The sequence below is a fragment of the Ostrea edulis genome, chromosome 3 (genome assembly GCF_947568905.1).
Source record: "Ostrea edulis chromosome 3, xbOstEdul1.1, whole genome shotgun sequence".
In the NCBI taxonomy this organism is placed as follows: Eukaryota; Metazoa; Mollusca; class Bivalvia; order Ostreida; family Ostreidae; genus Ostrea; species Ostrea edulis.
Genome location: NC_079166.1, coordinates 26,902,392 through 26,974,480, shown reverse-complemented (window position 1 = coordinate 26,974,480; position 72,089 = coordinate 26,902,392). Strand labels below are relative to the sequence as shown.

General features: G+C 36.7%; 3 protein-coding genes across 3 annotated transcripts in view; all 3 read right to left on the bottom strand.

Moving 5' to 3' along the window:
* The window catches only part of LOC130053314 (uncharacterized), a 12,042-nt gene extending 7,846 nt beyond the window's left edge, over window positions 1-4,196 (bottom strand). Inside the window, exon 1 of the mRNA XM_056160325.1 lies at window positions 3,880-4,196. The gene's annotated coding sequence lies outside the window, so the exon portion shown is untranslated. The remainder of the gene's footprint in view (window positions 1-3,879) is intronic.
* A 26,374-nt stretch (window positions 4,197-30,570) lies between these two features.
* LOC125673494 (uncharacterized) lies at window positions 30,571-35,970 on the bottom strand. The gene is made up of 2 exons (XM_048910087.2): window positions 35,893-35,970; window positions 30,571-33,087 (listed from the first exon to the last, which is right to left on the bottom strand). The coding sequence occupies exon 2, from the start codon at window positions 33,084-33,086 to the stop codon at window positions 31,713-31,715; it is 1,374 nt and encodes a 457-aa protein (XP_048766044.2). The 5' UTR covers window position 33,087; window positions 35,893-35,970; the 3' UTR covers window positions 30,571-31,712.
* A 28,311-nt stretch (window positions 35,971-64,281) lies between these two features.
* Window positions 64,282-72,089, bottom strand: part of LOC125673492 (carboxylesterase 1C-like) — a 9,391-nt gene continuing 1,583 nt past the window's right edge. Inside the window, exons 2-3 of the mRNA XM_048910083.2 lie at window positions 64,992-66,569; window positions 64,282-64,858 (exon numbers count right to left, since the gene is read on the bottom strand). Of these exons, the coding sequence (XP_048766040.2) occupies window positions 64,684-64,858; window positions 64,992-66,547 (1,731 nt within the window). The 5' untranslated portion in view covers window positions 66,548-66,569 and the 3' untranslated portion in view covers window positions 64,282-64,683. The remainder of the gene's footprint in view (window positions 64,859-64,991; window positions 66,570-72,089) is intronic.

Below are 72,089 nucleotides of genomic sequence, written 5' to 3'. Positions count from 1 at the left end.
TATTGAAACAAACCGATTATTCCTGGAGTAATTGTTCCATTTTTATACATAAGTGGAAATATTTTGCAGAAAATATACTTCATAAGGATTCCACATGCTGATCATATACCAATAAAATGTTCCATACATTTAATGTAACATTCATGTAAATGAAAGGTGAAGATAACGAACAGTGATCAATCTTATAACTCCTACAAGCAATACAAAATAGACAGTTGGGCAAATGCTGACCCCCGGACACACCAGGGGTGGGATCAGGTGCCTAGGAGGAGTAAGCATCCCCTGTCGACCGGTCACACCTGCTGGGAGCCCAATATCCTGATATATTGCCGTAATGTGTAATAAAAGTTTTAAACTTTCAAGAACATTTGTCTTTGCAACTTTCAATATGGTAGGATGAACCATCAAATGACAATAAATTCAATTTTGAAGTTATTTTGATTTTGACACTTTCTGCAAATGAGGATGGATGAAACTGCAAAATGTTCTGATCAGCCGATTTACTATTGTCAAAATAAATGTTTGTCCTTTTGATATTCTGGCGGTTCTCAATAAAAAAAACTCGCACCACATTAAGCCAGTCAGTTCCATCTTGCCCTTTAATTGGTAAAAGTAACTGTGACTTGTTTTCAGTTTGTATGTTCCATTAGTTTTGTTCTTCACTAGATATTTACAATCTAGACAAAAATCCTTGTCAGGGCACTTAATATCAATAAGACCGAACTCAGGTATGCTTATGTGGGCAAAGACTTTACTGTCAGAATATGTCAGAATATGTCCCAAGAAAAGCAGTTGGATTGAGTACAAAGTGCACTTATACACATTATTCCCTGTGTTTTCGGAGTACAGTACAATTTGTCAGGTTCATGTCCATATTTCATGGCAGCAAATTGGATGATTTTAGTCTGTAGTATACTTATCGTAAGACGTTGACAGTCAGATTTTCTACTACAAATATCTTTAAATATGACAAACATTATATGATTTCTACAGACATCATGTTATGTCTTGTTATAAATATGTTCGTTTTTGTTCTAGTTCTATTGCAAAATCATGATTAATATAGAGCTCCATAAATACATGACAATATGTCTAGCCCCAAACAATACTATATTCTGAAATAAGGTTGGGTAATTTATAATCAGGAAAAATCTATTGATCAAGTTTGTTGATGATAAGGTCACCATCTGAGTTGGGAATTTTCTGCTGATAGGAAAGGAGAGATCCAACAGGCACTGAACGAAATTGTGAGGGACTAGTTTCACTATTGTCTTCGTCAGTGCCACAAACCTTTAAATTTAGGCATAATTACTGACTGCTGTAAGTTGCTTTGTTAAAGTTTTATTCAATTCATTGCTCGATATTCTTTTCACAGGGAAAACACATTAGGTTTCAAGTTTCAAGTTTTTCTTTTTCTAATTCGTTGTTTACACACCATAGAGAACATATTAAGCATTTATTCAAAACCAATATCCACACATGCACAAGTTATCCATAGAAACATATATCACAATCTTGATAACAAAAAGTAACAATAATTGACTAGATATATTTAACACGGAGGGTTTGCTCTTTCGGTAATGAATTGTATGTATTTACACAATTTAAAAGTATATTATGAAATTTGATAACATTGGGTCTAGTATCTTTTTAAACTTGCATTTAATCTGTAATTGGATATTTATGTATACAGTTATTTATAAACAACCCACTTCAGTTTTAGTATTATTTTATGCCCTTTTCTAATTAATTATTGTTCTTTGTTTTTGTTTGCTTTTATTGTTTTACATGTAAAGTGTTTTAGGGTAGTTGTCTATATTATCGCCTAATATCATTCAAAGCAGGCTAAATAAGAATAAAATGCATATATATATATATATATATATATATATATATATATATATATATATAAAGCACTAGAATGACCAACGACATGAACAATTGGAATTGTCAAAATTTCGGGACAACCTGTCCCTTCGTCAGGACGGGAAAGGATTACATTATGGAGAAAACACAAATATAATTAACAATAAGCACTAAACCTACACTACAAAATTAGCTAAAAACTTTTCCAGCGGATTACACGTTGCAGGCTCTATATCGATAAATATGCTACTGTTACATTGTTCTTCAGAAGAGATAGCTAAGTGATTGTTATATTTAGATTTATATATGAGTAAAGCTGATTCACGTGTTTTTAGTTTTCCTGTGACACATCAAAATTGGTACCGTATAAGTTTTACATGTCATCAGTACAAATAATAACTTGAATTTTTTTTATAGAAGTAAAAATATGTTTCATTTTTACACCGCCTTTCAAATAAAGCTTATGGAAATGACATAATAGGTTTAATAGCCCAATGTAATGACCTTTATAAAGCGCCTTAGAGGAAGTTTTATATAAGACGCTATTTAGATATTAGTATTATCATATTGTTTTTTCCAGCTTTACAATCACAGTGATATGATAAAACCATACAAGGTGAATTCATCGAGAACATGACCTGCAAATGTTTATTTACATTTTACTAATCATACATACGCATGTAATATGAATGTAAAACTTATACAGTACCAATTTTGATGCACCAGATGCGCATTTCGACAAATAATGTCTCTCCAGTGATGCTCAAGCCGAAAATTTGGAAATTCGAAATAACAATAAACTTTTTAGAGCTAAAAGGAAAACTAGAGTGCCAAAAAAATGGAGTCAAATTCGTCGAAGGATAAGAGCTATGTATGAGGGAGATAATCCTTACTTTTTTAAATGAATTTCTAAATTTTATAACAGCAATTAAATATACATCCGTATTTTCAAGCTAGTGACGAAGTACTTAGCTACTTGGCTGTAGAGACCCTCGGGGACTAACAGCCCATCAGCAGAGGCCTCGACTCAGGAGTCATAATGTAAAACTTATACGGTACCAATTTTGATGCACCAGATGCACATTTCGACAAATAATGTCTCTTCAGTGATGGTCAAGCTGAAGGTTCGGAAATTCGAATATATATATTTTATAGTATTGATTTTAACAAAACTGTTTAAGATTTCATATAGTTATATGTATGAATACAGAAATTTTCATAAAACATATATTAGATTGCATAAGTATATTTTTGTGTATTTAAGATTTCTCCATTAAAGAAAACGAGTTGAGCATTGTGTGGGGTTTTTTCTTAGCCTGAATGGAAGACAATAAGTAATCTCTTTAACACCAAATAACTATTGTTATTATGCTGAAGATATATGCAGCATATAAAAAAGAAAACAAATACGAAAAAACCCACGAAAACACAAAATAATAGTGCAAACAACATATCTCATTATTAGCTTATTCTATTTCAACAAATCATTAAAAACTCACATTGTCAACACGAATAATATTTGAAGACTCATCATCAAACCGTAATTCTATACGGAATGTTATATTACCTCAAAGAAGGGTAGACCCTTATTCTAACACACACTATGTTAAGCAACTACTATGAACTGCATGTACTGACGTGAGATATAAGTAAAAATAAAACAGAAGATTGACCTACTTTATACAAAGAAAATTACATGTGTGTGCCAACTTTGTTTCTGGAAGCCCTGATCGAGAGAGGAAAACTGATGATTGACGACCTAAGTGCATGTTTTCAAACGATTAACACGTGTGTTGATTAGACTAAAACAGCTGATATTGCGTAAATATATGTACCCTGTTTATGTCGATACATCTAACTCAAATCTATATACAGCAACATGACACAGTTCCAAATCTACATAAATTATAAGGAACCAAAGGGATTATAATATTTTGAACAATGGTAGAATATACCGCGTCGTAAGCACCCAGATGCTATTATGTCTAGTGTAAACAGCTGATAAAGTTTTACCTTCAACATCGTGAATGTAGCCCTCTGCGACGTTACTACATCCTTTGAGCGAGGATATTTATGTTGTTATGAAGGTGTACACTGGATATTCCTCACCAAAATCGTTTTCTAGGCCATGGTGTTTATAGTCTGTGCCTTGTTTTGGTTTAAAAATGGCCGCGGGGTCAAAAACGGTATGCAGTTCTAATTTTGTTTTGAATACATGTGAATGTTTATGAAGCTCAGGCGTCAGATTATGCATTACATTTTTTGCGACTTTTGAATCATCAACTATGATTTTCATATGGATGTACACTGTATGTTTTCTTTTATCCAGATTTATTCTTTATAAATTTTCGGATGAAAAAAATAGATTACGAACAATAAGACCGTATCTGATAAAAAGAATACATTCTAACCAAGTTTGTACCCTTGATATACAAATTCGAATTAAAAAAAACTGGTCGCTTTGCATGTCAATACGAAAAAGTTGTCTATTACTAGAAGTGTACTAACCAAATTCCACTGTTGTAAAGGGAAACTTCCAGAAAAATGATTTATATCGTTAATCTCTAAATCAAAATATTCACTAAATTTTAAATTCTATTAAAATTTTCATTGTATTTTCATATACATTCTTATCACATTGATATGTTGCTAATATTCTTCTTTTTTTTTAAACTTAGTTGTTGTACTTTTAACTTTTAATGTTGCCAATTAATATATATCAATCTATCTATTCCATGCAATCACAAGCTTCGGGAAATAGGTGTCTTCTTGAGGGACAATAAACTTGATATTGTCCTCATAGCCAGTAAATAGGTGTATAAAATTGTTTATGTTGTCCAATTTGACATAAATAGTTATATTGACAAAATCTATAATATAATGCGTACGTTGTTTAACGTATTCTTAAATATGCAAACAGATCCACAAATCTTCAAAACGTTTTAAAAATGTACATGCAAATGGAATATCATGTTTAATTTTCATCTCCTCCGTGGTCCATGTTAAATGGATGCTTGCGAATTGCAGCCGTTCTACTGATGTGGTGTTCTCGTGAATAATAGCAATAAATGTGACATGTATTCAAACGGTAGGTGGTATGGTGATAATTTGGTGTGTTTACATGTTTTGTCATGTCCATACCCACTTGCAAGAGAGTCATCTTTGATTTGATTGTTCGCATTCAGCTACAGTTTGATGTTAGAGAATGAAGACATCATATTTAGTCTCTTGCACAAACCTCCATTAGCGTACTCTTTTTTGCGGACATTTTAGAGAGATTTTACCCTTCAAACCATTAGATAAACATCCCCGGTATCAAACTGACACAACTAGTTAATATTTTTTTAGCAAAGTCAAGGCCATCGACTGGTTGAAATTTCCTTTTTCACTTTTGCAACTGGTCGTCTTTCAAAGACTGTCAGCAAACTCCACCAGTCTTATTACAATGTTCGTTATAGATATGTTTCATACACCGTCCTTAATTAGGATTAATAAAGTCCAAATTCACCGCCGCCGGAGCGTTGTCGATAGATTGCTCGTTTCGTGTTTCGGGAGGCCGGACTGGATCCCGAATCCTGACACAGAGTCAAGATATTGGGACCACGGCGGGTGTGACCGTTAGACAGGGGGATGCGTACTCTCCTTTGGCACCTGATCCCAGGTCTGGTATGTCTAGGGATCCGTGTTTACCCAACTCTTTATTTTGTATTCCTTATAGGGATTTTGAAATGTATCACTGTTCGTTATCTTCACCTTTCATTGTAAATTTCAGATACATAACGCTGAATTCCGCCTTGCTTTAATTGATACTCTAAGTGTTCCATACGTCACATCTAGATTTTGTTTTATTCAGTCGCTGACAATCAAATACAGGCAATAAAATATATGAAATAGCAGATCTGTGGGAATGTCGACATGGAATCTATTCACCTGATATTGATGGAACATTGTGTGTTTCAAGAACAAAACATTATTTTCAGTTCATGAATTTATTGAGTCTGCATTAAATAATTCTAATTACATTCTATGGCATAATAATTGACCATAATTAATCCAGGCTTCTTAATCACCCCTAAGTACAACAAAGTCAGATTCTGAAATAATCAGAATATGTGACTTGTAAATTCTAGTATAATTAAAGTAATTTAGACTAATCTAAGAATTTCCCCAATTTAGTCTGATCTCAAAATAATTGAGATATGTGACTAGTAAAGCGTAAAAATATGTTAAACACAAATACCTAACATTAACTAGTTTAAATGAAGATTTAATTAATTATTAGATCCAGTGAGCTAGGCATTCCGCAACACATACCCGCTTGCTCGATATTTGAACCAAATGCCGCCCGATGGACGAGTCTGATCCCAGCCTGTTTAATGCATCAGTATTGCCTTGAAATGATAACACCCATGAATATGAACATGGCTTTATTGATACTTCAAAAGGTACAACAGCACAATTTAAACGAGACAACATATGGAATGAACAAGGTTTGTAAGTGGATGAATAGGCCACAATTTTTGTGGGGGACAGGGGGATACATACAATTGTACCAAGACAGTATGGGCACAGAGGAGGCCGAGTGTAAGCACAAGTGCCTGATCCGAACGATTACCGCGTTCTGGACCAGTGTAGGTGGGACCGCCCTTCTCCCTGTCTCCAGTGCCACCTGGTTTTACATTTACCAGACTGTGGCCTCCCCCCCCCCGCTTGAACGAGGTGGAGGTGGGACCAGGCCTGACAGGCCATGACCCACGATTGTTACCATATTTGCACAACTACACATTTGTTACTTTGAGCCACGCCCCCCCCTGCTTTGTATGCAGGATGGGGAGACCACCAGGTTATGGGGCCACTTGATCCCAGCCTACACTACAGTATCCCCAGTCCCCGCCACAGGACATAGACACTATGTCCCCCCACAAAAATAGTAATTGAACACTTAATTTGAACTACTCTGAAGGGTAGATGTTAGATGTGTTATTTAAAAACAACTGAATCCCAGATTGCAAGTTGTTTAGATAGATATCTAGACCTATTTTGGACAAATGAGTACCATCATGCCTGAACAGGGGAGTTTTTGAAACCCTGATAATTGTGTCATGGTTAATATAACAGCCATTGACTTCTTGGGTAATAAACTTTTTGATAGCCTTATTGACTTTGAGGCGTTTGCTATTGATTTTGCCGCCTGCAGTAAGTGGGGCACCATGCCAATACAATCTGGGCAACATTGATGAAAAAATTAAGGTGGTGTTGGGAAGAAGTACATTGTAGCGGTACAAACTACACTGGATTTTGTGGAGAAGCTCAATACCTGTCAATGCAGGTGTAGTAAGGTCGTTAGAGCCAAGATGTATTAGCAAAATTTTTGGTTGGGGTAGATGAAGAAAATGGTCAGACACCACACTATCCAGTTGGTCCCAATGCATTTCCCTGCGACCAAGCCAATTGATTAAAACAGGTAAATTAAGGTTACTTCCCCCTGGCCGTTGGGTTGCTGCATGGTGTCCTGCCCAAAAAGGGATTGATGATCCAAGGATCCAAATTGTACAATAACTTTGGTATGGTTAGCATTGAAAAACATCTAATAAATTAAGAGTCATGTTCGGATGTAACTTAAATATGCGGCAGATCGCCATCTTCTCTTGGCCTTGCTTTCAGAATCAGAAAGGCCCATTTTTGCTAAGTATGTTGCCATGCCTATTCTGAAGCTATGTGACCTAAAGTGACCTGGTACTCATATGAATTGCAGTGATTTTTGGAGTACTGCTTGAAAGTGATATTTGGTTAAGGGCTTAGTGTTGAAGTGTGCTAGCAGGGGACTGTTTCTGGATACTCGGTCTCGAAGGTGCAAAAACTGACTGATGGTCACAACTGGGTTAAGTGTGGAGTTATAATGTGGAGTGATATCCACTTTGGCAGAGCTGTCTATCTGGTCCGTTTTAGACTTTTGTATGATAATTTGGCAAAGGCTGTGATGCACAATAGTAATGTCAGAGCACTGTAGTGCAATTGTTTCAGAAACTCTCAGTAAACCATAATAAGTTATGGTAAATGCCACCGAGAATAATGCGGACTCGTATGCAGACCTACACACATTGGGTAGGGAGTGGGTAATTCGGCAGAAAAGTTCGTAAGATATAGGAATGCAGGTATCCTTGGTTACGCCTGCTGACCTATGCAGTCATTCAAGGGTTTTGGTAACAATGAAACATTTGGTTGTATCTTGAAGGCCGTGTATTTTATGCTTGTAGGCGATGACATTTAGATAAAGTGATAGTCCTGTAAGACATGTTTTGCAATGAAAGGTGCCCAATGTAATATAGTAACAGTGTGACTGGGACTGACCAAAATGGGTGGAAATTGAACTGACCAAGAATATTGTGAAATTTGTTAAGCGCAGCCGAATATGCTTGCTGTGTAGATGGTGCTAATGATCTGTGAAGAAGTCGATCTGCCTCCAGCTTTAGATTTGCCAGATGTCGTGTGGCAGTGGAACTGGGGACGGGTCTGCTTGGGGTGCCAGTCGCCTGAATATGCCCCACTGTGAACGAGATAAGGAGTCTGCTATAAAATTGTGTTTGGTTGGGATGTATGACGCCTGAATACAGATATTGGACTTGAGGCATGTTAATACTTGCTTGCGAACCAGGTTCATAACCCTGTCGGATTTGGATGTAGCCTGGTTGATAACCTGGACCACTGCCATATTGTCAATGTGAAATAGGAGTTTGGAATGAGCAAACTGGTTTTTTCATAGGGTGAGAGCGACGACCACAGGAAAACGTTCCAAAAAAGTCATGTCTCTAATGATGTCTTGCTCAGCCTAACTACTTGGCCAGGACCCATGTGCCCACTTTCCCGCAAAATAAATACCAAAACCTCCCTTCGCCCCCCTGCACTGTCTGTAAACACTTGAATTGTTTCATCATATACCCAAGGTTGAAGCGAAATCACAGAAATGCCATTGTAAGACTCTAAAAAAATTGCTCCAGACCTCAAGGTCTGCCTTGATGTTTTTTGTTACCCTGATTCTGTGATGCTGTTTAGTGATGCCGATAGTTGAATTGATGAGCCGGCGACAGAAGGCTCGTCCTGGGGCGATGACCTTGCAAGCTAAGTTAAGTAGACCAATGAGAGACTGCATTTCACGAAGCGAGATATGTTTGGTGTTGTAGAAGTAATGTAATGAAGACTTAAGTTGGTTTAATTTTTCGTTAGGGAGGCGCGTGGTCATATTGATGGTGTCGAGTTCGATGCCCAAAAATGTGAGAATGTGGGTAGGCTCCACATTTTTTTTCATCCGCGATGGGAACGCCGATGTCGGTGCATATAGACTTGAAAGCCTGAAGGGAGTGGTGGGTGACAAAAGAATAGGGTGGGCCACAAAAAAGAAAATCATCAAGATAATGAACAATAAAATGGTTCTGTGTATGTTTTTGGATGAGCCAATGTAAAAATGACGAAAACTTTTCAAACAATGCGCAACTAAGTGAAGACCCAAACGGTAGCATTTTATCAAAGTAGTACTTGCCTTGAACTGTGAACCCAAGCAAATCGAAATCGCCAGGGGATACAGGGGACAGCCTAAATGCTGACTTAATGTCAGTCTTTGCTAAAATTGCCCCCTTCCAAGCTTGGCTATGAACTGTGCTGCTTGGTCTATGTTGCTATAATGTACTGAACATGCTTTAGGGTTAATGAAATGATTGATCGATGCATTTTCAGGGTAAGACAGATGGTGTATGAGTCGCATGTCACCATCTTTTTGGGGGACCAGGGCTAGTGGTGAAACTTGCAAGTTGGGAAATGGTGGTGAATTAAAGGGACCAGCCACGCGTGTTAAGGCAACTTCTTTGCGAATTTTATTGTTAGCTATTGTTAAATTAGCATTAAGGCTAGGGAGATTATTGGACTCGCGTGGTGACCAAGGCCCTCTATACTGAAGTTTAAAACCGTGTAGAAAACCTTCCCGAATAAATTTGCCGTCCCTGTATCCTTCCAAATGTTTGCATGAATTATAGAACTTTATAAGTGTTCCTCCCAAACAATATATGGGACTGTGATTTTGGGCATCTACTGCTTGGGTGGTTGTCTCCACACTTGCTGCATGTGTGCTTGTATCTGCACCTGGGAAAGAAAGGGCAACTTACTCCCTTATTGAAATGGTTGCAGTGCATAACTGCAGAACGGCTTGCTTGATTAAAATGACTGCCTAGGTTTTGATGAGTATTGTTACGGGTGTGGATTTCTGACCTATTCCAAATGTGCAACAGCCAAAATTCTTGGTTGATGTTGCCCCACGACAGTTGTGGCTGAGTGGCCATTCTGAGACGAAATTGCTCATCGTATCGAAACCGATAGTTAGACCTAGACGCCACAGGTCTAATGGCCTGAGATATTTAAGCAATTCTTGCACCCGTGACGGAAACTTTTCTAGCATGATGCTAATGAAGATGACAAAAGCGGAAGTCCACTTGTTTATATTGAGGTAAGAATTGGTCTTGGGGTTAACGATGCACAACCGCTCCTCCTTAACCTTAATATCACCTTGTGAATCGTAATCTTGCAACTCGTTGGTGGTTTTATTGAGAAGGAAAAGGTCTATGAATCTGCCCTCCCAAATCTGAGTCTTAATTCTTTGCGGGATGTAGGCGCCCAAAAAATCATAACAACTTAATTGTTGATAGGGGTCGCAGAAAAATGACTCAGCCAGCTCTAGCGTGGTGTTAGGGTCTGATGTAGATGATGAAGGTATTTCTTCGTCAGATACGTAAGGCAGTAGTGGCTGGTCTTGAGGTGGACCGCGTGGTGATGGAGGGGGCACCGGGGTGCTTTGGTTGCACCGCTTCCCTTTCCCTCTAGCGGGCCTTCCTATGCTCTCTCTTCTTTTGCGAGATGCTCGGATGTTTGGTCTGGTCCTAACCGGTGGCATTGTCCGAAGGATGGCAAAGATGATGTCTGATTTTATGGCTGTCGATGAAAAAACGTCCTTCTTGTTCGGTGGATTTTGAAAAAGAGAGCGACATCTGGGGACTGTTTGTTGTTAATTAACATAGCATAGTCGTACCATAACGTAGTCGTAAGGTAATGCCATTGTAGTATAATTGTTAAGGGCGCCCAGGGTGACTGCCCGGGTGGAAACATGTACTAAATTAATAGTTGACTATTTGATATAAAATCAAATAATCTAGATTAAGATCGAATCCTGAAATAATCAAGATATGTGATCCCAATTAATTTCCCTTACTTACTAAGAGTCTAGCCAATTTAAATCAATTAACAGTTGACTTAATAAAAATATAATTACCAAAAACCTATTGATCTGTTCCCAAAATTGAAAAATAGCAGACTGGCGAATTTACGGAAAACTCACCATATATACTCCGTAATAAAATCCGTATCTGACTCTGATACAAATTCGTATAGAAATATACGAATTCATATCAAATATTACGGAGATTTGCGGAGAACCTATACGGAAAATAGTTCCGTAAAAATCTAGTAACTTCCATTAAATTTAACAATAAAAAATAGGAGTAGTTTCACTCATACAACATTAAATAATTAATTACATACCTTGTAGAAGTTCATAATTTGATTTTACCGCCTCTGTATATATACGCGGATCAAAGAAAAAGTTTGACCCGGAAGGATGACGTTATATCCCATAATACAACATACATAGCAGAAACATGTAAACATTGTGAAGTGAAAGTTAACAGGATCGGGAATAAAACGAGAAATTACAATATGTAACCGTCACTATACCGTGTAATTGCATTTACAGGAAAAAGGTAACAATATTTATCAGATAAATATATTGGCCATGAATTAACAATCCAATACATAACTGGAAATGAAGCACATGTCATCCGTACGACACACATGGTGTTAACTCTATATATATTTTAAAACAAGAAAAATACTCTTGATACATCATAACATGTTACTGTATGAACTTCTTATAAGTCGAAGAGAAAATACTCGTATTAACCATACATGATACCTATCAAACTCTATCTATTTCACTCTGACATCGTAATAAGATTAAGGTGTCGTTTCAAAGGTTAATAGATAAAATTATCAAACTATACGGTGAAAACCTCAAATATTACGTTACTCCCCACCAAATATTCATGTCGTCACGAATGTATACCACTAAAACAATAACAAAGATTTTCAAACAATAACAAAGATTGTCAAACAACAAGCATTGAAAATTCCATCTTGCAATCACAATGGATATAAAACATTGTAATATGTTCACAATATACAATATTATTTTACATTGATAAACAGAACAGTTATATACAAGTACACAGTTCAACAATAGAAACTTAAAAGAAACAAACACACTGTCCAGTAAATGTTAAACTTTTACTGCCTCTTGATCCAGTGGTTTCTCCTAGGACTCCTGTTATTCCATCTTCTCCCTCGCCATCCTCCATGCTGCCTTTCTCCTGTTCTGTCCATTCTTTCTCTCCTATCCCCCGAGTTTGTGACTACCTCCCTCCTGGCTGGTCCGGATCTATTCATTGTTGTCTCACGCTCTGAATGTTGTCTCCTCCTACCCAATCCATCAGCTATCCTTCCCATTATTGTCTTCATCTCGCTCATGCAGGTGAACATCATGAAGAGGTGCTGGTTGGATTTCCTTAACTCTTCGAGAACCGCTATGTTGATGTCATCCTTCTTGCTGTCCTTTACTTATTGAACGCTCTCCCCATCTTCACTCGACTCACTACTGTCACTGCTGGAACTACTACTACTTTCTCTTCTCCTTCTCTTTGCCTCCTGGTCATCCTTTCTAGGTGCCCTTTGATCTTTTATCACAGCAGTTCCATCAGTAGAGGGCTTGTCTGATGACACATCTGCCCGACTGTTATCCTCTACCTCAACAACTGGATCACTCTGCTCCAAAGGAGCTGGAGTCGTGACATCACCTCCCAAGAAAGGATCCAGGAAGCTAAAGTCCTCATCCATGAGGTCACCGAATGTAATGTTCGTCGCTTGGATCGTTGCGGTCTCAACAGGTAAGCTGCTTATGGTTGAGGCAGGAGCAGTCAAGGCTACTCTTGTGATGATTCTCTCTGTGACCTCAGATGTTGTAGATTGAGGCTTTGCAGGGATCGTCCTCATCCCTTGGAGTCGAGATTCCTCCCTGATTAGTCTTATAAAATGAACTCCTTCTGTCAGATGCAAGGGGTTGGTGTTGGCCCTCAAGAAGTTTTCTGCAGGCGTACCACTTCTCTCCAATGCCTTGACTGCCTCCACATGCTTGGAGTAGCTCTTGACATGTGCTGCTAACTTGTCCCTTTCAGATGTCAGAATATGGCATAAGGAGCAGTAGAAAGGAACTTGGTCCAACGGTACATGATACTTGTATAGGTGGGGGTATCACCTGCCGCCTCTCTCCCATGTATGCTGACATGGGTGCCTCACAGTCCAAACACTGATATGATCTCCCTCTTTTCAAGGCCTGGGCATTGGTGTCCGTCATTTTCTGCTGAAATGTATTGTACTTTTTAAATGATAAGAACTGAAATTATTTGAAACAACACAAATACATGTATAAAGACATCCATTCCCCTTGTTAGTAATCCTAAATGCCTGGATTTTATAGATCTCGGTTCATTTTCACTTACAATCAAAACACTTCTATATGGTTAAAAAATAAGAAAATTGAGTCTTCATAGTGTTCTTCTACGAGCTTCTTTCTTAAAATTGCCCCGCAATATAAATCTGATAAGTAATGAGGAACATTTTGTACTTTCAAAAGAGCCATCCTGTAAGTCTTGCTGAGTGTAAGATTTGCTTAAATTTGAAGAGTTATTCCCCTTTTGAGAACTGTTATCTAAATGTATTTTCCTAACTGATTGATTTTTTCTTGGTTCACAACCTTCCGGAGACAAAATAATCTGAACATTTTGAGGTTTTATTAATTCTGCCTCCCCTAACACTTCATCTTGCTTTATACAGACATCTGTTTTAAAAGGATTCATAACTCGAATCTTGGCAGAGACTTGATTCTTGAGGTCTGTTAAACATGAGGCCATCAACAATGAAAATCTGTTGTTAAAATCCTCTGAAGGTTCAACACAAAATATATTGTGAGTCGAATCCTGGTCATCTTCAGACCTATCAATGAAAACATCGATTACTTTTTCACAATATGCAGGGATGTTAAAGTCATCTGCTACTTAAACTCTTTCTATCTTCTCTGTTGTCTGTTGGACTTCAATGTCTTTTCCTCTGAAAGTAATTAAATTTTCATGTAATTTTAAATTTACAGGTCCATTCTCCCTTTTCATTAAAATATCTAAACCTAAAAGAGCATCATCTTCTATTTCGGCCACTAAAATTTCTTCTGTAAAATTTTCTTGACCCAGTTGAATTTTAAATATGGCTTTCCCAAACTCTTTCAATGGTTCTCCTTTAACTCCTGTCAGGGAGTCAGATTTTTCTAATTTAGGTCTTGATTCCTTTGGAATTTTCTCAAACACTTGTTTGGATATGATGAATCTGGTAGCTCCAGTATTTGTAGTACACTGTACTTCTACACCTTGTATTGAACCACTTACGTATATCCCAGGACATCCATTGATTTGTCTCAGGATATTTTCAGAGCAGATATCACCATGCTGTTGGTTGGTCTCCAAGCATTCAAAACTATTATCCAAGGTCTTTTCCAGATCCCATCCACGGGATTCACCTGTAAGCTTATCAGAGTCAAGCTTCCCACTCGAACTCAAATGTAAATTAGTGTCGCAGTCTAACTGACCGCTGTCTAAATTCTTTATTTGTGACTGAAGACAGTCTACCTTACTATCTCTACGTCTTTCATGACACGGTTCCACCCTACAGTCTACCTGACTGCAATCAAGCTCTTTAAAACAAGGCACCACCCCACGGTTTACCCAACCGTGTCCAAGACTCGCAGAACAAGGTACCACTCCACAGTCTACCTGACTGCATCCAAGACTGTCAGAATCTGGTACCATCCCAATCGGCCCCACACTGAGCACTTGTTGCATGTCAGTGGTTTCCTCGCCATTGACTTTTACAACATCATCTTCTTTGAAATTTGTATTGCAGATATCACTGGTCTCATGACCTTCCAAGTTCTTATATTTGAAGTTATTGTCCATGACATGGTCATTCTCTATCTCTCTTCTTTGATTCAAATAATAACTAAAATTTTCCTTTTCTAAATTAACAATTGATTGAGTTGCGGCATTATCAAAATTCATCCGGGTCATCTCTCGGACTATAGAACTGACCCCTAATAGTTTAAAACTGGTTTGAAATCAGTTGCTCGAGGATTCATTGATTTTTCTTGTCTAAAGCCATTTGGGTTTTCTCACTCTTGCATTTGCTTGCATAATGTCCTGGCTCACCACATCTATAACAGGTCAGTGGCTTCTTGGGAGCATTTGTAGATGCAGAGTTTTGAGACTGCACTGAATTTAAAATTTCGTAGATGGCATCTTTTAACTCATATCGAGTGATGTAGTTGCAGGCAGTACTCTGTTGAATTTTTGAGTCTTTATCCTGGAAATGTGCTGACTTCTTTTGCTATGATTCCTTTTGCCCCTTACCATTGGTGTGAGAATATTCTCTTGTAGCAGCCTTGCCTTCATTTGTAGAGATTTCTGCGTTCAGGTTTCTCACTTGTCTAGTAGGTCTCCTGCGATTTCCTTACTGCTGTTCCTCTTCAGCTTTGGGATATCTTGTAGCCTCTTCATACTCTACAACACATTATATTGCTTCTTCTATGGTTTGAGGGTCTCTGTTGAGTTCCACATGAACCCTCGCTTTTTCGTTCGTCAAGCCAATTAGGAATCTTGAAACCAGATCCTCTTGTCTTGTTAAATTATTCCTTTTCGAATACGCCTTACTCTAGAGTCTTTTTAATTCTGCCGCGTATATCTGTACATGTTCTTCATTCTTTTGGTCTCTTCTACGAAATTTAGTCTGTAGGTTCTGTTTGTTTCTATCGTGCCAAATCGATTTCCTAATTCTTCTGTTAGCTTACTGTAATTTGACAGAACTTCTGGTCTCAACTCTTCATAAGCGAATTCTCCTGCAGGGCCTTGTAGTCTAGGCAACAGTTAACCTAGTTTATCCTCATCTGTCCAGTTATTGTATCTGGCCACTGCTTCGAATCTGTTTATGTATGCCTTCCATTTTTCTTCTAATTCTCCCCTGAATGCTGGTAACTTCACTGAGTTTGTTTTACTTTTAGAGCGAAAAATACTCCTGGTAGATACTGAGCTATTACTTCTCCTGACCAATTCCTCATCATCTGTGTCCGATCCATTGTCCAGCTCACATTCAGACGCAGGGGATGATAATTTCTTTTTATCCTGCTTGATCTCAGTTGTAGCTCTTCTGTCCGGCTGAATCTGATTCTCACTCACCTTTGTCTCTCTTTCTCTGTTCACTTCTTGGATATTGGTTCTGAACATCTTACCTATAGCATCAGTCATTCTGTGTAGAGCACCATTAATCAAATGACTAAGGTTGTCAAGTAAATAAGTATTGGTTTGAGTTACAGGCTCACCTTCTTTGTCAGACAGATCTCCCTCTGCTTTGGGAGGGACATGACTTTGCCCTATTGTTGACTGGGATCTTTTTTTAGTATATGCCTTGTGTTTCTTATTTACACTTGTAGGTATGAGGGGTGTCCTACTAGAGCAAATGTCAGCTGTCTGTGGAGAATGAATAAGAACTTGAGGGGAAAGTACCCTATGTGTAGTATGCAAGTGTTCTGATTCTGATCCACTAATGAAATGATCTTCATCACACTCAGTGAGAATTTTTTCATCACTTGTGCCCCTTAAAGGACGCATCTCATGTTTTCAAAGTACACAATATTATATGCATTTTGTCTTCTTTATGCTTATAGTAATTAATTCTAATAGTTCGTTCGCCGAAATTTTGCAATAATTAACCACAATACAGACTTAAATCTAAGCCCCGATTTCAAAAAGTCAAGTTAATTAGGTAGGTAGTCACGTGGTACAGTGACGTCACATGCGCCCTTCGGATTGTGAAAGTACTGCGAGATATTATTAAAAACTCAACTTTTAGGGGCCTAATTTATTTACCATGGACAACATTTAAATCGATGTTGACAAATTGTCCGAGTTTTATATGTGTTCGCCACCAGTGCACACATATAACGATGTAAATACCCAAATATAGCGAGAAAAGCGTGTATGAAATCGGCAATATTGTGAGTAAATAATGTTTATATGGGTCGCTGTCTACAAACTGTTTGGGGAAGTTATTCCTTTATACATCTGTAATTGGCGCTGTTTTTCTAAAATAAACAGTGCAATCATTATTTATTTTTGGATTAGACAAATCATGATACGTTAAATTGTTGACAACTAGGCCCTATGCCAAGCTATTGTCACGCGTGCATTTCGGAAAGAAAGAAAAAGACAACACACACACAAATCAATAAAAATATTCAAATTTAAAGTGGTAATCACATTATTTTATTTTGATAAAGCAATCTTATTACTATTTTTGAAGTACATATTTAGGAAGTACGAAGTGGGAGCACGGCATTATAGCCTACTGACGTACGCACTCAAGATGCTACGAACGCGAGTTCAATAAGGAAATAATTTTATAATTCAATTTAAAGTTAGGAAATACAATATTCTATTATTTGTATAATTAGAAGTTCAATTATTTTGTATCTTGAATTTTTTTTTCTTGTTTGTAAATCTACCAGTTGGTAGAAGTATTTCTACCACTGGTACAGGTATGAAGGGATCTTATGACTAAATTTTTCTAAAGACTTTTATCATCAAATATTTCATTTTTGAAACTGGACCCTGATCATTACATCGGGAAAACCTGCACTGTCACACTTAAAAATTCCTTTGTGATATCAAGTTGCAGTCATATATTTCTGCAATGAATAACAAGCTCTTTATATTTTAACCATGTTTTTTACCTCAACCCATTATTCACGCTTGCTATCTCAAATTCCGAAAACTGTTTACTGGTCACAGGACGGGGAAATTGCAATTGTCACGAGGAGGAAACTTACACTATTTTCTCCTACTTTTCACGTGGTTAATAAACTACATAGATATTTTGTAAAGAAGGAATATCCCATAGATACTGCATTCGGTGTGTTATGATTTTTTCGTTTCTAACGTTCAATTTGACTACGATCGTGACTTATAAAATTGTCCTAATCTTAAAGTCCCAGTGATATTTCTTTCTATCATGTTTGCAAAAGAATGATACCCGAGTTTACCCCTATCTTAACAACATGGCTTTTTTTTTACCTGTTACTTGGAACCCCATGCAACTACCCTTTCCCAAATTTAAGTGGAAACACTTTAGAAAACTAACAAAAAAAGGACACATTGTCAATAGTCCCTCAATTCGAGGCCAACAACTGAATTAAGTGACAGTCTGCAGTTAGACAACAGGTGAATTATGTGGTGGACGCAATTCAGCTTAAGTGACTACCGCCAGATAATAAGTGGCGGTTGCCATACAAGAAGTGGCTTCCGCCACTTAAATTAAGTTGCGCCTTCAGATAATGATTGGCAGTTACCACTTAAATTAAATGGCGGTCGCCAGCTCATTTAAATGGCGGTCGTTAGCTAAATCTATATAAATTCTTCATAGTACCTACCAATGTTCGTTCACAATACTAGGGATACTTTGTACTACGCACATTTTTCTAAGGTAAATCATTGCATTTTTATTAATAGTTTGCTTGTTCCTCAACGACCCATCACCTCATTTCTCTTTGACCCTTCCTGAGTATATGAAAGACTAGAAGTAAAGACCATCATCAATCTGTCACGACCCACTAGGGCCACCACGTGGTACCTCTACGGCTTCAAACAGAATGCGTGGATTGATAAGTCTAGAAATGGAGAATCTTTACGATGGAAAGACGAAATGCATTATACCAAGTAGTCTCTATACATGAGATATATGTATGAAAAATTCAGACGACCTAAACAATACTTTCTGGTATCACAAACCTCTTCTTTAAGTGAGTTAAACAATACTTCTGGGTATCCCAGAGCTCTTCTTTACATGGCATTGAGTACCCCTTAGTACTCTCTACCTCAATCAATGGATACATTGTCCTTGTCTCCCCTCCTAGAGTAGAAATTTGGACTCGAAATCTGTCCCGACCCCCGGGAGCCACCGAGTGGTACCACTACAGCCCCAAACTGAAAGCGGTAAATGATAGTCCTAGGGGTCCTCTACCTTGCCTTGATGTTCCTTCCGCCCTGTCTTCAAAGATTAATGCTGGAAGAGCAGTCATAAAACCCCCTCTTTCATTACGAGAAACGGAAAATGTCAAAGTTCAGGTGAGGTAACCAATACTTCCGGGTATCCCAGAGCGCTTTTTTTCATGGCATCGAGTACCCCGTAGTACTCTCTACCTCAATCGATGGATACATTGTCCTTGTCTCCCATCAATTAGTAGAAATAGGGACTTGAAATCTGTCCCGACCCCCGGGAGCCACCGAGGTGTACCACGACAGCCCCAAACTGAAAGCGATAAATCATAGTCCTAGGGGTCCTTTACCTAGCCTTGATGTTCCTTCCGCCTTGTCTTCAAAGATTAATGCTGGAAAAGCAGTCATAAAACCCCTTTATTCTCTAATGTTCAGGTGAGCTAAACAATACTTCCGGGTATCCCAGAGCTCTTCTTTACATCGCATCGAGTACCCCTTAGTACTCTCAACCTCAATCAATGGATACATTGTCCTTGTCTCCCCTCCTAGAGCAGAAACAGGGACTCCAAATCTGTCCCGACCCCCGGGAGCCACCTGGTGGTACTACTACAGCCCCAAACTGAAAGCGGTAAATGATAGTCCTAGGGGTCCTTTACCTTGTCTTGATGTTCCTTCCGCATTGTCTTCAAAGATTAATTCTCTAAGAGCAGTAATAAAACCCCCTCTTTCATTACAAGAAACGAAAAATGTCAAAGTACAGGTGAGCTAAACAATACTTCCGGGTATCCCAGAGCTCTTCTTTACATGGCATCGAGTAGCCCGTAGTACTCCCTACCTCAATCAATGGATACATTTTCCTTGTCACCCCTCCTAGAGTACAAATGGGACTCGAAATCTGTCCCGACCCTCGGGAGCCACCGGGTGGTACCACTACGGCCCAAAACTGAAAGTGGTGAATGATAGTTCTAGGGGTCCTTTATCTTGCCTTGATGTTCCTTCTGCCTTGTCTTCATAGATTACAGCTCTGAAAGCAGTCATAAAACTCGTGCTATACTTTTTTCAGTAGGTTATGCGCAATGTCAAAATCAGGCGAGCTAATGCACAATTTTTGATAGCAGTCACAGGATGAGGGTATCATTCACCAGATATCACAGAGAAAGTGTTTGTTTCATTATTTAATCCTGCTTCCTTACACCACTTGCTCAAAAGATTTCCTTTGTTGATTTCTTTTGTTACAAAGCAATGGTTATCACTCTTCAGGTGAGGTAATTTACAGAAAAGATTTTTGAATGCAATATGATTTCAAATGAATTGGCACATGAAAATAGGATCAGTTTTGAGATAATAAAGCACCCCACATCATATAGTTTTCCCTATCATATCAATCTATTCATAGGTACTTAATGACTAAGATTGTAATATTCTGGTAGCTAAATTATCAATGTGCACATACTTTCGTGCATGTAAGCTGAGAAATTAATTGTTCAAAAAGATCAGAAAATGAAATGTGTGGTCAATTTTATTTCCTTTCATCCTTTCATTACAAATTAATGCTTGTGTTTCATTTGACACTTTGAATTCAATTCATCTGATCAAAACGGGTATGAATGGTCCGCAGGGGTTATCGTGTGATGTTTAACAATGTGATGTTTGAATAATCGCTAGATATAAAGATTTTCCGTCTATGATGTCAAAAGACCTAGTCGGTGGCGTCGGTGGCCTAGTGGTTAGCCCGTCAGACTCTCGACCGAAAGGTCGTGGGTTCGAGTCCTGGCCGCGGCAGTTCTGACGTTGTGTCCTTGGGAAAGGCACTTTACATGAATTTCCTCACTCCACCCAAGTGTAAAAGGGGTACCTGGCTATAGACAGTGAAAGATATTGTTAGAATGTTAGTGCTCTAGCGCTTGTAATGGCAGCTTGCAATGTATGCTTCCTAAGGAGGCTGAGAAAGTTCTAGTTTGATATAAGTTCTGCCGGGGTAATAATGTACATTGATTATGGTAAAGCGCTTTGAGCAGCATACGCTGGAAAAGGCGCTATATAAAACCAATTATTATTATTATTATTATTAGTCTTTGACTTATCATTAAGAATGATCGTATGAAGTGTTAAAAAGTCCTACCTGATCCTACCTCTGCTGAAACCATTAGTCCGTGTTTGCCCAACTCTCTGTTTAGTATTGCTTATACATGTAGCTGTTATGAGATTGATCACTGTTATCTTCACGTTTTAATGTTGTTGATTTGAGAAAACTTTCATGATTTTAAATATATTTTTAAAAAAAACAATGTTAAAATTCTTGAGAATTTATTTTTGATTTACACCACTTCTAGCATATGTTGTGGCACATTAGATCTAAAAATTCTCCTTCAAAACTGTTAGTATTTTCGTGAGGAGAAAAGATAGAGGAATCCAGCATAGGTGCTGTAACTCATATTCCATATGATTGAAAAATCTTGAGTGGGACGTTAAACAATAGACAACCAACCAACAGAATCTAAGGAGAATGTAATACTCAAAACGAATATGTAAAATTAGCTAAAAGCTTATCAACTAATTGCAGAATTTATAAGCATCGAGAGAAATCTCTTTATTTGTAAAAAGGTTGGTGTCAGCTTCAAATTCGGCGAAAATGAACATGAATATAAAAAAGTGTATAAAATGGACCAGAATTTGACTCCAAACTATCTTAGAGATATATTTCCAGCTAAAATTGGAACACAGGGAATGCTCTAAATTGTATATTCCTAAATTTAAATGTCAAATATATAAAAATCACTGTACCCCAACTGTTGTAAATGATTATGCAAGACTTCGGCACAATTGTATATTAAATAAACATTTATTCCTTAGTAACATCATCGGTAGTCCTCTGTATACTTGATGATCGGGTCCTTAAAAAGCAAACAATTATTTTCAACTCTAATCGTATACTTTTATCTATTCAATTCGTAGAAAGAATTGTATAGTTAAGATGTGATTAATTAGTGACTTTATAGTAAAACCAAACTGTCGGTAAACGATTTATATACACATCTACCAAAGTTTTTTCATATCATTTATTCCGATGAACAGAATATTTTTTCCGTTTTGTTTTAAATTCATATTCTTATCTCTTTTATTGAGCAATTTTGGCTAAAATTTAAGGTGTTCAACTTATAATGGAGAAGATTAATGCTTATAGAACGTTAGCGTGATTAATTCTACGCAATCAGTGCTGTGAAATCTGATTTACATGTAAAGTTGACTATTAATGAACAAAGTATTATGGAAAACTATTTTACAGTTATAGATAATATTAGAGGGCGAGTGACTAATCGGTCTAGAAATGAAAGTAGCTATCAGACATCTTACAAAATCTAGTTCACAAGCTATGGATGAAACATTATTATCTGCAACACTAAGAATCAACTTAAATGTGTATTTTTTACGAATAGTATAATTTGACCTTTTTACCCAGCATTACGTGCGCAAAACATATACGAAGGCAAAGTGACCAGGGTAAAAATACTGGATAATTCATAGAGAACATATAAAGGAACTTGAATGGTTTCTATGCTGTTTATATGTTTGCATGTATAGTGGTAGTCATTGTGTATTGATAAAGTGGCTTTTTTATTCAAAGATCCAAAACAGGGACATGTGGGAAAGTTGGTTGGCGGGGATATCTACTTTAACTTTAAGCAGACGACAGGACGGGTTCTACACGTTTTTGCTTGTTAGTTGATGTGTATGTGTGTATTTGTCCATGTGTGGACGTCATTTCAGAGATTCCATTTGGATTTTAGAGACTGTGCAAAGGCACAAATAAAGAGTTTCCTTTATATAATTTCAACAGGATATAATGAGGCAAGTATTATCATTATTATCAGTTTACAATTACAAAAGGTGAGATATTAAAAGATAATGAGTTCAATTGGATACTTAACTCTACATGATGTATATATCGTGTGTGTGTGTGTGTGTGTGTGTGTGTGTGTGTGTGTGTGTGTGTGTGTGTGTGTGTGTGTGTGTGTGTGTGTGTGTGTGTGTGTGCGTGAGTGCGTGCATGTGTGTGTGTGTGTGTGCGTCCACCAGATACGCATTTCGACAAATAATGTCTCTTCAGTGATGCTAAAGCCGACATTTTGGAAATTCGAAATAACAATAAATTTGTGAGCGCTAAACAGGAAAACTAGAGTGCCAAAAAATAGAGCCAAATTCGTCCAAGGATAAGAGCTATGCATGTGGGAGATAATCCTTAATTTTGAAATGAATTTCTAAATCTTATCCCAGGAATTAAATAACAGGTTTTTTATCTGACAAGGGTATTACTGTTAGGCCAGGACAGAGTGTGATCGGTTGACAGGGAATGCTTACTCCTCCTACGTACCTGATGTCACTTCCGGCATATGCAGGGTCCGTGTTTGCCCAACTCTTTATTTTGTATTCCTTGCAGGAGTCATGCGATTGATCACTGTTTATCTTCACCTGTCATTGATTTGATTGACGAAATGTATCAGTCATGGTGGACAAAGGCTTTCTTATTCAAGACTTGTTCCGAACTAAACATGCAACTGTAGTGATTTTTCCATTCTCGGGCAGAAAGGAAAGTTTTCGCAAGATTACGGATGCATGTAGAGAGTAATTTGCAAAAGTAAAGAATACCATATATTTGATGGATTTATTCCATTGAACTTGGCTTTGTCGATAAATCAGATTTGGATTGATTGTACAGTTTTAACAATTTCTCGAAGCCCATTGTTTTAAACTTAAAATTTGCAATTGCATAAAATTCTTCTTTACCTCCAAGACATATCTTACTTTTAGAGTTATCTTGCATTGTGTTAATTTACATTATATTGAAACAAACCGATTATTCCTGGAGCAATTGTTCCATTTTTATACATAAGTGGAAATATTTTGCAGAAAATATACTTCATAAGGATTCCACATGCTGATCATATACCAATAAAATGTTCCATACATTTAAGTTATTAATGTAACATTCATGTAAATGAAAGGTGAAGATAACGAACAGTGATCAATCTTATAACTCCTACAAGCAATACAAAATGGACAGTTGGGCAAATGTTGACCCCCGGACACACCAGGGGTGGGATCAGGTGCCTAGGAGGAGTAAGCATCCCCTGTCGACCGGTCACACCTGCTGGGGGCCCAATATCCTGATATATTGCCGTACTGTGTAACAAAAGTTTTAAACTTTCAAAAACATTTGTCTTTGCAACTTTGAATATGGTAGGATGAACCATCGAATGACAATAAATTCAATTTTGAAGTTATTTTGATTTTGACACTTTTTGCAATGAGGATGGATGAAACTGCAAAATGTTCTGATCAGCCGATTTACTATTGTCAAAATAAATGTTTGTCCTTTTGATATTCTGGCGGTTCTCAATTAAAAAAAATCGCACTACATTAAGCCAGTCAGTTCCATATTGCCCTTTGATTGGTAAAAGTAACTGTGACTTGTTTTCAGTTTGTATGTTCCATTAGTTTTCTTCTTCACTAGATATTTACAATCTAGACAAAAATCCTTGTCAGGGCACTTAATATCAATAAGACCGAATTCAGGTATGCTTGTGTGGGCAAAGACTTTACTGTCAGAATATGTCCCAAGATAAGCAGTTGGATTGAGTACAAAGTGCACTTCTACACAGTATTCCCTGTGATTTCGGAGTACAGTACAATTTTTCAGGTTCATGTCCATATTTCATAGCAGCAAATTGGATGATTTTAGTCTGTAGTATACTTGCCGTAAGACGTTGATAGTAAGATTTTCTACTACAAATATCTTTGCATATGACAAACATTATATGATTTCTACAGACATCATGTTATGTCTTGTTATAAATATGTTCGGTTTTTTTCTTCTAGTTCTATTGCAAAATCATGATTAATATAGAGCTCCATAAATACATGACAATATGTCTAGCCCCAAACAATACTATATTCTGAAATAAGGTTGGGTCATTTATAATCAGGAAAAATCTATTGATCAAGGTTGTTGATAATAATGTCATCATCTGAGTTGGGAATTTTCTGCTGATAGGAAACGGGAGATCCAACAGGCACTGAACCAAATTGAAAGAGAATAGTTTCACAATTGTCTTCGTCATTGCCACAGACCTTTAAATTTAGGCATAATTACTGTCTGCTGTAAGTTGCTTTGTTAAAGTTTTATTCAATTCATTGCTTGATATTCGTGTTCTTACAGGGCAAAGTATATTAGGTTTCAAGTTTTAAGTTTTTATTTTTCTCATTCAATGTTTACACAACAGAGAGGACATATTAAACATTTATTCAAAACCAATATCCACACATGCACAAGTTATCCATAGAAACATATATCACAATCTTGATAACAAAAAGTACAATAATTGACTGGATATATTTAACACGGAGGGTTTGCTCTTTCGGTAATTAATTGTATGTATTTACACAATTTAAAAGTATATTATGAAATTTGATAACATTGGGTCTAGTATCTTTTTAAACTTGCATTTAATCTGTAATTGGATATTTATGTATACAGTTATTTATAAACAACCCACTTCAGTTTTAGTATTATTTTATGCCCTTTTCTAATTAATCATTGTTCTTTGTTTTTGTTTGCTTTTATTGTTTTACATGTAAAGTGCTTTAGGGTAGTTGTCTATATTATCGCCTAAAATCATTCAAAGCAGGCTAAATAAGAATAAAATGCATATATATATATATATATATATATATATATATATAAAGCACTAGAATGACCAACGACATGAACAATTGGAATTGTCAAATTTTCGGGACAACCTGTCCCTTCGTCAGGACGGGAAAGGATTACATTATGGAGAAAACACAAATATAATTAACAATAAGCACTAAACCTACACTACAAAATTAGCTAAACACTTTTCCAGCGGATTACACGTTGCAGGCTCTATATCGATAAATATGCTACTGTTACATTGTTCTTCAGAAGAGATAGCTAAGTGATTGTTATATTTAGATTTATATATGAGCAAAGCTGATTCACGTGTTTTTAGTTTTCCTGTGACACATCAAAATTGGTACCGTATAAGTTTTACATATCATCAGTACAAATAATAACTTGAATTTTTTTTATAGAAGTAAAAATATGTTTCATTTTTACACCACCTTTCAAATAAAGCTTATGGAAATGACATAATAGGTTTAATAGCCCAATGTAATGACCTTTATAAAGCGCCTTAGAGGAAGTTTTATATAAGACGCTATTTAGATATTAGTATTATCATATTGTTTTTTCCAGCTTTACAGTCACAGTGATATGATAAAACCATACAAGGTGAATCCATCGAGAACATGACCTGCAAATGTTTATTTACATTTTACTAATCATACATACGCATGTAATATGAATGTAAAACTTATACAGTACCAATTTTGATGCACCAGATGCGTATTTCGACAAATAATGTCTCTTCAGTGATGCTCAAGCCGAAAATTTGGAAATTCGAAATAACAATAAACTTTTTAGAGCTAAAAGGAAAACTAGAGTGCCAAAAAAAATGGAGTCAAATTCGTCGAAGGATAAGAGCTATGTATGAGGGAGATAATCCTTAATTTTTTAAATGAATTTCTAAATTCTATAACAGCAATTAAATATACATCCGTATTTTCAAGCTAGTGACGAAGTACTTAGCTACTTGGCTGTAGAGACCCCCGGGGACTAACAGCCCATCAGCAGAGGCCTCGACCCAGGAGTCATAATGTAAAACTTATACGGTACCAATTTTGATGCACCAGATGCGCATTTCGAAAAATAATGTCTCTTCAGTGATGGTCAAGCTGAAGGTTCGGAAATTTGAATATATATATTTTATAGTATTGATTTTAACAAAACTGTTTAAGATTTCATATAGTTATATGTATGAATACAGAAATTTTCATAAAACATATATTAGATTGCATGAGTATATTTTGGTGTATTTAAAATTTCTCCATTAAAGAAAACGAGTTGAGCATTGTGTGGGGGGTTTTCTTAGCCTGAATGGAAGACAATAAGTAATCTCTTGAACACCAAATAACTATTGTTATTATGCTGAAGATATATGCAGCATATAAAAAAGAAAACAAATACGAAAAAACCCACGAAAACACAAAATAATAGTGCAAACAACATATTTCATTGTTAGCTTATTCTATTTCAACAAATCATTAAAAACTCACATTGTCAACACGAATAATATTTGAAGACTCATCATCAAACCGTAATTCTATACGGAATGTTATATTACCTCAAAGAAGGGTAGACCCTTATTCTAACACACACTATGTTAAGCAACTACTATCAACTGCATGGACTGACGTGAGATATAAGTAACAATAAAACAGAAGATTGACCTACTTTATACAAAGAAAATTACATGTGTGTGCCAACTTGTTTCTGCAAGGCCTGATTGAGAGAGGAAAACTGATGATTGACGGCCTAAGTGCATGTTTTCAAACGATTAACACGTGTCTTGATTAGACTAAAACAGCTGATATTGCGTAAATATATGTACCCTGTTTATGTCGATACATCTAACTCAAATCTATATACAGCAACATGACACAGTTCCAAATCTACATAAATTATAAGGAACCAAAGGGATCATAATATTTTGAACAATGGTAGAATATACCGCGTCGTAAGCACCCAGATGCTATTATGTCTAGTATAAACAGCTGATAAAGTTTTATCTTCAACATCGTGAATGTAGCCCTCTGCGACGTTACTACATCCTTTGAGCGAGGATATTTATGTTGTTATGAAGGTGTACACTGGATATTCCTCACCAAAATCGTTTTCTAGGCCATGGTGTTTATAGTCTGTGCCTTGTTTTGGTTTAAAAATGGCCGCGGGGTCAAAAAACGATATGTAGTTCTAGTTTTGTTTTGAATACATGTGAATGTTTCTGAAGCTTGGGCGTCAGTTTAGGCATTACATATTTTGCGACTTTTGAATCATCAACTATGATTTTCATATGGATATACACTGTATGTTTTCTTTTATCCAGATTTATTGTTTATAAATTTTCAGATGAAAAAAATAGATTACGAACAATAAGACCCTATCTGATAAAAAGAATACATTCTAACCAAGTTTGTACCCTTGATATACAAATTCGAATTAAAACACTGGCCGCTTTGCATTTCAATACGAAAAGGTTGTCTATTACGAGAAGTGTACTAACCAAATTACACTGTTGTTAGGGAAACTTCTAGCAAAATGATTTATATTGTTAATGCATGTAAATCTCTTAATCAAAATATTCACAAACCTCCTCCAACGGTAACTATTTGATGACATGTGTCGTTCTGTGCCTTCTCTCCACAGGTGGAGATTAAACGCCCCGCACTAACAGATACGTCTGAAATATGTTGAATTTATGGACGGTTTGTTGCACGTGTGCAACTTTACTCTAGCTTCTGTCAAAGTGCTACATTTTCACATGCCGGTCTTCGTAGTCGAAGAGTGGTACACTTAATTTATATGAAACTATATTTTTTATTCCTTGTAGGAATAATGGGATTGATTACTGTTCGTTAACTTTACCTTTTTATTTAAATAGGTGCACATGTAAATGTTTGAAATGTTCTGATCGAAATGGTTTTCTGTCGCCTAATCTGGATATAGAAAGCTTACCTTTTAAAGCTTACCTAAGCAAAAGTTTTGAATCGATTTTTAACAAACGAAAAAAAAATTGCTGGTATTTAGCACTCATTGGTAAATATGCTGGAAAGTAATGTTGACTGCAGAGATTTGTAACGAGTATCAACATTAACACACAACATGATTTTCAACAAAAACTGAAGGAAAAACTAATGTATTGGCCATTCAAAGAATTAACCCAACCCCCCCCCGCAAAGACGAACTAACCATATTCGTTGTGAAACATAATTTAGAAGTGAAAGATTATTATAATTTTTCAAAAAAATCCATAACACAGATACATTACGTAAAATATTGCATTATTCGATCTTTTTTAATTTCCGTAATTGTTTCTTTGTGTTTTATATTTCACAAATGGTATCAACTACTATTTTATTTGTATTCTATGATTGTCCATTTATGTATGGTTTATTGCGATTTTTATCATGTAACTCCACCTATGAACATCCAGGGGCCTGTGTTTGCCCTACTCCTAATTTTCTATTATTTATAGTATTTATGTGACGTTGATCTCAGAATGTGACCTGTAAGCTTGACAATATTTATGTAACATATACAGACAAAATACTTCATACATTTATTATTCAACTTTCACAATTTTGTAATTCAAATTATATTGATATATGAAACGTGTAATCTGGAATGCACAGAGGACAGCTGTTTACGAGATGGAGTCACGTATGACTGCATACAGGAGACACGGCTAGATGAGATGAATTTGGGTTTTAGCGGACTCAAAATTTGACGCAACACAGAAACTGCTTGGTTAACAAACGCAAAGAAGACAAGGGAATGTTTGCGTCTGGTAAGGTTTTAGGTTGTGTCTGATTGAAGATGAAATATGTCTATAAATACTATTGTGAAGTGAAGAGAAGCAAAACAAATGTCACTCCTATTTGGCATACACATATATAACATACAGCGTGTATATAATTACCACTGACAAATAAGGTGATGGCACGGTGTTTCAACAGTTTCGTTAAAAGTCAACAGTTCGCAAATTGTATGGTCGTTATATCGATCTAATTTGCCAATATAACCTAACATTCGGTCACATGCTGTCTGGCGTGTTTCATACCGATTTTACTACGGATATCTCGGTTTATCTGATCAAGATATAGGACTCATGGCGGGTGTTACCGGTCGACAGGGGATGCTTACTCATTCATTACTTTTTTGTTTGTCCTTATAACCAATATTGGTAAGTTTTTGCCATAATTTATTTGGTTTAGAGGTAATTTCTTGGATTTAGTCTTGAAAGTAAAATGATCTAGCTTTTTTTAACTTTTCTCTGTACAAGGTTTCTCAATCTGTGAAACTACTTATTGTGCTCTTGTTTCCTAGGTTTTACTGTGTTTTCTACATGAAAGGCAAAGATAACAAACAGTGAGCAATCTCATAACTCCTATAAGCAATACAGAATAAAGAGTTGGGCAAACATTGACCCCAGGATATACCAGAGGTGAGATCATGTGCCTAGGAAGAGTAAGCATTCCCTGTCGACCGATCACACCCTCCGTGAGCCCTATATCTTGATCAGGTAAACGGAGTTATCCGTAGTTACAATGTTTATCTCCAATAGGACCCAGAATATAAGAAGTCACCCATGGCTCGGTTCTCTATTTGACTCTTATTTCAACAACGGGAGCCAAAGCATCCAATACATTTGTAAATATTTGTTTCGAAAAGGACCAAGCTCCATTGATGCATTTCCAATTTAAACAAATAATCCAGTCTACACCAGATACAAGTACTTAAATTGTATTCAACAAAATAAATTTAAGCATCTAATCTTAATTTTATTATGACCCTTAAAAGTATCTCTGGATACTTTCCTTGTACAAAAAGTTAAATAAGGATCACTTATACCAGTGGTTATAACACCTGCGTTAACAATGTTTTCTTTTATTTTTCAAATGATATGATGAATTACATGCGATATGTTGTAAGCAAATCTTGTTGAACCAAGTATAATTTGGTCGAGACAAAATAAAGTCAAAATATTAAAAAATATTTATATAAAGGATGGTTATTGTTGGCTGTACAAAAAATGAAATCACTCAAGGTTATGGTTTCACAGTCCATAATTTACAAACGTTTTCTTCAAAGAGGTCGGTGAACGAAGACTGGGTGGGTGGACGGTAAAAAGTATGATTGGTTTTCATTTTGGTAAATAAAGTTTTAGCCAAATAGACTCCATGTCATCGCTGTCGATATATATTCTTCTGGTAAATGCAACATTGGATCGAATATATACACAGACGCCACCCCCAGTTCTTTCCGGTCCTTACGTAATGATATGAGTTGAAATTTCACTATCAGTGACTGGCTCGTCTAACAAAATTTCAGGAATGGCTATAACTGGAGATTTAGATTGTTTTGCTATTAAGCGTAGACCAGAACATTTTGCAAGAAATGATCTTGCATTTAAATGAATGAAGTGCATTCCTTTCGTTTGAAAACACTGAGATTTTTGTTATCGTCCGGTTGGTTGTTACCCTTTTCTTTGCATTTTGGAGGCCTTGGAGGATCTGGGTTCAGTTCAATATCGCCACTCAGAATTACGAATAACATAAGGAATGATTTTAAAGATGGTTTTAAACATTAAACAATTCTCACCGGTTCGTTGGAAATATTCCGAATTTCTCCTTGAAGTTGGATATTTTATAAAATATTTGGCGAGTTTAGCAATAATTACATTCTGAGATGATAGAGAATCAAAGTCCTAAATAGTTGTCCAATTGAATAATATCACTATAAAATCTAAAAACAATAAAAACCAGAGCTGTTGACAGAAACTCACGCGAATTTGCTTCCATGTCACACTCATACATGTCGTCGAATCTGATTGAAATCGGATTCATTTCGGCAAACATGATATCATACTGCATTAATGTTAAATATGGTGATCAAGTTTTATATTGTCACTCGATTTTTGGGGGGAAGGCACTGACGATTTTGGGATTTTCAACTTTATTAATTACATTTCCATTTCTACGATGACAAACTTCCTTTAACGACCATTCATGCTGCTCGGTTGGTAGGCCGTTGGCATATGTATAGTCTGTAGCAGCCCCTTTTATTCTACCAAAAAAAGTGTTCTCCATATAAAGGAATATGCCAGGGTATTTAACAACAGATATCAAACAATTGTCATTCTGTAAGCGGAGAACCTTGAACATTCCTTCCTCCTTTGGTCGAGTACTCGTTTGGCTTAGAAATGAATTGGGTTTCATATAGATATATGAATACTGCTTTTTAAATGACGTTATGAAGAATATATTTCCTCTTTCCGAAACTGCTTCAAAGCAAAATTGAGCATAATCATCATGCGGCGCCGTAGATGTACTCCACACATATCCTCTGCGGGCTGCATTCATCCAATGATCTCGAAATACTACCGGATGCAGAGCAATGCTTTTGTTTGTCAAAAAAGCACTGATTTCCCATGTGCATGGCTGTTGTTTTGTAGTATACCATTTAGTTTTCAGAAACATATCCAGTTGAGGATACTCTGTAATGGTAAATGATGACAAAAATATAGCATTCTTGTGACTGGGCTCCAGCATCTTAGTTAAGAAAGCAACTCTCCGCAGGGTGTCGTTTTCCATATATGTCTTGATTCGCCTTGTTGCACTTTTCATTTTTTCTTCAGGTATGATTGACAAAATCAAAATTTGCATCATACATCGCATGGTCGCAACACACACGTAAACATGCAAACATTCTCCAACAGATTTGAGGATTTCTTCTTCACGAACATTTCTATATCTTAATATGATAGCCTCTAGCTCTCCCGAAAAGACCATGCCGATTTCTTTGTAGTTGACATCATCTAGCAGCCTCTCAACACGTTCTTCTGTTTTCTCTTCCTCTTTATTGAATGTGTTTAAATCACCACTTCGTGCATCAAAACATGCACAAAAACCATACAATTTTTCTTCCACATCTTTCATTTTCTCTGAGAATTCCGAACGTAAATTCTCTGATATTATAGAAAATGAATCCTTTCTTCCTCTAATAGATAAGAAAATGTTGCCAATGAATCTGATAACGTTAACAACGGTTTCTGAGTATGGCACGCTGAAAAGATTTACAGCAAGTGAAACTAGGTTAAGGATGCTTTCAAACTTGTCATTGTCCGTTTGCATACAGTTTGCTGCATTTGTAAAAACTTTCTCCGCAAGCCCTTCATTATTTGTCTCCTTCAGCCATTCTAGTATGGTATTAGCATTTAGATGTCGACTAATGTCGTCTTTTAAAAGTTCTGATACGCGGGTCAGTGCAACTTCTACCATTCTGTAATGATAAATTATATTAAAGATTCGTCCTCTTACGTGTGACCTTGTCAAAGTTTGCATTGAAATTCAAAAAGACTAATTAATTTATTGATTAAACTGAATTCAACATTTTTACTATCAAATGAAAATTTACAGTAACATATTTACAAGGAATTCCCGCTTGTTACAAAATGGGGTTTATTTCCATTTGAGAGGAAAACAACGACATTTTGGATGAAACGAACTATGTTTCGTTGGCGTCGAAGATTCTCTGTTTTATGCTTTATTGCATTATAAAGTGAGCCAAATGTGTTGACATCTGTGAAAGTGGCAAAATAAAAAACGTGAAGATATCGAAGAGTAAAATATTAAAATTAAAGGTGAAGATAACGAACAGTAATAAATCTCATAACTCCTATAAGCAATCCAAAATTGAGCAGACACAGATCCCTGGACATATCAGAGATTGGATCAGGTGCTTAGGAGGAGTAAGCACCCCTATCGACCGGTTAAACCCACCGTGAGCCCTATATCTTGGTCAGGTAAAAGAGGTCATCTATAGTCAACATTAGTGCACCAAGAACGGCATAACAATTGGTATAAAACACGTCAAACAGCATTTGACCTAATGACAGGTTGTATTGGCCAACTAGATCGTTATAACGTCCATAGAATTTCCGAAATCCTGACTTTAAGGGAGATTGTTTAAACCCCTAAACCATCATTTATGTAGCAAGATTTCATTATCACCTGCATATGGTGTCTGTATCTCTCAATTGATTCGATCCACAAGAGCTTATTCTGCGTATGGTTAGGTTTGAAATCGAAGCACTCATAAACAAGTTGATGATGTAGGAGTTCCAACAGTCTCGTTTAAAGTCAGCATTTCGCAAATCCTATGGTTGTTATAACGATCTAGTTTGCCAATACAACCTATCATTGGGTCAAATGCTGTATGACGTGTTTCATACCGATAGTTAGGCCGTTCTTGGTACACTAATATTGACTACTATACAGATGACCTCGTTTACCTGGTCAAGATATATGGCTCACGGCTAGTGTAACCGTTCGACAGGGGATGCTTACTCATCCTAGGTACCTGATCCCACCTCTGGTGTGTCCAGAGGTCCTTGTTTGCCCAACTCTCTATTTTGTATTGCTTTTAGGAGTTGATCACTGTTCGTTATAATCACCTTTCATAACACTTTTCTAAACTGGATGCACGCATTTATAAAATGTGCTCGAGCTACGATAACAAGCAAGTGTTTTGTTACACGTTTTGTAAGTGATAAAGATCGCATAGGTTGGAAGATATTGATTGATTGTATCTTGCTTAACGTCTCGCTCGAGAATTTTTCACTCATATGGAGACGTCACCAAGACCGGTGAAGGGCTTCAAATTTAGGCTTATGACCGGCGCTTACGGCCATTGAGCAGTGAGGGTTCTTTAGCGTGCCACACATACTGTGACACGAATCATCCTTTTTTAAGGTCATCTCCGAGGACCCGTGACATTCACACCTGATGCCGAGCGTTTGGCGATGGAACTGTCACTACCTGTTTTTTATCGACTTGGGTGTGTCGCGGCCGGAATTCGAACGCCGGCCTACCGCATGCAGGGCGAACGTTCTAACCTTTCGGCCACCGCGGTTGGAAGAGAAATTTGTGAGCTGCGAAATCATCAGGCGAAACAGCTAACCGTAGCTATTGCTTATTTAGGATCGATATTCATAGACAGATTGCATTATCGATGAACTGTACTTGAAATAAAAATGTATTGGCTATGTGTATGTGCATATGTGTGCATAAATGTATATGTGCATAATGCGTTGGTGGCGAGTGAACCTGTATAGACAAGTTCATTTTGAGGGATTCGGGGATTACCCAAATTAAAAAAGTAGGTGGAGAAATCATCCGACTGAGAAGCCCCATTTGTAGGAAATGTTATACTAAAGATCGCTTTTTAGAGATATCATTATCAACTGTTGGCAGTACTTGACATGGATCTGATTTTGAATAGCTGTCTGTTAATATCCCACATTTTCAATGTACCTGTACATACTTGTATTCATTGTATTGATAAGAAAACGAAACAAAATATGAAGACGGTATACTTCGAGTAATATACTTTCGTTCAAAATGTGTTATGATACAGAATTTTCTTGTTAGGTCACTTGAGTAGACTCTTACTGACAAGGGTAAGGTGTTTTGACCCCAGGGTGGGGCCAAATTTAGTATATTCTAGTAAATTGAAAGGAAACAATTTTATACAAAAAGCAATGAGAATCACAACATTGTTTTGGAATCGTTTTAAAAAGATTCAGAATTATGTGGATCTAGGCCTAACTTTTAAGTTTTTAAGTCTTTATTATCCAGTAAGAGGTTTACTATTCGAGGTAAAGTATCCGGGGAAACTCCAGTTCGATCCTCACATAGGTTGCCAGGGGCTCCTATATCGGATACATTTGTAGTATCATAATTAGAAAACCATAGACATGTAATTATCATCATTACAATAAATAATGTAATATAGTATATGTATAATCAGCAATAGCGAAAGGTATTAGCTGTGATGATATTGACAAATTCAGAAATTTGACTTCAATGTTTATATAAGCAACAACAACAACAACAAAAACAAGCAAAAAATCTTCTAGTTCAAGATATTTTCATTCTACACACATGAGTTCATCGTGTACCCTGCACTACGCCACTAGACGCCAAGACACCTCAAATAGTGAGTTTCTAAGAAGTTATCATTGACTAGAAATGGACAAAAAATAAAACAAAATGTGCAAAAAGCAATTGAAGTTCCTCTCCTTACCTGTTTTTATCTGTACATTCGTTAAGATTCACCGGACTGACGAATTGGCCGATCGCCGATTTTCGTGTAAGCCCCGCCCACCATGACGACGGTAACTATCCCGATATTCGACGCATAAACAACATGGCGCGGATCATGTTGTTAAAGGACACCCCAAACGACTTTTCTGTATCATACATATTCGATACACCGTCCCTTTGTCAAAAACAAACGGCTGTTGAGTTCATGAAGAATTCTTATGTAAAATCCGTTAAACTATATACACAAAAACGTGAAAATATGACTATAAGAGCCCAAGTATATATCGGAGTCAGAGAAAAGCAGAGGGGGCCACGCGAGATTAACACAGATGTAAACTTTCAACGGAAGAAATTACACGACGCACATTGCAGTTGCTAAGCTGGGTCTGTGTACGGTTATTTAGAGTTATTGAAATATAGTTTTTAATTGTTTAGAATTTCAATTTTACATTTTCTTTTCTAAATTATTGAAACGTTCATATACGTACATGCATGTACTTGACATATGGGTCTAAATAGAGAGAGCGTTTGTAAACGACCTCACTCGGAAAAGTTGTCATATTTCATTAAAGTTGCTCCGTAATGTTCTTTTTTAAATTTCATTTGTAGCATTTTTGTTCCTTTCAGTAATTCAGTGCATTTTACTAATGTTTGTGTTTCCAGTTACTTGCTAACTAAAGAGTGCACATACCAGGTCAGTGTAACTATAATTCAGTTTCTTTACCAAATACTAGAATACACCTTTTTCAAAAGCCTGCTTTGATAATCATACCAAAGATGTGTATAAAATAATTTTGTATTGTGGTACATGTAGTGTTTTAATGCTATTGTTAATTTGATATAAATCTATATGGGAATAGGTTTATATTTTTTTCATGGTGTGTACATTTTACAGGGAAGCAGGTCAATGTGCACATGTTCTAGCTGTCATTATGATTCTGGAGCAGTGAAAATTTCTGGTTTTGATGAATTGGTGAAATGTAAATAGAGAACTTGAAAAAGTTTAAACAAGCCCCCATTTCCTATCTGGTATCTCGTACAGTAGCAGGACCAATTGTTGATACTCCATTTGGTGCTTAATACATAGGATCTCATCTCAGCTATCATGCAAGTTACAAACTTTATTCAGACAAAATAACTTAACTTCCAAAAATCTGACAAATGTATAGTTTATCCATTGAGTAAAAATTTCACTGGAGTCTTGTGAGGATTAAGATATCAAATAATGTGCAATGTGCTGAAAGTCAAAATCTTGTCTCCGTTTCATCAGAGTAGTTAGAACTTGATCTTTTGTCGACAATGATTTGGCACTAGAAATTGTCTTGCTCCACTTGATAGCATCTTCAGCTGTTGGTACACGAAATGTGTAGACAGCATCAAATTGGTCCCTCGAAAACCCAGTGTAATGCAGTTACTGATAATCTTTGTCATTCAGACGTTGACATCCAAATCTCCTCCCCTGCACCTTTTTTCTTTCAAGACATGTAACAGTTGTTGAATGCAAGGTGAAGATAACGAACAGTGATCAATCTCATAACTCCTACAAGCAATACAAATTAGATAGTTGGGCAAACACGGACCCCTGGACACACCAGAGGTGGGATCAGGTGCCTAGGAGGAGTAAGCATCCCCTGTTGACCGGTCACACCCGCCGTGAGCCCCATATCCTGATCAGGTAAACGGAGTTATCCGCAGTCAAAATCAGTGTGCCAAGAACGGCTTAACAATCGGTATGAAACACGTCAGACAGCATTTGACCCAATGCGAGGTTGTATTGACGAACTAGATCGTTACAACGACCATAGAATTTGCGAAATGCTGACTTCAATCGAGACTGTTGAAATCCCTGTACCATCAACTTGTTTGTCAGTAGCTTACCTCGATTCAAAAACTGACTATACCCAGAACAAGCTCTTGCATATCGAATCAGTTGAGATATATAAACACCATATGCAGGTGATAATGGAATATTGCTACATAAATGTGGGAAGTTGACGATGGAGAAGCTGAAATCATCCCGTTTGTCATACAGTTGAGCCGTCAGTTTGCCGTTAATGTCTACTTTCAATAAAATATCCAAGTATGAAGCAGAAGTGGACGACTCTGTGGTGTCCTTTATTTCGAGCTCACAGGGATACACCAAATCGACACAGTAAACCTGTAGCAGTTATTTCTCTATCTCTCTTCCAATAATGCTCTGTTTTCAGGAACACTGGCCAAAAGGTTGAGTTGAGAGACACCTATAAGATATGTATCATATAAATCGTAACAATTCTTGAACAGTAACACAGAGAAATATTACATGAATGAAAGGATCAGAGTATAATTATATACTTTATTCTGATATATCCTAATAAATAATAGCCTGCCTATGACAATTATCTTGAAATTTCATTTGTTGAAATCAATACTATATACAACGATATTATGCCTAACAAGTGTCTACATAACTAATATTATGTCAAGTTTGCGGTTCTTATAATAGACCGTCACCTATTATGACCCATATCATGTGTTCTAGAATTAAGGACATTTTCAACATTTGTATATTCATTCTATTTAGGCACCACTGGTACAACCAATTACAGAGCCTTGTGCAGCAAATACTTGTGGAGAAACTACATTTCCCAAGGTCCTACCTACATGTATACATGACCTTGCATATATTCAACATCGAACACAAGAGTGGAGTGACCTTAACATAACACAGAGTGAGGCAAGCGAGTTGAAAAAGTCAACACAAGGACATAGTGTACATCTTGGATTGCCAACATTTTACATTTTCAATTTTACTTGGCTGTAGATATGATTGAAACATCAAATACATTTTCTATTCAGCGACATGAAAACAAAGGAGCAGTTTGAGCTGATTTTTTTTTTAATCAGATGCATATGAATTAACTTTCTTTCACAGTAGCATGAAATGGCACGAATGTCAACTTCAAATTTTAAAGTATTGAACCCATGCAGTAAAGGATGAATGTGCCCCCCTCCCCCATGATCTAGGATTTTGAAGTTTGACACACACACACCTATTTTCATGGCAAGAATACTGGACAATTACAAACAACTTCTCTGACTGTCCAACCCCAACTTTGAATCAAAGTACTTAAAGTACTCGTGGGAGTTGAACATTGTGGAAATTCAGTTAGAAAAGATAGTACTGGAAGGGTAGGGGGATAAATGACTGAATATTATCATGATTTTAGATACAAATCAACTGTTGTTGTTTCAAAGCGTTACAACAGCAAACATGGATAATGGAAGGCCCATGGGCCACAACGCTCCTCGAGTAACTGAAGTCGTGTTGTTGTTTTCTAGAATTTCACCCCTTTATATTCTCATGAAAAATGTGACCACATATTATGGCCTAAACATTCAAATCAATATGGTTATCAATGCCTTGCAGTTATGAAGAAGTTTTTCCCCTGTATATATACATTCAAGTTTAATCCTAGTTATAGCTAATTCTAAGGATTCATTACTTGAAAAGGTAGTCCAATATGCTAAACTGTCACCTGAGTATACTACAGTCCTGTAGAGGATCAATGGAATGGTAAATAATTGTATAATAACTCAAAATAAATGAAATGCAAAAAAATTAAAAATTGTCGGGCATCGGAAATGCACAAGCCGAGTTGCGCAAGGAATGGGCATAGAGGGAACCGGCAGAAAAGTTTTCAAGAATTATCAAGCAGGGAGCAAAATTTTGCGTACATAAATGTCAGCCGACTTAAATCCTTTGTGACCTTGACCTTTAACCCTTGACCAAAATCAATAGGCTTCTTTGTCTCATCAAGGGCGATAATCCATCTAAGTTTAATTGAGATCCTATAATTTGTTAAAAAATTATAGTACAGAAAACAAAATTTTCTCCAAATTTCAGTCTATTTATAGCCACTGTGACTTTGACCTTGTGACCCCGGAATCGATAGGCTTCTTGTCTTACTTAATCGATCTAAGTTTGATTGAGATCCTATAATTCGTTCAAGAGCTATGGTGCGGAAAACAAAATTTTCTCCAAATTTCAGTCTATTTATAGCCAGTGACCTTGACTTTTGACCTAGTGACCCCAGAATCGATAGGCTTTCTCATCTTACTGAGGGTGACAATCCATATAAGTTTGAATGAGATCCTATAATTTGCTCAAGAGCTATGGTGCGGAAATGAAATGTTGATGCGTGCCCGCCTGCCCGCCCAAAGGCACTTCATCAGATCATAAGCCGAGTTCGACTTCATCGCAACTCCGCTAAAAATGAAACACTAGTCAAATAATGTTATTTATTGCAAAGGTATTTGGGATATTATATTGTGGCTCAAACAGGGGGTGAATGAACCTGACAGTATGGAAAGCATATAGTGGAATCAGACTTGTGATGCTGGAAATCTATATTGATTAATAAACTATACATGTACAAGATCCATAACTTTTTTTTTCCAGTTTGTGAGGGAGAATCCTCATGTCTCTTTCATCTGTAGACAAATAAACAATGTGTTTTGACCAGAGCAATTTCCAATCCTTTTGCAGCATAAATTCAACATTGTGGCAACTGGGTTAAACTTTGATAGTGAAGTAATACATGGCAGCACCTTATCCCATGCTCTTAAAATTTCTGTTTGACACACACTCATGACATCCACTCAAACATTACAGAGTGCAGCAAAATCCCATTGTAATAGGGGATTCAAAATGGATAACTGATACAAAATATGGTACATACTATTCAAAAAGGATAATGAATTTGACATATTGATGTCTTGGAAAAGGAAATTCTGACATCGGGGCTCTAAGTGTTTGCAAACATTGTCATTTGATAAAAGTGTTCTACATTTTTAAAAATAGAGATTAATATGTCTGTACATACATAGGTGAGAAAGTTTCCATTATTCCTAGCCGAGACATACCATGTATGCGCAAAAAAATCATAAACAAATATCACACTACTCACGTAGAAAATGTGGACCTTACCGTCAGATCATCAAGCGCAGCGAAACACGCCATTTCGATATTATAGTCGACGAAAGCTCGGTAACAGTAATGAATAAGGTACACTCATTTTGTATCTATTTTGTGACTTTCTTTATTAAAAGGAACAGTTCTCTAATGTGTAACGTGCAATTACTACGTAATTCAATAACTTGAAGCATGAAGCAGTTTCACTTTGCCACCGGATAGAAGAAATTTTATTTCGTATTCCGATCCCAATCGAAAGTTCTTGACTGGGAATGACGTGTTTTAATTCAATCTACATGTAACATCAAGCATTTTTTTATCTCACATTAAAAAAAACCCCAAATATATACACATACACAATGTTGTAGAGTTATTTCTTGTAAATTTTCTGAGGTTTCGCACCATATTCGATATTTCGCGCCACGGTGTCAATAGGCTTGTGTGCAGTTGTCGTTCGTTTCCCTATCAATGTTTATAGGTGACGCTGTGCTACAAACGACAATTTTCAACCTTATCTTTTATTTTTCTATGTCTATCAGTATCAATTTGATCGAAATCTTGTATTCAAATTGATTTGAATACAATATCATTGCATTTATTTACATGTCAATTATCAAAATTAGATTAATTCAGAAAAGTTACATGGATTATTTAATGGCGGATGTTTATAAAAGTTTATGTTGATTTACCTAGGAGTAAATCAGCTGACACAGAACCCCCGCTGACGACCACTATACAAATCAATACAAATTACTGCGCAGAAAAGTGCGTGATGACCCAGGGAGATTGAACATAGTTCAACTCCCAAAAATAATGCAACAATATATTATATATATAAATGTATGAATAGTATAAGTGTATAATATAGATATAATATAAAAGTTTTGTAAAACCTTATAGCAATAATAATAATGGGATATTTACTTAATAGATGAAATTTCTGTCAAAATATGTCTTTTGGATTCCAAAGCAGGTAATCTTTCCAACTCCAATGGTCTTTCAGTTGGTGGTTACCTGCAAGGTTTTAGAACCTCATAGCTGCTGACTGGAATTGGGTCGGGGTATTACAATTTACAAAGTGCTGCAACATTATAAAATGATGACTTACACTGATGATTAAATAATTCTCTTTGATTAGTCATGAGATATTTTCTTTCATTTTATAATTCGAGATTTTAATCTATTTCTACAATTCTGGCTACCCCCCTTTCTACTCTTGATTATACAGGCCTTAATGCCTCACTGTCCTGTGTTGTTGTTGTTTTTATATTAGACACCCTATCAACACACCTTCCTGTTACTTCTTTTAAAAAAGTGAACAGGAATAACCTACACGGATATAGGCTACACCTGTGCATTTTTTTTTTAAAGAGAATAAACTTACTTAGAACTTTACCATCATGTAAGCCTGTAAACGGAGCTCTTTGTTTTTTACACGGACGCATTAGATTCAAATTACGCATACAACTATGTAATTACATATAAAATAGGCCCTATATTATTATATTACCTTTGAACGTACGTATAAGTGTTTGGCTTTTAATCTATCTTTCAGAATTCCTTCTTTAACTGACAATGCAGAGCAGCATAGTCTTCCATAGTTTTCTCAATTTCCTCGCTTCCTCGAGATTTCTGCCTGGTTTCGGAAATGGCATCAATACAATACCCCCTCAAGTTGATCGGGATATCGACTGTCTGTGTTGCATGTTCCCAAGCAACATTGCTTCGTCATTTTCATATATATTCGCCAAATTCGATCCGATGTAAACAATCTAACTATCTGTCGGATGTCGGGCAAAATGGCGAAGAGTCCTTAGCATCAGAATGCGCTTGTAAATGGAGCTCTCTGATTGGCTAATGTTCCGCTCCCGTCACTCAAAAATTCGGCGATCCGCCAATTACATGCATGGATCTGCTTGTACAGTGTAAGTTGCCAATAGTGGTTTCGTTTCTCTGTTGTTTACACGTGAGCAATTATACTGTACAATGTCAGATACAATTTTCAAACGCTATGCGCATGCACCAGTGATTATTAGGGTTCAACAGTCATTGAATCGATTCCCCTATCAACGGGTTCTACAATTTGTTTGCAGGGGCTTCTTCACACCCTTTGCGTTTCCGTCAAATACCGTTGAATTACCATATCGTTCTTTAAAGTACTTTTAATTTCTGAAATATCCTGGTTTACGATTGCAAGCAACTGTTTTATGACACATTTCGAAACATAGCGTAGATTACAAAGACCGCGTGGCTGGGAGAGATCCCGTTGTGTGGAATTTATAAACAAAGAGTTGGATAAGTCATCAGACAGAGTAGCCTCGATTCATGTGCATGGAATGGAGTCCTGACAATCGTTATTTACAGATAACATTATCAACTGTTGAATGTATTCGACATGAATTTGTATTAGGGGCAAAATCAAAAGATCGATGTCGGGTAAAAATCTAAATTCAAATAGTTAGGAATATGGGGTTAAAGTCCTATAGGTTTTGGTCATCTGAGATAGATAACACTTTATTGGAAAAACAAAAAGACAAGTGAATATTAAAAAACACATAATAATATTACATTTTAACGAAGAGTCCATAGTTTTGCTGTGAATTCTCATTTGTGAATAAACAGTACAGAAGGAATACTCATATGTTTTACTTGTTAATTGGTTAGTTTCAACATTCATCATATTTAGTTTTAAGGGGGGAGGGTCTTGGCGAAAACTATGTGAATTTAGTTTTTTGTCAGACATTGATCTCGTGATCTTGTCACTTAGATACTTACGTAAGGTGAAGATAATGAACAGTGATCAATCTCATGAAACCTATAAGCAATACAGATAAATAGTTGGTTAAACACGGACCCCTGGACACACCAGAGATGGGATCAGGTGCCTAGGAGGAGTGAGCATCCCCTGTTGACCGGTCACCGGTCACACCCGCCGTGAACCCTATATCCACAGGCACTCGACGTTTTTAAATATCTATAATAAAAAAAATTGTCTTCCTGTAAACATAATATTGACAAGGTATACCACGCCGCCATCTTGGTTTTCGTTTTTACCAGCTGCATCGCTTGAAAATTTCGGCGAAAAGTTCGATATAATACAATAATTAGAACACTACCGTCTAGCAACAACTCTGTCAATATCTTATCTCTCGCATCGTTATGGAAAACTCGAAATAATGTCCATTGATCAGATATAATCAAGCATCAACTATCGTCTACTGCTCCTCTAAATGCGATAACTCCTGATCTAGGGACGGAAGTTGACATCATTATGCAAATGAAATTCCCTTGCTAATGTACCCACTGACGCTTGTGCAGGGGGAGGGGGGGGCACTGAATGCAGGGTAGTTGCAGTCCTGCAAACAATAAAACTCGGCACAATTGTGTGGTTTCGGGACAGGCTGGCACGGGAAATTTAGTAAATCGATCACATTACCAAATAACATTGGAAATGTTCATGACCCCCCCCCCCCCCCCCCCCGCTTCGACTCCAACCCACGTCATTTCACCCATTGTGACAACACTGAAAATTTACAGATAAGCAGGACAGGACATTTGGATGTATAAATGTTACTGTGTACGTTTGAGAGTACTGTCACCCACATGTAGGCGCGCGTGCGTGTGTGTGTGAATTCAATTTTGAAGTTTTCTTATTACGTTATGAAATTTACTTTCAACAGAAACGAATGCATGAATAAGTGAAGTTATCATGTTTAACGTTTAAAAAGATAAATAAAGTATGTATTAATAGAATAGTGTTCAAGATCTATTACCTCGCTGACTAGAACATATTTACTGCTAATTATAATATTTACTATTTTTAATTTTATCGACCAATGAAAAAAGGGCTATCCCAAAATTATGTCTACGTACGTCCACCTTTCAGCGATTTCTCGCATTTGAGAAGCAGTAGACGATGTTTGACGGTTGATTATAGCCGATAAATGGACTTTATTTCCAGTTCACCATGACGATGCGAGAGGTAAGACCTTGACAGAGTTGCTTCTAAACGGTAGGGTTCTAATTATTGTATTATATCGAACTTTTCGCCAAAATTTTCAAGCGATGCAGCTGGTAAAAACGAAAACCAAGATGGCGGCGTGGTATACCTTGTCAATATTATGTTTACAGGAAGACAATTTTTTTTATTATAGATATTTAAAACGTCGAGTGCCTGTGCCTATATCCTAATCAGGTAAACGGAGTTATCCGCAGTCAAAATCAATGTGCCCAGAACGGCTTAACTATCGGTATGAAACACGTCAGACAGCATTTGACCCAATGATAGGCTGTATTGACGAACTAGATCGTTATAACGACCATAGAATTTGCGAAATGCTGACTTCAATCGAGACTGTTGAAACCCTTGTACCATCAACTTGTTTATCAGTAGCTTACCTCGATTTAAAAACTGATTACACGCAGAAAAAGCTCTTGCATATCAAATCAGTTGAAATATATAAACACCATATGCAGGTGATAATGGAATATTGCTACATAAATATGGGAAGTTGACGATGGAGAAGCTGAAATCACCCCGTTTGTCATACAGTTGAGTTGTCAGTTTGCCGTTAATGTCTACGTTCAATAAAATATCTAAGTATGAAGCAGAAGTGGACGACTCTCTGGTGTCCTTTATTTCGATCTCACATGGATATATCAAATCGACATATGAATGAAAGGTGTTATTTTTAATAGACAAAACGTCATCGATATATCAAAATGTCGAACTGAAGGCCACAGCGAGAGATTTTTTCTTCTCACGTGGAAGGTTTTGAATAAATTCTGCTTCATATGAATATAAAAACAGGTCAGTTGATATGTTGCATCATGCTGTGTTCGGTACAAATGTGTCTTCTTTTTATTGATAAGAATGCCAAACCAGTGATAAGGACGGTGGACGTTGTGTATAAAGTCTTCTGGCACGATCAATTAATGCACCTGTAATTCCACCCCTGGTGTGTCTAGGAGTCCGTGTTTACCCAATATCTATTTTGTATTGCTTATAGGAGTTATGAGATTGATCACTGTTCGTTATCTTCGCCTTTCACCTTTTGAAGATGACATCCCACCAGATGAAATTCTAATAAGTACATCATTTTAATTTTCCAATATTTCACCATTTTAAAATATATCGATTTGATATATCCCTGTGAGCTCGAAATAAAGGACACCACAGAGTCGTCCACTACGTACTTAGATATTTTATTGAACGTAGACATTAACGGCAAACTGACAACTCAACTGTATGACAAACGGGCTGACTTCAGCTTGAGTAGAGTCAGTTTTTAAATCGAGGTAAGCTACTGACAAACAAGTTGATGGTACAGGGGTTTCAACAGTCTCGATTGAAGTCAGCATTTCGCAAATTCTATGGTCGTTATAACGATCTAGTTCATCAATACAACCTCGCATTGGGTTAAATACTGTCTGATGTGTTTCATACCGATTGTTAGGCCGTTCTTGGCACACTGCTTTTGACTGCGGATAACTCAGTTTACCTGATCAGGATATAGGGCTCACGGCGGGTGTGACCGGTCAACAGGGGGTGCTTACTCTCCTAGGCACCTGATCCCACCTCTGCTATGTCCAGGGGTCCGTGTTTGCCCAACTATCTATTTTGTATTGCTTATGGGAGTTGTGAGGTTGATCACTGTTCGTTGTCTTCGCCTTGAATCAAACTCATGTTATTCTATGAGTACTTAAAGTAAATCTTATAATTTGATATTTTGTCTGTTTCCAAATCATCTTTCAGCAAAAAAGAAATCTTCACTGCACAAAGTTTCTGTTTACATCAACAGTAACATTATCGTTATTTGTTCTTTTACTGCTTTTTGAAAATTAATAATCCCCCTTTTACGTATTTTCTTCTCCGTGACCGAGTGGTTAGAGCATAGCGCTCAAAATCACACAGCCTCTCACCTCTGGTCGTCGCGGGTTCGAATCCCAGTAAGTGAGAAAGTTTCCCAGTTTACTTTCGGAAGGCCGGTGGTCTCTTCCCAGGTACATTGTATCTGGGTTCTCTCTTCCACCAATAAAAAAAAACTGGGCGCCAACATATAACTGAAAAATTGTTCAGTGTGGCGGAAAACATTAACCAATCAATCAATCTTCAGTAAGTAAGTTTTGTCTTGTAAGTGACATGTGTAAAATGAAAGCTAAACTAAGTTGATCAAAAAAAAAATCAAGTAAATTCCCATGCATAACATGTATGAGGTGTATCAGTATTGATATTTCAACAATATTTTAATTCTCTTTGATGAAAGGTGAAGATAACGAACAGTGATCACTCTCATAACTGCTATAAGCAATACAAAATAGAGAGTTGGGCAACCGCAGACCCCTGGATATACCAGAGGTTGGATCAGGTGCCTAGGAAGAGTAAGCCCTCGATCTTGATAAGGTAAACGGAGTTATGCGTAGTCAAAATCAGTGTGCAAAGAACGCCCGAACAACCGGCACGAAAGAAGCCAGACAGAATATGTTGTATCGGCAGACTAGATTATTATAGCAATTATAGAATTTGTGAAATGCTGACATTGAAAGAGACTGTTGAAACCCTGTACAATCAACTTGTTTGTCAGTAGACTACCTCGATGTAAGAGTTAATAATATCCAGAACAAGCTCTTGCGTATCGATTCAGTTGAGAGATATAAACACCATAGTTGAAATAAAAAATATGCTAGAGTTCCTCATTGACAATATATTCGTGGTCTTTGGTGATCAGGTCATCCAACAGTCTGTTGGAATTCCCATGGGCAATATATCCATATGAAGCAGAATTTATCCAAAAATGTCTACGTGAGAAGAAAACATCTTTTGCTGTGGCCTTCAATTCGACATTTAAGATACATCGACGACGTTTTGCCTATTAACAATAATAACTTTCAATCATCCGTCGATTCGATGTATCCCTGTGAGCTCGAAATAAAAGACACCACAGAGTCGTCCACTTCTGCTTCATCATGCAATATTGCTACATAAATATGGGAAGTTGACGATTGAGAAGCTACAATCATCCCGTTTATCTTAAAGTTGAGTTGTTAGTTTTCCGTTACCAATATATGACGAAAATACATTGTTATCAATAAATAAAACGTCGTCAATATAAATAAATGTCCCATAGAAGGCCACAGCAAGATGAAGTTTATTAATACATTCTGCTTCATAAGAATATAAAAACAGGTCAGCTAACAAAGGAGCATAATTCGTGTCTATGTGAATTCCAACAGACTGTAAGAAAATCTGATCACCAAAAAAAAAAAAAAAAACTACGAAGATATTGTAAATGAATAAAAGAATATTTTTAATTCAACAAGTAGTTGTGCCTGGAATCAGAGTGGTGTTTAACAATGTAATGCTTTGGATGACTGATCACTAGATATGAATTTTTCGATTTCCAATTTTGTTGAAGAAGCAACTGTCTATGATGTCAAAAATTCTAGTCTTTAATGTATCGTGAGGAATGGTCGTGCAAAGCGCTGAAAAGTCATACGTTTTTGTTGTCGTAGATTTGAGTAAAGCTTTGCGATTTCACGTTTGCTAAAAGTTTTTTCTAATAGAATTTTCTTTAGAATCAACATTTTATTTGCACCACTGCTGGTATGTATAGTCGCACAGTAAGTTTAAAGTTTCTCCTTCGCAGCTGTTAATATATTCGTGAGGAGTAAAGATAGAGGCTCGGTAGAAAACTTACTGTATCTAGCAATATATCTTTGTAAGGGTTTTTATGAAGTTTAGGAATCAAATATAGGTACGGTTATTAATATTCATCTGACCAATTGCCTGGGATATGATAGACCCAAAAATAATACGGTACGGTTTCTTCACGGATCACTGGATGTGGGCGAAGCTCATCTATGGTCATTGTTATTTAACTGGAATTTACCTGGCCAAGAGATCACGGTGCTTTGTATACTTTTGTTGTACACAGGAAGGGTCTCAGGGCTGTCTACAGTGTTTCTGTGGCCATAGTGTTTGTATAATGGTTGTATCCCTATGGCGAGATGACACACAGTCTACACCGCCTTCAGTCATTGGCTCAATGAATAAAATCTTTTATAAATATAGAACTATCATAAATTGATAATATAAATTTCTTTAATAAGTTACAAGTTTTGGAAATTAATGGGCAAATTATTGTTTGATTTCTGATTCTGTGTAATTTTATAATACATGTATATAAAGGGGGATTACAATTATATTAAAATTGCGTTGTTCAGGGGTCTTTTTAAAAACAGTTGAATTGCGAGAAAATAGCAGTTGTGGACAGGTCAATGCAATCAAAACTCTAGAATACAGGGCTTCATGTAGGTACTGGCTGTTATTGTTATCAACACACTTCTCTGGTGTAGCTCTAGATCACAGTTTGTGCAGATGTCACTCCACCTGAGATCTATTGTTAAATGTTTGATTGACAGACGGCTAACAATTTGGGGGTGTTAACTTAAAGTTGGGTCTTTAAATGTGTCTTAAACTAAAGCATGGTTTTGAAGAATGTCATTTTTTGAAAGGGCAGTTGGAGCACAAGTACGATACCCAAAAGGGAAATTAACGCAGTTGCAGTAATGTGTATTGTAATGCATATTTCTTGGATTATATGTTTAAATGAAACCCTCTTCCTGCTGCACATGTCATTACTGGTGATGTTGATATAGTTGAAAACAAGGACCTCAAATCACTTATTCTAAAAGGTCCTAAATACAGATGCCTTGGCTTTCAATTGGCAAAAGAACTTCTTCTCTATTGTGAATTATGTCGAGGATTATGCAAGATGATGGGCTAAATATGATAAAAAAGAACTTGATACATTGTCAGAATGGGTTAAATGCATAGAAGAAATATCAAAATCCTGCAATAGACATATTAAAACAAACGTACGTACCATCTATCTTTCTGTGTTTAGTAAACCAGAAGTGATAAAAAAATGAGATAGGTTGCATAAGGAATAATGTATTGATTCCAGCCGACAATGATTGTAACAACATTGTCTTTGTTTGTAAATCTCATTATTACAACTGTATTTTAAACCAACTTGGCATTAATTCCACTTTTGGTATTCGTACTTATACTCTAACTGCTCTTTCAAAAGACGAAATTCTTCAAAACCAAGCTTCAGTTTTAGACTCATTTAATATCCCAGTTTATGGGTCGGATGGATATGAGTTGCCATACGTATACTGGATTCTGAAACTTCATAAAGAAAACCTTACAGATAAAGACACATTGCTGGCTCCATTAAATCTTCTACCAAGCCCTGTTACGGCACGTTCGGTCTCCCGACGACGATACGTGCAGCACGTTTGGTTGCTGACGACCGCTGACGACCAAACGTGCCGAACGTATCCTCGCCGGGCGACCGAATGTACCATGAAGGTGGACACGAATGGTCGTCATTTTTAGACCATATCCGCCACCTAAGCCTCCATCCTATATCCCGTCTTTGCTTTTGTTTTGCAAAAAAGCTGCGTTTATGCGTTCGTGCGTGTCTGTGTGTATTTGAGTAACGGTGTGTACATGCATGTGTGTGTATGTATGTGCGTGCATGCGTATGTGTAAGCATTCATGTGTAATAGAGTCTGTTTTGTGTAACACACGCACACATATTTGTGACAAAAGTCAATGATGATACAAAGCAAACAACCAAAAACAGGGATATTTTAGATGAAATTATGTGAATTTATTTTGCAAACACACAAGTGGCAACATTTTGGGAACAAAATGCTCTTACATACCACCATCATTATGCAAGGTGAAGATAACGAACAGTGATCAATCTCATAACTCCTACAAGCAATACAAAATAGATAGTTGGGCAAACACGAATCCCTGGACACACCAGAGGTGGGATCAGGTGCCTAGGAGGAGTAAGCATCCCCTGTTGACCGGTCACACTCGCCGTGATCCCTATATCCTGATCAGGTAAACGGAGTTATCCGCAGTCAAAACCAGTGTGCCAAGAGCGGCTTAACAATCGGTATGAAACACGTCAGACAGCATTTGACCCAAATGATATGCCATTTTTACATTTATTCATCTTTAAAGATATTTAATTAATTTTAAATATTATAAGATATCTTATAAAAGTTATGAGATATTTTAAAAAAAAAACTTATAAGATATCTTCTAAAGGTTATGATATATCTTATAATGTCCTTTATAAGATTGATTGATTAAATATTGTTTAACTTCCCTCTGCAGAATCTTTCACTCATGTGGAGACGTCAGCAAAAAAAAGAGAGATATTTCATTAAGTATATATGATATATCATATAGTATTTGATATCTCATAAACTTTATAAGACATCTTATTAATGTTTTTGATTTAAGATGTCTCATAAACTTAATAAGATATCGTGTAACTTTTACAAAATATCTTATAAATCTAACGATGTCTTATCAAGTTTATAAGATTTCTTATAAAACATACAAGATATCTTATATGTTTTATAAGATGTCTTATAAACATAAATTTATAAGATAATATCTTTTGTCCTTACTTGCATAAACCACATAAACAATGATTTGCAATATCCTGATGGGTACATTTTGGATGATGTTCTTGGTACGTAATGATTTGCTTTTTTTTCATCGAAATTTAACAGGACCCTCTTTCGTGGCGAAACCATAGCTAAATTGAAATGTGTTTCTATGATGTATAAACAACTTGACTACAGTTCATCTCCAGTAATTTTCTTGTTTATTCAATACAGCAATTACTGGGATCCTTCTGTCCAGGTGTACGCCGAAGATCGATAATGACCAATTTACTGCTTCACTGACCACGTGCACCTATGGGGTTTATCGAGATAATTAACACGGTGAAATATACTTTTGTAATGAAAACACTGTGGCAAATGGCGATAACGAATTTGGCGTTTTAACGAGAGTTTTAAGTAACAGAAAAAATGTTCCTAGAAAAATGCGGCGTTATAACGAAAATGGCGATGAATTGAGTGGCGATAATTCGAGAGTTACCTGAACATATTTCTTGGTTTTATCAATAGGGGGGAAATGAATATAGCCATGTTACAGCACGTTGGGTCACCTCGGCATGTTCAGTCACCGGCGACCATTTGTGCTGCACGTGTCGTACTTTCTATCTTTTACAAGATATATCATAGACTTTATAAGATATTCTGTTCAATACAGAAGAAAAAGAAGAACTTGGAGAAGGACAAGTAACTCTTACATATAAAAGAACGGTAACTCTATTTCTTCAAGATGGCGGTAATTCAATTCATCGCCAAATTCGTTATAATGCCATAATTTCATAAGAACAAAAGGTGGCGGTTTATCGAGAGTTGACTGTTTATGAACTCGACAGTAAATTCATTTGATTATTTTAGTGTGCAAACAACCAGTCATGCAGTTGAAACTTTCAGATGTAAATTAAATCAAATATTGATTTTTAAAAAACAAACAAATATTTTGTTGTGTGTTTTCAAGAAAATTTGTCTTAAAAAGTTTGAAAATCAAACTACACTTTCCGGGTTTTTAAATGCACATTTCATTTCTCAGTGGTCGGCGATATATGCACTTCAAGATGATATTGCACACTTTAGAATACCCTACACTAATTTAAAAATGTTTCATAAAACTACATTTAAATTCTCTATGGCAAATCTATTGGGATTTCTGTGACACAAGTAAACTTTTTTCTGTTCATTACAAAGTAAACAAACCGTTTAACATCGTAATGAAACGCCAAGACGAAGTTATTATTTCAAGAATACGTATATTCATTCAAAATTGATTCATTCCAACCTACTAAACAGAGAACTTCAGCCTGAATGTATATCTTGTGACTGACCATTAATTATACATCATATTCGTTTTGGTAATGTGCAATCAATGCGAAAAACGTTTTACAAATATTGACAATCATTATATTATACATTATTTACAAGAATGCGATTTTTACAGAAAAGGTTGAATACTTCGATATTACAAATGTTGATCGATATACACGAGATGATCTGTATTTTGACCTGTGCACGTGTTTCTAATTTTTATGACCATCGGATGGCACATTAAAGGGTGACCCGTATCAAGGATCGAGCCTCCTTGGCACGCAATAGATCGTTTCTCTGATTTTCCAAAAAGAGTATGCTCTTATAAAATTCATTACATATCTTATTCAAAATAGAAGATATCTCATAAATCGTATAAGATACCTTTATAAAGGAGTAGATAGAAATATGACATGACACACAAGTATTAGTTCACAACCACGCATACAAATACACATGAGCACATAGAGTGAAATACAAAGCAAGTACTACCATTTGTATTGGTTTGATAAGAAAAGGAAATTTTTCAATTCAGCATAAAGAACACTGCGTGCACTGCTTTAATTTTAATGAACATAATAGTCATGAACAGCACTTCACGTCTTTTAAAACATGTTAACTTAAAGTAAAAAAAAAAAAAACACCATCAGTACTATGATAAATAAAAAAGAACTAAAAGAATTTAAGCCAACTACTGTACTAGCGATAAGCATAAAAGTAAAATGTACGAAAAAGCTACAAAATTGGTACTTTTAAAAAGTACGCATCAAATTGAACAGGTGGAGTAACCAAATCTATACATTTGCAACTTCATAGGTATGAAGCACTTTTCATACATGGAATTGGCTCTCTCAAAATAGAGCCATTATTTTTGTTTAGTATTTAGCACAAACACAGTAATCTTACTCACTGTTATTAAATTTGTCGTGAGAGAGAGAGAGAGAGAGAGAGAGAGAGAGAGAGAGAGAGAGAGAGAGAGAGAGAGAGACAGACAGACAGACAGACAGACAGACAGACTGTGCGCGTGTTTGTGTGAGAGAGGGAGATTACATTGAGTGATTGGAGGGCAGCGCGGGGATAGCTCTGACATGTTGAAGAGTTGGCGTCTATGGATGAATACTACAGTTTTGTGGGTGTATATATGCCATGTTTTGTGCACTCTCTCTGCTTGTTGGTTTATCCTTTTACGTCACATTTATAAATTGCAAGATTAGGCCTATTTTCTGCACACATGAACAACGTCGAAGTTTTGAAGAGCAATAGGATGTACTGTGATTTTTATAGGGGAGATCTAATAGCATCTCATTGCTAATCGAAGGCTACTAGAAAACGCCACACCTCTCTTGGTTATTACCCACCAATTCAAAAGACCCGTTGTTTGGTTTGATCAAGAATTTGGAGAAGAAGAAATAGGAGGAGGAATAGAAGGGAGAAAGAGAAGGAAGTGGTACAGGTGTAGGAGGAGAATAGGGAGGAGAAAAGCAAAGTTAGGGTTTATGACTGAGGGCCTGAGTGGCAACCATTCATGCTTGGGTATGACCTAAAATTGGCAACCAATCGTGTCAATCCTCATGGCACGTTCGGTCGCCCGCCGACGATACGTGTGGCACGAATGGTCGTCGGCTACGAAACGTGCCGAGGCGATCAAACGTGCCGTAACATAGCGGGACTCGAACTCACGACCTCCCTGTTACGAAGCGAACGTTCTAACACTTAACTGCCGCTACCAATTGTTTGACCTTGAGACCTTGTAGTTTGACCTACTGTAAACAAAACCCTTACTTATGCAATATTTGATGAACTGACGTATCTACATGCGTGAAGAATTCTTGAATGGGACGTAAAACAATATCTGAATATATTCAAAACAAGAAAATAGGTTGATATCTAAAAGAAATAAGCGCAATCTGCATTGTTTAGTCATACAATACTTAACAAATACGTGATATTGGAAATAGAAAATTTTGGAACTCCTCAGAAAACGAAATTACGAAAATTATGCATCACTTTAGCAACCCTTGTAGGACAGATGAAGATAACGAACAGTGATCAATCCGATAACTCCTATAAGCAATACAAAAACACGGACCCCTGGATATACCAGAGGTGGGATCAGGTGCCTGGGAGTAGTAAGCATACCCTGTCGACCGGTCACACCCGCCGTGAGACCTATATCTTGCATAGGTAAACGGAGTTATTCGAAGTTAAAATCAGTGTGCTAAGAACGGCCTAACAATCGGTATGAAATACGTCCGACAGCATTTGACCCAATGATAGGTTGTATTGGCAAGCTAGATTGTTATAACCAATACAGAATTCACGGAAGGCGGTATTTAAACGAGACTGTTGGAACCCCTGCACCATCAACTTGTTTGTCAGTAGCCTCCTTCCATTTCAAAACTGACCATACGCAGAACAAGCTCTTCCGTATCGAATCAGATTAGAGATATAAACACCGTATGCAGGTGATAATGGAAGATTGCTACATAAATATGAGAAGTTGACGATGAAGAAGCTGAAATCATCCCGTTTGTCATAAAGTTGAGTAGTTGGTTTCCCGTTAACATCTACTTTCAATAAATTATCTAAATATAAAGCAGAAGTGGACGACTCTGGTGTCTTTTATTTCGAGTTCACTGGGATATATCGAATCGACATATAAATGAAAATTATTATTGTTAAGAGATAATACGTGGTCGATATATAGGGGCCTCCTTGGCCGAGTGGGTTAGAGCATCGCGCTCAAAAATCACACAGCCTCTCACCTCTGGTCGGCGCGGGCTCGCATCCCGCTCGCGCCGGTAAGTGAGAAAGTTTCCCAGTTTACTTTCGGAAGGTCGATGGTCTCTTCCCAGGTACATTGTATCTGGTTTCTCTCTTCCACAAATAAAAAAAAGCTGGGCGCCACCAGATAACTGAAAAATTGTTCAGTGTGGCGGAAAACAGCAAACAATCAATCAAAACAATCAGTCGTCCATATATCTAAATGTCGAATTGAAGGCCACAGCAAGAGCTGTTTTCTTCTCATGTAGAAGTTTTTCAATAAATTCTGCTTCATAGGAATATAAAAACAGGTCAGCTGACAAAGGAACACCATTCGTGCCCATGGGAATTCCAGCAGACTGCTGGAAGACCTGATCACCAAAGACCACGAAGATATTGTCAATGAGGAACTCCAGTATATTTTTTATTTCAACTCCAGAGTACTTGTGGGTAGAATCAGGATGGCGTTTAACAAAGTACTTTTTTTGGATGACCGATCCCTACATAGGAAGATTTGTTTTTTTCATTTTTGTTGACGAAGCAACTGGTTATGATGTCCAAAAGTCTAGTCTTTGATTTATCTTGAGGATTGGTCGTATAAAGTGTTAAAAAGTCATGCGTTTTGATGTTGTTCATTTGAGAAAAGTTTTGCGATTTCAAGATTAATAAAAGTTCTTTAGAATGTTTTAGAATCCACATTTGATATACACCACTTCTGGCTTATGTAGTCGCACAGTGCGTTTGACGTTTATCCTTCACAGCTGTTAATATTTCCGTGAGCAGCAAAGATAGGGACTTGGTAGACCATTTACTGGATCCAGCAATTTACCATTGTTTGTAAGGGTTTTTTTATGAAGTTTGGGAATCCAGTATAGGTATGGTAACTCATATTCATCCGACCCGTTGACTGGGATATTAAATGTGTTTAAAAATGAAGCATGGTTTTGAAGAATTTCGTCTTTCGAAAGGGTAGTTAAAGTATAAGTACGAATACCAAAAGTTGAGTTAATGCCAACTTCGTTTAAAATACAGTTGAAATAATGAACCTTACAAACAAAGACAATGTTGTTACAAGTTTTGTCAGCTGTAACCAAAGCATGACAATATCTGATTTACCTATTTTTGCATTTCATGATTCAAATATGAATATTAAACTAATAAAACATTTAAATGTTGCGGGACTTCCGTGACTTTTCTTGTGTAACCATAGTGTATTTAAATAGACATACAGTCGACACATGTAGGCTTTTGTTGGGCTCTATATCAGTGATATTTGAAGATGATGAATATGTGATATACACCCTATAAAACATGTAACGACATACCAATTACAATATTAGCACATTCTGCAAAGAGAAACACCGTCGAGCGTCACAATTGGCTAGGGAAGATGCAGATTATCATGATAGTATCTAAATCTCTTACATTTAGCATAGGGAGTAAAATATACTGCATTACACTGAATCTTTTCTGAAGAAATAAACAGCACTTTTAAGCTGTTCATGGTCAATATGAACGGATTTGGATTTGAGGCAAATTCTGTGAATCGCGCTAGTGATTCACAATATAATAAGCAATATTCACAAAAATTGCCGAATTGTGGATTCAAATAGACATAATTAGCTAATAACTAAGCCCTTTGTGTACTTACAACACATCAGATCCGTGAATAATAGAACACATATTCACACTATGTAGATATATATAATTCAATGTTCTTAAATCAAGGTTGATATTATTATATCGACCGATACATAGCATTCATTATACAGACCCTAAAGTGTGCTACTACACCAGTAGAACGGTGAACAAACGCTGGACGGTTTGGGAACGAACGTATTTGATTAGGGAGCGAAGACTAACGCTTTTGAAAGGAATATTTCTCAACGAGCATCCCTATTTCTGAAATTCTAACAACTACGTAATTCATTTTCATTAGTCTTGATCGTGTGTTAACAATTGAACATTTTTTACTTCTTCTTAATAACTAACAGTTTCAAATTTGGTATGAAGAATCTTTGGGACAAGGATGACATAGATTATAAATTTCAGGGATCCTGCACCCCTAGAGCCTTAACGCTGGGCCAAAAACTGCCAAATTGACAAATTTTCAAAAATCTTTTTCTGTAGAACAACACATGAATAACAAAGTCTAAATCCATAGTGAAGCAGAACTAGAAGGCCTTTACCACTGTTAATTTTCACGATCCCTTGAATAGCGTTTCTGACTCCAGGGCGGGACCAAACTTGGTATATATAGTGTTTATGTGTAAACATTCAAATGATATCTTCTTTAATGTTATTGATAATAAATTGAAACTAAATAGATATTTAGAAGAAGTAGGTAGTCCTTTACCAAATTGTAAATTTCATGGTGCTAGGAGGCAAGGGTTTTGTTCAAGAGTGGAGCCAAAATTATCATAGTGATTAATGTCTTTATCATTTGAAAGACTTCTTGAAATTTGCTGATAAAGTATAAATTCATATTAGGAAAAGCAGAAAGGGGTTTTCAAAATTATGAATTTTGCATCCCCATGGTTTTATGACTTACGAAAAGATGTAATTTTGATGAATGTTAAAACTTGGATGATCAGAACATGAGTGTTGTCCTTTTTTTGTAACCATTAGGACTAGTTATACTTTTATCTAATTCTCAGATGTATGTGGGCCTCTTGTATCTTTTTTTTATTTCATGTACAGGTAAGCAATGATTCGATTCTTGTCAAAATAGGTGTATATTTCATATATCTTAGCGGAAAAGCCCTATAATTGCCCTATAAATTTCTGAAATTTCTATATAATGCCCTATTTTTAAAGAAATTCTGGCCTATATAAACCCCTATTTTATTTAATCAAAAGCCACCCGAAGGCCTGCATATTGTAAAGAGATTTGGATCTACCCTTTTATCTTCATGCAAATGCGCGCTTTCTGCTAAAAATGCATCGGTTTGACGCAATATTTGTGCCGAATCACGTCCGAGTCTTCTCTCCGGTTACGGAAAAGGACGAGCGCGACCCGATTGATTGATTGATTGTATATTGTTTAACTTCCCTCTCGAGAATATTTCACTCATATAGAGACGTCACCCTACCCTTACTGGTGAAGGGCTGCAAAATTCAGGCCTATGGTCGACGCTTACGGCCTTTGAGCAGGGATCGGTCTTTCTCGTGCCACACCTGTTGTGACACGGGACCTCGGTTTTTTGTTGTCTCATCCGAAGAACCGTCCCCATTTAGTCGCCTCTTACGACAAGGAAGTGGTACTGAGGACCTATTCTAACCCGGATCCCCCACGGGACCCGTGATCCGATTGATATTCAATGCCAGTAAAAGCTGAAAGCTCTTAAACAATGTTTGGAGGACGTTTGCCAATCATTATCTCTCGTGTCGAAATCAACAAATTGTAGTTGGATCTACATTATTAAGAGAGTTCCTACTCCATTTTGGTGTTTTTGCAAGGTCTGTATTAAGACATTTCCTATATTGTATGTTCTGTAAACCAATTGGAGAAATTTATCGGAAGCACACCGTGTGTTATCATTGCTACGCGGACGACACTCAGGTATTATTATAAATCCGAATGACAGCTGGGACCACATTGTAGACAGACTTGAACGATATCAATGCGAATCAAATAAATCAGGAAACGACAGAACTTGTCATCTTTACCTCAAAACATAAGGCTAGTGAATTCTTAGGATGTCAACTGGCTTTCAGTGGATATCTCATCATTTGTGATACATGTGTCATGTTTTTCGATGGCACACTTAACACGGAGTGTCAAATAAGCCCATTGAATAAATCATGTTATTTCCAACTTCGTCATATTGGAAGAATTAGTTCGCTTAAACCGGAGGATGAGTGCAAGAGAGTGCATGAGAGTTGGTAGATCACATTGCATTCCATCTTCATTGATAAAATGCATTTCTTTATAGTGTTCATTCAGCATTCTTACAGACGTTGCAGAAACTTCAAAACACTGCTGCCAGTTCAAGGAAAATGAGGATATTACACCAATTCCCATATCGTTTCTTTGGTTACTTTTGACATGAAAGATGAAGATAACGAACTGTGATAAATCTCATAACAATATAGCGAGTTGGGCAAACACGGACCCTGAATATAACAGAGGTGAGGGGATCAGGTACCTAGGAGGAGTAAGCATCCTCTATAGACCGGTCACATCGTCGTGAGCCTATATCTTTATCAGCTAAACGCATTCATCCATAATCAAAATCAGTGTGCCAAGAACGGCCTAACAGTCGGTATTTGTATGAAAAACACCAGAGAGCATTTAACCCAATGATAGGATGTAATTGCAAACTATGTTCTTAAAACGACCATATACTTTGCGAAATGTTGGCTTTAAACGAGACTGTTGAAATCCCTGCACCATCAAAGGTGTTTGTCAGTTGGGAATTTGACGATGGACACAACACAGTTAAGGTTTCAGTAAGGAGGCGCGTTCTGACCTATACAGGAATGTACATTGTGACATCACACATAAAAAACAAAATATCGCAATCTTCAAAATATCATGAAATAAAATAATTAATGTTTCTAAAATGCACGGACGTATAACAGTACACGAAAACTTAGTATTAAACGAGTATTTGTCGTTGATCTAATCTGACACCTTGAGATATAAGCATAAAATTGATCGCGATCCAATTGTCATCATGACGTCATCATAATAGTCTCACGCATTTCATTTGCAGTAAGTGGAGGATCAACTGCTTTTTCTTAATACAAAATAATATTTTACGATTAAATAGAGAAATGTCTCCAGATGTTTAAGATTATTAATTTTAGAACAATGCATTTCTTATAAATTCACTGACATATTTTCTATTGATCTCGTAGGAACAGATCAATGTTTTATCTATGGATAAGGAGGCAGATGGGTGTGTCTTACAAATCGATTTATTACAAGGGCAGACCCTCAATGTATCACAACAGTAGTAGCAAACTAGGGCTCTTGGAACAGATTCCACAGACTCAAGAATGTGAGGAATGTGTGACGTCACGCACTTACAGACTCTGTGGAATGTGTGACTTTGAAGGCATTTAATATGCATGAGGTGTATTTTTTAGAAAGGTATGCAGACTATAACTATGATAACTAAATGAACGCTAAAAGCTGTGTATTTAAACAGGTCGTTAAAGACCCAACTTTAAGTTAAAGACCCAACTTTAAGTTAACGCCCCCAAATTTTACCTGTGCCGCGATCAATGATAAGCCGCTGGTCAATCAAACTTTTAACAATGGAGCTTAGGTTGATTGACGTTTGCAGAGACCGTGGTCTACTGCTACCTGAGAAAGATGTTTTGATAACAATCATGGCTAATGATGACCGGCAGTCTTCAGATCTCGAGGAAAGCCCCAGTATACCTGAGTTTTGATAGCATTGACTCGCACCTAGAATATTTTAATTTCTAACGTCCCCTATACAATGCAATTTATCATCGTATTTTCTCTCTCCATCTTTATACATGTTATTATAGATTAAACAATCAGAAATCAAACAATAATAATAATAAAAAAAACAAACATAAGTTATTGGAATATTTTCTATTAATGATTTATTGTGGCTTTATATTTATAAAAACATGAACAATTCTTTATTGGCGCAGCACATCAACATGTATAATGGTTATATTGCCCATGCGTAAAACTGTTACAGTAGTTTAAAAAATGCTTCTGTTTGAGATACCACATGGATTATAAATTACACAATCAGAAATCAAACAATAGTAAAAAAAGCATAAATAAGTTATTGAGATATTTCTATTTATAATTTATCACGGTTTTATATTTATAAAGAGAGAGAGAGAGAGAGAGAGAGAGAGAGAGAGAGAGAGAGAGAGAGTTATTGAGCTATTTATAATTTATCACGGTTTTATATTTATAAAGAGAGAGAGAGAGAGGGAGAGAGAGAGAGAGAGAAATGTGTAAAACTGTAGCAATAATATAGATGAAATAATATGGCATGGCAATAGTGTTGCATACGTATGACAATAATTACTCATTTAGTCAATGATTGAGAGTAAGGGAGAGAGAGAAAGGGGGGGGGGTAGACTAGCTATGTGTCAGCTTCTGTTTGGTATACCATTGTTACACAAACACTACGTCCACAGAAACCCTAGAGAGAGAGAGAGAGAGAGAGAGAGAGAGAGAGAGAGAGAGAGAGAGAGAGGGTAGACTTTGTGTCAGCTTCTGTTTGGGATACCACCATTACGCAAACACTACAGCTACAGAAACCCTACAGACGGCCCATATTGAGGGGTATCTTGATCATTCTTCATTTGGTTGTACATGTACACAGATCTACTTGGATTTATTCATTCTCTGGAAACATGGATATTTTACCTACTACACCCACGACACCGTGAACTCCCAGGACACCAGGAAGTGCCCGGAAACGCCGGGTAATATCATATTTAGGAAATTATTTATATACGATATATAACAATTTAATTAGAAGTTATAAAAAGCAAAGGTTTAGAAATGGGCTAAACCTGTCATTTGCAATACATAAATATGACCAAATTTGAAGGTTTACGGGAAATAGAAATGCGGTATGCATGTAGGTAGAAATTTTAATTATTTTTTTTTTTTTTTGCACAAATCAAGACACTAAGCATAATTTGTAATAACCTGAGAAATTTCCTGTGTATATCATAAAAATATACACAACAACCGATCTCTTGGCCAGGTAAATTCCAGGTAAATAACATTGACCATGGATAAACTCCGCCCACATTCAGTGACCCGTGGAGCAACCGTACGGTGTTTTTTTTTTTTTTGGGGGGGGGTCTTTAACGCCCCCAAATTTTACCTGTGTCGCGATCAATGATAAGCTGCCGGTCAATCAAACTTTTAACAATAGAGCTTAGGTTGATTGACGTTTGCAGAGACCGTGGTCTACTTCTACCTGAGAAAGATGTTTTGATAACAATCATGGCTAATGATGACCGGCAGTCTTCAGATCTCGAGGAAAGCCCCAGTATACCTGAGTTTTGATAGCATTGACTCTCACCTAGAATATTTTAATTTCTAACGTCCCCTATACAATGCAATTTATCATCGTATTTTTTCTCTCCATCTTTATACATGTATTATAGATTAAACAATCAGAAATCAAACAATAATAATAATTAAAAAAAAAAACAAACAAACAAACATAAGTTAATGGAATATTTTCTATTAATGATTTATTGTGGCTTTATATTTATAAAAAACATGAACAATTCTTTATTGGCGCAGCACATCAACATGTATAATGGTTATATTGCCCATGCGTAAAACTGTTACAGTAGTTTAAAAAATGCTTCTGTTTGAGATACCACATGGATTATAAATTACACAATCAGAAATCAAACAATAGAAAAAAGAAAAAAAAGCATAAATAAGTTATTGAGATATTTCTATTTATAATTTATCATGGTTTTATATTGAGAGAGAGAGAGAGAGAGAGAGAGAGAGAGAGAGTTACTGAGATATTTCTATTTATAATTTATCACGGCTTTATATTTATAGAGAGAGAGAGAGAGTTATTGAGATATTTCTATTTATAATTTATCACGGTTTTATATTTATATATAGAGAGAGAGAGAGAGAGAGAGAGAGAGAGAGAGTTATTGAGCTATTTATAATTTATCACGGTTTTATATTTATAAAGAGAGAGAGAGAGAGAGGGAGAGAGAGAGAGAAATGTGTAAAACTGTAGCAATAATATAGATGAAATAATATGGCATGGCAATAGTGTTGCATACGTATGACAATAATTACTCATTTAGTCAATGATTGAGAGTAAGGGAGAGAGAGAAAGGGGGTTTCCAACATTGTCGAAATGGATTACAGGATTACTGCAAACATTGAAACCTGGATGTAAATCTTGATAAAACAAAAATTATGATTTTCTCAAAGAAAAAGATTAACAATGAACCATTTTGTTTTTATTTTGGAAGTGATATCGTTAAAATAACTAATGAATATAAATATTTAGGATTAATATTTGCATCAAAAGTTTAAAACAAGCAAGTGTTAGCCTTGGGGATAAAGCTAGAGAGCTTACGGCCGTAGCAGTGAGGTGCCAACACATGTTGCGTCATGAATCTACGTTTTCAGTGTAATACCGTGGAAATACCCATGATTCTCACTTATAAATTTCGAGCGTTTGGCGAAGGAGCATTCACTACCTATTCATATTGAGACGCCACCAGCTGTAGGTGAAGTACCACAAATTTAGACCCAAGCTTATCGTTCAGGACCGTGCCTGTAGCAATGAGCGTTTGGCGAAGGAGCAATCCCTACCTATTTTAACGTCTTAGGCTTGACGTGGCCATGGCACGAGTGGGGCTCGAACTGACGACCACCCGGTTGGATGCGCAAGTTCAACCACTCAACTACCCCGATTGGTTTGATGTAAGGGATTTATTGCACAGAACTGTCATGTTGTAATTTTTGTATTTAGACTCACCCACAAAAATGAAAAATACAATATGACAGAACTTCCTATGATAACAAATATATTTGCCAATCAAAGATCAACTGTATTCTGCACACTAACCTTGTTGATACGTTGTTATGCGCAGTTGGATCAAAATGTTGGACAATTGGACTTGTGACATCAAAGCCGTGGTAGTTTGTAGATACATGCATCTCGGGTATGTTGACTTATTTATTTTAATGTCACTGTCAGACCTTCATGAAAAGTGAAGATAACGAACAGTGATCAATCTCATAAATGCCATAAGCAATACAAAATAGATAGTTGGGCAAACATGGACCCCTGGACACACCAGAGGTGTGTGTAATGTTCATTAAGTAGCATGCATGAAATGAAACTGAGGCTATTGTTGTTGTATTTTCTTTAATTAGAATAGTATTCTATCTTGTCATTTCAGAATTTTTTACAAAAACAATTTAACTTGTCGTTTCTACTCTTCAACAAAGCAGCTTCACATGAGGGTAAGGGCTACGAATGAACACGTCTATACAAATGAGACAATAACATTGTGATTTGTCCAGTATAAGTATCCTTCTATATGGTGTGAGCTAACCCTCGCATCCTTGCTCATGGTTGACGTAAGATTATCGCTCCCACCAACATTTAACACCAAGAGATTTGTATACCAACGACAGCACCAAAGAGTTGTTCTTGTCCAACTCTCTCTCTCTCTCTCTCTCTCTCTCTCTCTCTCTCAGACACACATTCAATGTACTGTAGCCATAGACACATTTCTAACCTACTGACATTATAGTTCATCATGCTTTGATTTCGGCCGACCCTGACTAAGAACTTTGTTTAAGAGATCTGTAGCCCCAGGTTTTAGATTTTCACCGTGTGTTACCGGAGTATCTAATATAATGTATCTTTTTCTGGTGGTTTCGTACGACGGCCAATCTGGAACACTGTCGGAATTAGGATTCCTTAAAAATATAAATGAAAGTTAAATGAACTTGAGGATTGGTGGAAGAATTGATTTTCAGATTAAACATTTTGGGGAACGAAAATCAAATTCGCTTCGGGTTTTGAAATATAATAAAATGAACCAGTACTTACCCATACTTGGCAAAATTTGTCCAATATGTTACGACATCTCTTGACAACTTATCTACCGATACCAAGTCGTGCCTCTTCAAATTCTCTTTGGACACGTGATCTGACGTTACCTCAAACATCAAGTGCAATTCTTCTCCATGTCCAGCACCTTTATACCAGGCTGGTGGATCGGTTGGAACAAAAGGAAATGGAGTTGGTTTGGTAATTAGGTACTGAAATGTGTTAGATTTATCGTTGTTCTTTGCGTGAATTGATAGCATAGTGTTGCTAGGCACTACGAACCAGGAATCTCCATAGAATTCACAAACTTTGTTACTTTGTTGATCAACCCCTTCTGAGGTAGTGTAAAAATCACAGATTTCGTGTGTCAATTCTGGAACATTTCCTACAACTTTGTTCACGAACGAGGCAGCCACTACTTCACATAAAACGCGTAATGGCAAAGATTCTGAAATGTTGAACTGAAATTTTTCTTGAAGTTGAGGTGTCATAAGCATATATGCCACATTGCCTTCCCCGTCCAGGGTGCCCGACATGAAATCAATACTGCGGAGGAATCGATACACATCATCATCCCAAGAATTATGATAGACTAAATTTTCTTTGATTAACTCACCATCAACAGTTGGAACCATGCTTCCTATTTCTATGGTAACATTTAGAGGGGTGAAAAATTCCATTAAAGATACCGCCTTTGTGACATTTTCTACTGGCACATCACGTAGGCATTTCAGAATGTCGGCGATTCCTTCTATTCCCGTGCACCCCGTTCTCTCTAACAATAGTTTGTTGATTTTCTCCTCTTCTCGTTTCCTTGCAATGCTAAAACTAGAAACAACGCCACTTTGAGAAATAGCTCTCTGAAACAGACCTTTATTTGAGGGTATCAGGGTCTGAAGACTCACGCTCATGCCACCGGCCGACTCGCCAAATATAGTAACAGATTTAGGGTTACCCCCAAAAGCTGCAATGTTCTTTTGAATCCATTTTAAGGCTTCGATCTGATCCCAAAGTCCGTAATTTCCAGGAGCCAGTTGATCATGCAGTGTCAGAAACCCAAATAAACCAAGTCTGTAGTTGATCGTTACAACGATCACATCGCCGCCGAGTACTAACTTTTGAGGTTTGTATTGACTTGCTCCACCGACGATAAATCCTCCGCCATGAATCCAAACCATTACAGACAGATTTCTATCTTTTGAAATTCCCCCAGGGATATATATATTCAGATACAGACAGTTTTCATCGTTTTCTAAATTATCAAATCCTGGCATTGGATTTTGGATTTGAGGACACTGCGGAGCGTTTATAGCTCCTATTCCTTTTACTCCATCCCACTCCTTGATGGGTTTTGTTTTGTGAAAACGTAAATCCCCTAATGGAGGTTGCGCATACGGAATTTTTATAAATCTATACATCTGTCTACCGTCATGATTTTCCTCGTACCCTCTGACCCAGCCAAAGGGAGTCCTTACTTCCACCACGTTCACGATATCCAAACCAAATGCAAGCATTCCCAGATATGCCCCAACACAAAGGAGAGAAATGGGGTACATTGTTGTGGGGTTTTATATATCCCTGCAATACAAGTACATTTGATAAAACATTCATATGTATATGATACACTTTATATATCTATAAGGCCAAAACATAGGTGTGTTTCTGGTTACCCGACCGACCTTAATTTTTTTTCTCCCAACAAAAATTTTCCAGATAAATTCCAGTCCTTAATTTACGCACACTTCGTTTCTCAAATTTAAAGAGATCTAATAACTTCGGGTTCGATATTTGAATTATCGGAAATTTTCAAAATAGCGTCGTTTATGCTTCTGCAGCCAGTGTGTTGGCTGTCAGGAGTAAAAACTGTCGACATCAAAAAGGGTTTATGGAATCATTTTACACTCTAGATAAATGTGTGAAACTTATATATCGTCATACAATGGAGACGGCACCGAATTTGTGGTGAAAGGAGGGCAAAACATCTATACTTATAAATTAACAAATTTTGCCAATAAAGTCCGAAACACTTACTCAAGAGTTACTACTTGCGCCTTTGATATTGCTTCATATGTGAGATGAAGTCCGTAAGGTATAATAGAATCTTACTTGATTAGTAAATATCGTAAAATGAATTAAAAACCTGCTTTCGTTTTCAATAAAACACCATCCAATAGCAAAAATGAGAGTAGAGTGGCGGACACGCTTGGTGGGTCTAATGATAATACGATTGACGTAAATCCGTTGTTTATCGATGCTTGATTTTAATCTTATAAGAAATAAGTTTTGATAATTGTTGAATAAATACAATATGCCTGTTCGTTTCATCAATCCGTGATTTTAGTCTTGAATCAGCCTTATGGAAATTTCCAGAACGAAGCGAGGCTCCCTTCTCTACCCAGAGTTCCATGCGCTACTTGTACTATACGTGTCAATCGGAACTCCTCGAATATCTCACGCACTCAACATAGCAATCTCTACCCAGAGTTATCGTTCCCGCTACGCTCCACTAATACCTCTGTCAACGTCTAAAAAATAGTCCAGAAAACAGAGACACGTGACCTTTGTCACATGTTGTTCAAAATGCTTTTACCATACCCCACAGGAAGGTTTACAAGCAGATCACCTTTATGTTTCTCTATGTGGGTCAAAGCTGCAACTTGTTTTTCTTTAAGAACCAAACCCTGTTGATATCTGTCGGCGATTCTTTTAATTTTTCCGCGTCCTCCATATTTGTTTACATTAATAATGCAATATTCTGCCGAGATATAATCCCTTGTAAAATACGGTGAAACAAATATTATAATATCTTTTTTTAATTTTCACATATAAACTATTTTGTAAGTTTTAAAGCTTAAAAATAAAACTGATAATTGATTTATTCATGATTCATTACGTAAACGTAAGTTTTGCCAAGAATCTTGTCATTTAGACGTTGACAGAGGTGTTGTAGCGTAGCGTAATACGCCCTCTGGTGAGAGATTGTCAACATAGATCTCGGATGTAATACCACTGTCATGATCGTGTGCAGGATTGGACAAAACAAGATGGCAGACGGGATTTCCAAACAAAGGTAGGCTCTTAAAACTCGTCATTTTACCGACTTATTAGACGACGAATTTCTGAATTTAAAACACTGCCTGGCCAGGGACACATCATTAAGTTGATTGGTTGTTGGAAATCTTACTCATGTACACGTACAACTCTAAATTCATTGATCGAAGTTGACGATGCTGCCTCGATAAGAATTCGAAGCGGGCGAAGATGTTTCTAATCATGTTTTCATACATTTTAAGAAAGATACTTTAGGTAAAATAGACTCTGCACATATCTTTTGATGAAAACTTGAACCAGTGTATGCGATTTGTCCCTTAAATTGTCTTCGTTGGATAGATATCTTGACTTGAACATTTGCTTATGTGCAGGATTGGACTGTGGTCGTTTCCACGATAAATGTGCCGGATTGGACATCGATTTTGGTTCAGGATTGGACCCTTTCTTAAATACATGCATTTTTTCCTTACAGATCCAGTCAGAAGCGGACTTCCTTGAGCTTAAAAGTTGCAAGTGAATGAAGCGTGTTCTATTTTATGTCTCCTACTAAAATCATGGTTTTGACAAACCTAAAAGAGCACGTGGAGCAAGGAACTATCAGTAAGCCGGAAGAGTCAGCTGGAAAATCTTTCTGTGTTTGAGAATTTCACCGTGCACATGAATCTAAAGTTCTGCCACACGTTAGAAGGAGCCTTTTTCTCGAAGATCAACATGTTGAAAAGTCTACATTTTGCAGAAGGAAATACATTTATATTGTATTTACACATGTAGACCATGTTCGATTCCCAACCACTTAACATTTGTGATATCTGCATGGAATAATTAAAACTGAGCATGGTTTGACGTATAATGATCTCTTCAGGCATGATGGTTTACATTTCACAAAGCTGTTCAATGAAAATAAAGACAATAAGATGTTGAGGTGTTCATGTTTTCAATACTTAATCATCTGTCCACATGCACTTATGCCTTTCATATGTATATGTACATTATTTGTATGTATTTTCATGCTGCCCCTTGAGGGCCCTTGATTGGAAATAAATATAGTTAGTTATGTATGCTTCTGTTGGAACCAGTTTTGATTGTTAAAGCGGGATTTATTATCTTTTGAAAAATGTCCCTATCATTTTAATTCTAATAATATTGAGTGCATATGTCGTGCAAGATATCGAGGCCAACTCACTTACAAGGATTATAAGACTCTCTTATGAGTAGCCATGAAATATAAGGTGATTCCACCCGAGGGTTGCAAAAAAAGCTGTGAAACCCGAGGCTTTGCCGAGGGTTTTACCGCTTTTTTGCAACCCCGAGGGTGGAATCACCTTAATATTTCATGGCAACTCATAAGAGAGTATTTTTCTCTCATATTTCTAGAGTTTTCCGTTTTCCTTGTGCCTAGCGACGCCATTTTGAGAATTTTCCAATTAATTAATTTTTCGCTGTACATTAAAAATAACACCAGAATCGAATTCTACGACCTTCATTTTGGCAACTACGTTGCAGACAAAAAAATCGGCCGACGAGTGTATAAGTGAATTGTATTATAGTTATTCCTCTTTGAATAAATCAATAATCAGGGTGATGCGTGACGTAACTCGACAGTCCATCAGCGCGAAACATTTTGACAGACCTAATCAGAATATGAGACAGACCTAATCAGAATATGAGACACCTAATCAGAATATGAATCCACAACTGCACGGTTTTTTCTTAGAGGAGCATTGATATTGATATTAATTGAACAGTTATTTAATGACGAGTGTGTGAAGAGAAATTCCAAGTGGTTTTTGTTGGTGAATATGGGCATGGCTAGACTTTCGTTTTCCACGCGTGCAAGGACTCGATTCTCATGGACATTGAAGGCACTTATTTCACCTGAGACACGGACAGTATAGACGTTGACAGAGTGAATGTGGAGGTAGGCCTAGAACTAATAGACCGTGTGGGCTGGGTTTCTGTGAACTGGCATAATGTACCGGATGACATAGGTGTATGAGGAATTTGTGACTGTTGTTGAGTGTGCAGTAATTGTTCAAGGAATGTGTAATTTTGTGTCTGGTCACATACACCTGTACATTATCAGGGACATTACAATCTGTCATTTTTTTTGTACAAGAGCTTTGCAGACGCTAGTGTTTATCAATCGAGGCGAGGTAAGTTGCAAGCTAGTTGTGTATTGATTATGACGTCACGGGATATGTAAGATAAACGTCACGTGATATGAAAGATAGAAATAGTTTACATACCTTTCTTTCATAGAATATCTGTATCTTACATACGTAGATATGAGAGAAAATTACTTAAGGTGAAAGTGTTTGTTGGAATGTAGTAAATATCAGCATTTTTGTATTTTAAAACCTTTCGTTTCTTGTAATTACATTGAATTCAACCTTAGAGTACATATACTAATGAAAGAAAATAAAAAGAATATTTTCTCAGAAAATCGCAATATCATTCCTGTAGCTGAAATATGAACCTAAATGAAAAGCAGTTTTGTCCATGGTGCACGTGTTTTTTCTTCAATATTTGCTGTTCAGATGAGAGGTTACTCTTCAATACATTTTTTCACTAGTTGTTATCAGTTCAATACAAACGCAATAACATTGAAATATATTTAATAACAAATAAAACTTAGAACACTTCTGGTTCAATGAAATGACAAATCAACATGTGTAAAATGCAATGTAAAAGATTAGTAGAATCTCTGTAAAACAAAGCATAATACCGTAAAAATAATCGTTTCATAATGTACATAAACGAATATATAAAACGGCTGCCATGGTATATGTATGCACCTCGTGTATTCAGAAAACAATGTATTTTTTTTTTACTTCATGTTTCTTTTATAATGTGCAAAAGCGTATGTTGCACTGGTCACAAACGGGGACAATTTCTCTGATTGATGTTTCCTTTTCACATGCCTACGCAGTTCAGAATTGGTCTTGGATTCCAAACCACAAATTTCTCACATTCGAAGTGTACCCATCTCATGAATGAAGTTCTTGGGCTTGATACCTGAAACAAAGGAGAAAATCTATATAACAGAGTTTGGAATTAGGGAATATGTAAACGGGTTAATTGAATTCAGGAAACGTCGAATTTATATTGTTATAGAGGATTATAAAATGATGATAATTTCTCACGTGTTTTATAGGTCAAAATGGCCTTATATATCCTGGATACGAACAGTCAACGTTACATCTGTCGTAAGCAAAGATTGAGGATTCATGTATAGATCTGTTATATTGGTTCAATTTCAAGGAGATAGCAAATGGATATTTTTACAGTAGCAATTGTCGTTGTTGGGAACTTAAACGACGATGTAATTTGATAACAGTAAAAAAAAATTCAAAATACACCATGGTCATATTGGAAATCTCTGAGAATCTAATAAGCTACATTATCAAACTAAAACATGATAAAGTGAAGTCGAGATTCGAAAATATAAAAGATTTTGAAAATAAAGATAAAAAGAGAGTCCAATCCTGAACGCTTCGAATTCTTATCGAGGCAACATCGTCAACTTCGATCAATGAATTTAAAGTTGTACGTGTACATGAGTAAGAATTCCAACAACCAATCAACTTAATGATGTGTCCCTGGCCAGGCAGTGTTTTAAATTCAGAAATTCGTCGTCTAATAAGTCGGTAAAATGACGAGTTTTAAGAGCCTACCTTTGTTTGGAAATCCCGTCTGCCATCTTGTTTTGTCCAATCCTGCACACGATCATGACAGTGAATACAATGACATCCATGAGCGAATTTGATGCATTGTCAATTGTGACGTCACAGCAATGCATCAAATTGGCTCATGGATGCCATCATATCAATCGGAACATCACTCGGCCTATCCGGAGAATAAACGTTTATTCCCCGGAATAGGCCGAGTGATGTTCCGATTGGCCATCGTATTACATCCGAGATCTATGTCGAGTGCGCGAGACATTCGAGGAGTTCCGATTGCTATACGTGTATATAAGTGAAATTTGTGTAACGCGCCGTCTGGTGAGAGAATGGCGAGGCTTTGGTACACAACCAATCACATTCT

What these genes read in the sequence shown, in the direction of transcription:
- LOC125673494 (XM_048910087.2), bottom strand. Translation starts at nt 33,086, where the DNA reads ATGGTAGAAGTTGCACTGACCCGCGTATCAGAACTTTTAAAAGACGAC.